The 70944-nt window shown below is 32.1% G+C and overlaps 7 protein-coding genes and 1 non-coding gene across 10 annotated transcripts; 6 read left to right on the forward strand and 2 right to left on the reverse strand.

Annotated features, from left to right (window-relative positions):
• The first annotated feature begins 14005 nt into the window (after positions 1–14005).
• On the forward strand, positions 14006–18157 carry LOC118031344 (ketol-acid reductoisomerase, chloroplastic). The gene is made up of 10 exons (XM_035035722.2): positions 14006–14346; positions 14543–14635; positions 14866–14931; positions 15041–15181; positions 15953–16180; positions 16304–16421; positions 16507–16646; positions 16758–16925; positions 17104–17259; positions 17517–18157. The coding sequence occupies exons 1-10, from the start codon at positions 14059–14061 to the stop codon at positions 17883–17885; spliced, it is 1767 nt and encodes a 588-aa protein (XP_034891613.1). The 5' UTR covers positions 14006–14058; the 3' UTR covers positions 17886–18157.
• Positions 18158–19379: 1222 nt separating this feature from the next.
• On the forward strand, positions 19380–28564 carry LOC118031345 (vesicle-fusing ATPase). Its single transcript, XM_073412596.1, has 21 exons — positions 19380–19709; positions 20101–20197; positions 20288–20369; positions 20477–20527; positions 21314–21484; positions 22030–22184; positions 22270–22378; positions 22947–23046; positions 23128–23183; positions 23870–23935; positions 24079–24161; positions 24522–24655; positions 24758–24968; positions 25182–25313; positions 25411–25471; positions 25568–25627; positions 25878–25936; positions 26045–26132; positions 26836–26958; positions 27522–27587; positions 28143–28564. The coding sequence occupies exons 1-21, from the start codon at positions 19535–19537 to the stop codon at positions 28284–28286; spliced, it is 2223 nt and encodes a 740-aa protein (XP_073268697.1). The 5' UTR covers positions 19380–19534; the 3' UTR covers positions 28287–28564.
• Positions 28565–28736: 172 nt separating this feature from the next.
• On the reverse strand, positions 28737–29369 carry LOC118031346 (uncharacterized). Its single transcript, XM_035035724.2, has one exon. The coding sequence runs from the start codon at positions 29220–29222 to the stop codon at positions 28782–28784; it is 441 nt and encodes a 146-aa protein (XP_034891615.1). The 5' UTR covers positions 29223–29369; the 3' UTR covers positions 28737–28781.
• A 3246-nt stretch (positions 29370–32615) lies between these two features.
• Positions 32616–38956, reverse strand: LOC118031347 (probable hexosyltransferase MUCI70). 3 transcript variants are annotated; one of them, XR_004684519.2, is made up of 10 exons: positions 37969–38956; positions 37276–37506; positions 36853–37066; positions 36557–36666; positions 36267–36466; positions 35768–35871; positions 34373–34560; positions 34086–34285; positions 33746–33917; positions 33098–33218 (listed from the first exon to the last, which is right to left on the reverse strand). XR_004684519.2 is itself a non-coding variant. In XM_035035726.2 (9 exons), exons 1-9 carry the CDS (start codon positions 38237–38239, stop codon positions 32958–32960), a joined length of 1779 nt encoding a protein of 592 aa, XP_034891617.1. In that variant the 5' UTR covers positions 38240–38947; the 3' UTR covers positions 32616–32957. The 3 variants fall into 3 exon arrangements, 2 of the variants coding, with proteins under 2 accessions (XP_034891617.1, XP_034891618.1); XM_035035726.2 differs by lacking the exon at positions 33746–33917 and having other exon boundaries at positions 32616–33218; positions 37969–38947; XM_035035727.2 differs by lacking the exon at positions 33098–33218 and having other exon boundaries at positions 33770–33923; positions 37969–38955.
• A 7416-nt stretch (positions 38957–46372) lies between these two features.
• On the forward strand, positions 46373–48929 carry LOC118031348 (L-type lectin-domain containing receptor kinase VII.1). Its single transcript, XM_035035728.2, has 2 exons — positions 46373–48610; positions 48693–48929. Exons 1-2 carry the CDS (start codon positions 46519–46521, stop codon positions 48755–48757), a joined length of 2157 nt encoding a protein of 718 aa, XP_034891619.1. The 5' UTR covers positions 46373–46518; the 3' UTR covers positions 48758–48929.
• Positions 48930–49392: 463 nt separating this feature from the next.
• Positions 49393–49463, forward strand: TRNAG-GCC (transfer RNA glycine (anticodon GCC)). The gene has a single exon. It is a non-coding gene; the product is annotated as a tRNA-Gly (tRNA).
• A 3482-nt stretch (positions 49464–52945) lies between these two features.
• On the forward strand, positions 52946–55674 carry LOC118031349 (L-type lectin-domain containing receptor kinase VII.1). The gene has a single exon (XM_035035729.2). The coding sequence runs from the start codon at positions 53164–53166 to the stop codon at positions 55264–55266; it is 2103 nt and encodes a 700-aa protein (XP_034891620.1). The 5' UTR covers positions 52946–53163; the 3' UTR covers positions 55267–55674.
• Positions 55675–65783: 10109 nt separating this feature from the next.
• LOC118031350 (uncharacterized) lies at positions 65784–67149 on the forward strand. The gene is made up of 3 exons (XM_035035730.2): positions 65784–66092; positions 66227–66449; positions 66574–67149. Exons 1-3 carry the CDS (start codon positions 65841–65843, stop codon positions 67002–67004), a joined length of 906 nt encoding a protein of 301 aa, XP_034891621.1. The 5' UTR covers positions 65784–65840; the 3' UTR covers positions 67005–67149.
• Positions 67150–70944: the final 3795 nt, after the last annotated feature.

Genomic DNA, 70944 nt, shown 5'->3' on the forward strand with positions numbered 1-70944 from the left:
TATCTCGTTCACTATTTGGGGATAATGGTTAAACACATCCTTGTATATTGGGAAAATTCTCAAATTGGTCCCTATTGTTCCAATTAATCATTCCGTCGAGATTTTCCCTTCAGAAGATAGATTTGACATTAAAAATGCGGACGGCCTCCCCCACCCTAGCCTACACTTAAACAAACAAATAGAATGAGAATAAAGTAATAGAGAATTTTGACAAGAGAACTACTCATTGAAAAAGTATTTTATTATTTAAATTAGAGAGATGTAATTGATTGGAGAATCTCTTTATTATATAATCACAAATTTAGCCCTTATCCCTCTTATTTGTGATCTAATATCCCCATTTAGCATAGTTTTTTTTCTTTTTTATCCTTCCACTTATGGAATAGAATCTCATTTTCAAATGTAATTATTAATATAGCAAACAAGATTTCTTTCTTTTTTTGTGGCCTGTCCGTACTCCCTGATTTATTTTCAATGCCAGGCGCCGCGTATGTAACTAGAGATCATAAAACCATCACTGATTATATGCATCAGCTTATTTTTCTGAATTGATGGCAATTAATATATATATATAGTCATCAAGTTTTGCTTTGGATATGACCTGATTTAAATCACTCGTATTATTAAGTTATTGGGTTTATTATTTTTTTCTTAAAATAACATTTTTATTTTTTTAAAAAATATATATTAATTTTAACATAAATTTAATTAGGTCAATCAATTATAAGTCAACCTATCAAGTTATTTAGATTTAATGGAAACAATATAAAAAATTATTCATAATAAACTTGACAACTCAAACAAGTTTTGAGTTATCCAGTCGATGAGTTAAGTGGGAATCAATAACTAATCACATTAGTAATAAGAAGAAGAAAAAAAGAAGGATATTCTCAGATGCTTTGAATCTGTCTACGTCCAAAACAGGAGATTAATGAAGAAATTAAAAAAAAAAAAAAAAAACTTTCTATAGTGTGATCCAACCATGAAATTAAAGGAACCAAGAGAAATCAATTCTGACAATAGAGCAAGATGATGTATGAGCTTGCACGTCGCCATTGAATGTGCCAGAGACATAGGCAAGTGGATCCATTAATTATGAACTGCGAGGGAAAACAGATTATCTGTTTGAAAGAAATAATAAAAGAAGAGAGGGAGGGAGGGAGGGAATTCACCCTTAGCCACCAACTCTGTTTTTAATTCATAAAAATCAAATACATGGGTCAATGATCAGCCAAACAGGTCAACGTAAATGCAATCTTGCATTTCCAATTTTCAGCCACTAACAGGATTTTCTGGTATGTGTGGTTAGATTCTTGATGTAACTAAGAAAGTGGTAAACTTTTGGATCGACGGCTTGTTTATTTTTATATTTTAAAAATATTTTTTGAAAAAAATTAAATTGTTTTTCTTTTTACTTCAAATTAATTTTTTTTAGTGATTTTAGATCATTTTAATATATCGATATTAAAAATAAATTTTAAAAAATAAAAAATTATTATTTTAATATATTTTTTAAAAAATATATTTTAAAAAGCAATCATTTTTATAATACTGAACTAGCTCGTCACATAGAATAGTACAATACTACCAATACGCCCTTGGATTGATAGGTTTTCCTGCTCCATCATGCGGACATTTTTTTTTAAAAAAAAACAAGTCCATAATAGAGATGAATGCAAGAGAGATCCCAAGTGGTTCGAGACAAGGGTTTTGGCTTGAGTTTTTGCAATATGTAGCTTGCAATAATTGGGGTTAAGGAAGGAGGAAGTGGAGAAACTATTGTGACAGCCGATGTCTATTAGCATAATCATATTTTAAAGGATAGTGGGGGAGGAACAAAGTGCTTTAGGAAATGCCAAGTCTTTTATATATATAGTTTTTAGTTGAAAGATGACAGAAAGGTGGCAAAGAAAGTGAGTCCACTCAGAGGCACTATGTTTGATGGAGTGAGATATCCATTCGTATAATAATAATGATGATGATAAACACCATGGCCCTTCAACCCCCCATAGAGCATATGGTAAGATTTAGGCTTCAATTTCGAATTATATCAAAGGAAATATAGAAATTCTATGAAGGTGGCCTTTTGGGCTCACCTATATTGACCCCTAGGCAAGATATTGACCCCTAGGCAAGTCTCAGCTGCCTGTGTGCTTCGTCTCCACTCCAGCTCGATTGCTACTTCATGAAGCTTGCCTAACTGTTGATAATGGTCTTTCGTCACGTAAGTTGAGAGGGTTAGCATAGTTTTGCTCGTGGGTTATAACTTCTAGGGCTTAATATAGCTACCATGCATAGCACAAGCCTCGATGATTTGAGGCCAATGGAATATCAATGAAAACGAGAAAATGAAATAACTCTGAATGGAACAGCACAACGAGTCGGGTTTTGGATTTGTTTTTTTTAGAGATTACTCACTATTCCATGGATTCATTTTGTTGGTGTAAGACACGCAAACTATCGGTAAAAGTTTTCCTGATTGCTTCACTGATGGAATCTGTCCGTCGGAATATTGATCGTTGATAATTTCATGTTCCGTCACTAATTGTGTCGGGAAAAAAAAAAAAACCAAACACCAACAAAACACTGGTGGTATTACAAACAGCCAAGCGCGTCAAAAAAGACTTACATGGTCATTAATTTTAGGGTTTATGAGATTAGTCGATGTGCACGATCGGACACTCACAGTAATTAGAAAAAAGAAGAAGGAGAAAATGAATAAATAAATTTAACGACCAAAAGTGAAGAGTTTCATCCTAATCTGGACATGAGAGTCAACCAGAGAGATGTGCATGCAAGAGAAAAGATCGTGGAGGAACTCACAATATTGCAAGTGGCATCAATTTAAAAGAAGAGAAGGAAATAGAGGGGAGGATGTGTAGCTCTTTGCAGTTTCCATTAACATCAATCACAATCGATTGGAGCTACTGTGCGTAGTAGGAAATGATGAGATTTAATTAACGCAACGTCTTTGTCTCTATCCATATGTTTTCGACTGTTGCAAGTAGCAAAAACATGTGCAAAATATTGTCTCGTTGCTGGAAAAAAGCTACATGGCAATGCGGCTCCATGGTGCTAGCCCATTAAACAAGTGCATTTGCCCACAAGCAAGCATTCGTAGCAGGCAGTCCTTTTACAATTCAGACTCTAAAAGAATGGAGACTGGCCACTTCTGATCACTCGTGAGTGAGAAGTGCTACAAGGGAAGGAGCTTGGTTTATTTCCTGACCTTGGAAGAAATGGATGGATGTAAAAAAGCCCTCCCTTATGTGAGACGGCGAAATAAATTAGACTAGCCATTTAACCCCTGTTTTGTTGTGGTTGTTTTGATATAAAAATAATATTGGGTATGTAAGTTGTTTTAATGTTTTGTTATATAAAAAAAATTCAAAATATAAATTGAAAAGCCAGCCTATACGAACATTTGATTAAATAAATCAATAATATTTTATTTAAATAAAAATAAAGTTGTTAACAATAACAAAAAAAAATTAGAAATGAATGTAAATCAAGATATTCAATCACATAAAATAATACATTCACTCAATTGTGTTTACTGAACTTATTTAATTAAATCAATATAAGATAAATTCATACCTTTAAAGACTCTTAACTTAAAAGATAAATACAAATAAAATTGATTGAATAAACACATGTCATAAAAAAAATATTAAGTAAGGCCAAACATATCAACAATATTATTTAAAAACGAATATTTTTTATTTTGAAAAATAAATTTTATTTGTATAAAACAAAACATAGATTATATATGAATTAAAATAATATCTAGAAAAATCAAACAGAAATAGAACAACTAAAAAAACTTATATTTAAAAAAAACATGCAAAACCCGTGACTTGAATCATGTGATCGAGATAAACACATAGAAAAAAGTTGAAAATAATCTCAAAATCAATATTTAAGAAAAAAATAATGTAAAATGAAGCCGAATCTCCAATGTCGAAAGATAAAATAAAGAAAAAAAATCAATTACACAAAATAATCTAAAAAATTGGGGTGAAAAAAAATATTTTAAGGGATAAAATTTTTTAAATTGAGAGTTAAATTGAATTGAAAAATAGTTTTAATAAAAAGAAATACAAATCAAAAGAATTATGATCAAATTGAAAAACAAAATTGATTAAAGGATAAAATTGAAAGTACTAAAAATTCAATTTAATTTCATGAATTAAATTGGTTAAAAATTGGAAATGCAAGAGTGCATTTATGTTGAAAATTGTTTTAAAAAAACTAAGCACCACAATCAAAAGACCACTAAACATTAATAGATGAATCATAATCTTACGTTTTCAATGTAATTTTTTCCTCGATAGATTTTATCAGCTATTAATCATAGCATGTTTTTAAACAGTAAAAAAAGCAATGCAATTACAAGTACAATGCCAATAATACCATCTTAACTGCCTATGTTATTTAAAATTCTTAGGTGACTGTCTTTACAATTCAGCAATTTACATAAACAAGAAAAAAGGCTACTTTACCTTATCATTCACTTCACAAAACTTTAATCTCTCAACGTAAACACATTTTCCATTGCTCACCTTAAATTGATGCAATTCAACCTACATAAAAATTATTTAAAAAAAAAAAAACTTGAAGACCAAAAGAACATTTTAAAAATAAAATAAAATCCAATGAAAAACTTGAATAACAACAACAAAAAAGGGCTCATGAGGTTTAATAATCAAGTCTGATGGAAAGATGTTACACTCAGCTTAACAAGATTTGAGAAATAACAGAAAAGAAGAGAAAATAAAGGAGAAGAAGAAGAGAGTTAAGAAGATTCTTTTGTGTTTTCTTAGTTTTCACACAAAGAATATAATTATTCTTTTTATACTACTACAATGATCAACTAACTTGAAACTAACTAACAGATTTTGCAACTAACTCTAACTAACTAACTAACTAATCATATCTAGATCATGTGTTCATTACTTATTTCATCTTCAAGCCTTCATGTTGCAGTCTATTAACATTTCCTCTTGTTAACCATTCCAATGCTCCTGCTAATACTCCATTTTATTCATTCTTGTGTCATTCTGATTATAACATGTATAAAATGTGTAAAGATGTAAGAATACCCTTCCCTTGAAGAGATTTTCGTCCATAAAAATATGTAGACTCTAGTGAATTCTTTAAGAATCAATGTTAAATTCTAGAAATTATAATTGGATCTCCTCCAGTACCTCTCATGTTGTATCTTTAATAAAAGAGTTCGACCATTGAATTAACCCCACCACTACAACCTCATTATCTTTTTTTCATAAGCTTCTTAACTAATAGGGCCATTAGACAAACCTTGATCCTTCCTACTTCCTTTAATACTAGCAATGCAGATGAGACTATGCCTGTATCTCTAACCTTTTTTTTTTTTAATAATGAAACATGAAAAAATAGGATGTATTGTACTGTCTCATGGTAACTTGAGCTTGTAAGCCATAACTCCAATCTTTTCCACAACTTGATAAAGGTCTTAATACCTAGGATTTAGCTTCAAATTCTTTCTAAACATGGCACTTCCTTGCCTGTAAGGTTATAACTTCAAGAAAACCTAATCTTCTACTGAGAATTCTCTTTCAGACCTCTTCTTATCTATCACTTGTTTCATTATATTCTTTGCCCCCTCTAACTATCCTTTTATCAATTAATCCATGTTAATCCTTCTCTGTATCAATTCTTTTACAACTGTAACTTGAGTAGCTTTAGTGAGTACCATCTCTCTTGTTAGAGCTTCATAGCCATATAAGGCTTGAAATAGTGTTATCTTGATAGTTAAATGAAAGCTAATATTGTGTCACCATTATGTTAAAAATAGCTATTAATTCCACTTCTTTGGATAGTGCATGTTGATGCACCTTAGAAATGTCTCAAGGCATCAATTCATCATCTCAGTCTGATCATCAATTTGAGGATTGTAAGAGATATTTAGTAGCAGCTTTAGTCCTAATTTCTTAAACAATTCTTTTCAAAAAAGACTTGTAAATATCTTATCCCTGTTAATCAGTATAGTGGCAGTGGCAGGTAATCCATGAAACTTATAAATATGGTCAAGAAAGAGTTGAGCAATATCTTGAGTTGTGAAAGGAAGTGTTAGTGCAATAAAGCACTCATACTTAGTAAACCTATCTACAATGACCATAATTGTATCATTCTCTTATGATCTTGGTAAACCCTTCACGAAATCCATTGTAATGTCCTGCCAGGTACCCTTTGGAATTGGTAGAGGTTGCAGTAACCCAGGATAGGCAACCCTTTCAACTTTAACTTGTTTGCAAACATCACATTATTGAACTATCTTTTGCAATAGTTTCTTCATAGTCAGCCAATAAAAATGAACCTTGAGTCTTCTATAGGTATTTTGAATTCCAACGTAACCTCCAATGCAAGAATCATGTGTAAACTTGATGATTTTCTCCCTTAACAATCCTATAGCTCTTATAGGAATTCTTCTTTTGTACTTGACAACTCCTTCTTTGTATGTAAAGTTAGGATATTGTGCAGCATCAACCAATTTATTAGTGAAGATATCCTATAGAGTGGCATCATTTTTATAGGAGTTATATATCTGCTCATACTAGGAGGGTATCACCTTAGTTATGGTCGCGAAGCTACCTTCTTTTTTACTTTTCTCCTACAGCTTACTTATCACATAACTATCTCTTCTAGATAATGCATCTACCATTATGTTCGCCTTGCCTTTCCTATATAAGATTTGATAATTCAATCTTAACAATTTAGTTAAACCTTTCTTTTTAGTAGTTGTGTGAATCTTTTGATCTAACAAGTATTTAAAACTTTCATGATCAGTTTGAATGAAAAAATGTTTTTATTCTAAATAGTGCCTCAATTTGTCAATTGCCATAAGAATAGCAAAATACCTTTTCTTATAGATAGATAATCTCAAATGTCTAACTCCTAGAGCCTTGCTTATGAATACCAAAGGTCTTCTTTAAGATGTATTTCTCATACTTGCCAGATAACATCTTATTTCTTCCTTTTTAGTTCCCGTGCCTTATTTACTTAATCACTCTTAGAGATAATTCTGATATATAAGTACATGTAACAACAATTCCGTAGCAAACTTTAATGATGAATACCTGAACTATTCGCAAAAATAAAAAAACTAATCACAAACATCTACCCAAACATTACATAGTCACTCCATTTCACAAATTGTTTCGAAATAACAAACTAAGAACCACATTCAAAAGACTACTAAACACTAGTAGAAGAATCATAATCCTACATTTTTAATGCAAACTTTTTTCCTCGATAAAGTTTATTAGCTATTAATCATAACATGTTTTTAAGCAGTAAAAAACATCAATGTAATTACAAGTACAATGCCAATAATACCAACTTAATTACCTGCGTTATTCAAGATTCATAGATGTTTGTCTTTTCAATTCGGTAATTTAGGTAGACAAGAAAAAAAAAAAGGCAACTCATTACTTCACAAGACTTTACTCTCTCAACGTAAACACAATCCCCATTCCTCACTTTAAATTGATGCAATCCAACCTACACAAAAAAAAATATTTTAAAAAAAAAAATTTAAGGCCAAAAGAACATTTTAAAAAAAATCCAATGAGGAACCTGAACAATGGCAAAAAAGAAAGGCTTGTGAGGTTTAAAAATCAAGTCTGATGGCAAGAGCGGTCCAATCACATTATACCCAATTGCAACAGCCTCCATTTCTTTCTCTTTTGTTGAATATTCTCTCTTTATATCTGACATGGTAACGTCATTCCCCTCTTTATTGTCATCAATAATATAATCTTCTTCAATTCTTCTTCTTCATTTTTGCTATCTTCACAAGAACTTGAAAAGAAATCGTGAGTGTGAAACAAAGTGGGGTCCATGTACATAAATTGTTTTTGGGGCTTAGGAGTGAGGAGGGAGAGCTAAAGCATGGTGGAGCCATCATCTCTGGGCCATGGATGGTAGTGATTGCGATAATGGGGTTTTAGGTAGTGTTTGGGAATGCGGTTGAAACCGTATTTTCTAAAAATTTGATTTTTTTTTCTTAATTTTTTTTTATGTTTTGAAATTATTTTGGTGTACTAACGTTAAAAATGTTTTTTTTTTTAAAAAAAACATTATTTTAATATATTTTTGAGTGAAAAATATTTTGAACTGCAACCATTACCACACTCTCAAATATCCCCTTAGAATGCATAAATGAAATAGGGGTTTTGAGGAGGTTATCCTGTGAGTGTCATTTGTTTGAGCCTGGTTTAATAAGTATAATGACTTATTATTTGGTGAGTTTAGCAATGAGCAGAGAGGATAAATGTAAATTTAGTGCATGAAATTTCTGAATATTTCAACAAAGTACCTTTAACCTTCCCAAGTTTAACATCTCCTTAGCCAATGATAAGTAACATGGTCTAAGTGGTAGTGTTTGGTTACTGTTATAAGATAGAAGAGACGGGAACAATAAAGATAGAAATGTGTTTGGCTGAAAAGATAAATATAAAAATAAATTTGTTTTTGTGGACAATTTTAGAGTGAATTTTTGTACTTTCAAAATAAAAGGTACAAAGAAAACATGTTCCTAAAGACAATAATTTTTATTTTTTATTTCTAAATTGTCCTTGTAAAAAACTCTCGATTCCAAAACTATCCAACTAAGATATATAAGAATAAAAATAATTATTATCATAGTTTTAAACCCCAACTCGGGGGTCAATTCAGGACGAAGCTCGAGTTATTAATTGAGGCCTTAGTCACATGTCGAGTTGACCTGAGTTGACATAAAAATAAAAGTTGTTATTATCATAATTTTAAAATTTAATTTAGGGGCTGACCTGAGTCCGCGTAAGAATTAAAAAGTTATTATTATATTTTTAAAAATCGATTCGGAGGTCGATCTGAAACAAGGCTCAGGTCACAAATGATGTTCATTATTAAACCATATCAATATAAGAACAAGAGTGATTATTATCATAGTTTTAAAACTTGATTCAAAAGTTGATTTGGAACAATGCTCTAGTCACATGTCACGAGGGTCAATTGGGGTTAACCTGAGTCAACATAAGAATAAAAATGATTATTATCATAGTTTTAAAACTTGATTTGGGGGTTAACCCGAGACATGACCTAGGTCACGGATTGGTTAGGTCAACCTAAGTTGACATGGGTCAATGTAAGGACAAAAGTTATTATTTTTATAGTTTTAAAACTAGACTCGGGGTTAACTAAGACAAGACCCAAGTCATAAGTTGGGAGGGTCAACTCAGGTTGACTCGAGATAACGTATGAATAAAAATGATCATGATCATAGATTTAAAACCTGGTTGACCTTGAAAGTCAACCCAAGACAAGGTTCAAGTCATATATCGGGAGGGTCAACTCGGTTGACCCAAAAAGGAATTTAAATAATCAAAGCATCTTTTTTTGACAAATTGTTTTTTAAAAAATTAACAGTTTTTTTACCCGTGTTTTATCCCGGTTCAATATGGGTTTCTACCGGGTCAGGTCGAATCAATCTATGCTCTATTTTTTCTTAAATTCGGACCAATCCGTCAGTCGGTCATGGTTTTATAATCGGGTTATTATAATATTAAAATAAATTAAAAAACTTGTTTTTAAAAAAAAGTAAAAAAGTTGACAAGATTTTTACTCCTGTTTTATCCTGGTTTGACTTTGTTTTTGACCAAGTCAGGCCAAGTCAATCCATGCTCTATTTTTTCTTAAATTCAAGCCAATTCAAGCGCTAGATTAGCTTGATTCCAAGTTAACATGTCAAGTGAGTCCTAGTTTTATAATCAAGGTTGTTATAATATTACTAATTTCAACACTTAATATAAACTAAAGTTAAAAAATAACTGATTAGTACTTAAAAGTGCATTTTTATCAAGGTTTTATATCATCATTTTGCACTTGAAGTATCAATAACTCCTTAACTAAAACATGTTTTATAATAACATATCTAATAATATAAGATACCTTTAATTTATGGTAAATGTTCATCTTAAATGCAGGCTTATCACATAAATGAAAGGATTGATTAATGAGTTTAAATACTAAAATTAAAAGGACAAAGAGAGAGCCAAACTTAGAAAAAAGATATTGGTGCAATCCAAACTGGAACACTCTTCGGTAATTGGGTCATATCTGGAGCTATGGATCTCGGTTTTAGGTATGCTTTATATGGATGGAAAGGTAAGACATAGGCCTACAACTTTCATGGGAGTCCAAGATTTAAAATTGTTGTTTTCAAGTCCAAATTATAGCAACAACGGAAAAGTCTGAATCTACCCTGCAGCCCAAACACTATTCAACCCATATCTCAAGTTCTAGATATCCAAATGACCTCAATTTTTTTTTCTTAGAAAGATAAGAAAATTTCTTAGAACTTTCATGGTACAGATGGTTCTAATTTTGATATTAACAATGACGTTTTGTTCAGACAAGAAGATAAAAATTTTTACCTAGTCAATAGTTGGCCACTCGCTAAACAACTAGTCATCAAATCAATAGTTTCAAATTTTGGCCTATAAAAGGAGGCATTTGCCATGCATTTAGACATTTTGGTTGTTCAGATTAAGATCATGCTCTTTATTTCTTTCTTTATATTTTTGTAATGTTTAAGTTTTATTTCATGTTATATTTTCCTTAATCTCTTGTTTATGCTTTTCATTTCCTGTACTTTACTTATGTTCTTATGTTGTTTATTTATGTTTATCTTTTTCATTATGTTTAGCTAAGTTTATTATGTCAAGGTGAAAAGGTTTCACTAATTGTGTTAGAATATATATAATATAAACTCAACATGGACTTCAATATTTATATCCAAGAAAGTTTGTTATTAACATGTCTTATCTTTTTATCTTACTAATTCTTAATACCTTGCTTGTTAAATGGTTACTCTAGATTTGTGTTGTGTAACACTTGGTACAACAAATGCTTGGCACTTTCATAGCCAACCGTATGGTATAACCTACACATATGCTATGAAATGAACTTGATTTATTGTTAACATAAGTTAACATCATGAATTCCTGACAATATTTAAAAGTTTGGTGTTTCTTAAATAAGATAATTAATATGATCATGTTAAAAATTTATAATGAACTATTAAGGATAAATCATCCGATTGGAACCTCCTTTGTGTGTGGTTTCTAGTTGATTAATAAAAAGAGTTTATACTATACTTATTTCTAATACTATTAGTGAATCCTCTAACCTTGGCAATTATTTTATCCTTATTTAATCTTCACATTAATCTTACATCTCAAAGTCCTCTTTACATCATCATCATCATCATCATCATTATTTATAATTTATATAGTTAACCTCCATGTGGTTCGACTCTGATCTTGTTGGGTTATTTATTACTTCGACACTCCTGCACTTAGGAGAAGATATCAATTTTTTTGTCGTGTCAATAATATCTAATTATTTTTTAAAAATATATAAGTTTAATAATAATACATATTAAAGGTAAATATATACTTTTTTATATTTGATTATATCTTGACCTCCATAACCAAATATAATACAGAGACAATCAATTTTTCTTGTATACAACTACCAAACACAATTATGTTTTTAATTTCTTTTATGTCTTCATGGTCTCTATCTTTTTTATCCTAAAACAATAATCAAATACTACAACATTGTTTAGCTTTACAATGACATTGTAAAGGCCATTTGAAATAGCCAAATTGTCAATATAATATTTTAAATAATGTAATTTTTTTCTCATGTGGTATTATGATAAAAAAAAAAATTGATGTTTTAACAAGTTATTTTGTATTTTACATGGAAATTAAAGGGAAAATGAAAGTTTAAAGGGATAAAAAGAATAAAAATAATTATCTCCATTTTATAACTTTATTTTTTTTTTTATAAAAAAAAATTAGGACAAAGGGGATTTTAATATCCCTTTTTCCTATCCTGTTAAAGATTAAAAAATAGTTAAAGACCGGTCATTTAGTTGTTACTAGTATATTGGTCCGCACTTCGCAGCAGATCAATATTAAATTTTTAAAAAAATATAAAAAAAATATATTTAGTGTATATAGAATGTTTTAAAAGTTTTGGGTCTGACAATCATGCAAGACTCAAGTGAATTGGGTTTGACATCCAATGCAGACTCAAGAGCTTTGGGTTTGGTGTTTGGGTCTTGCATGATTGTCAAACCTAAAAGAATTTGATCTTACAACCATGCTCAACTTAAGAGTTTTGGGTTTGACAGATATATTAGTCTAATTTTCTTGAATTTGATAAACATATATAGGTGTTGAGTTTTGCACTATAAGGTTGTCAGACCCAATTTATCAGCTCTATACAGTAGAAGGCTTGACTTATATTGAAGAATTTTGTCAGCAGTCTCAATTTGGAATTATTTTTTTGCTAGTAACCAAAGATTGAGCCGACAGATGGATATATGTATTACTATTAAGATATTCATCGTGTCATGAGCTTTTAAGAAAATTTTTAATTATAGAACACCAAAATAGTTACAAGTAAGAAAGTAGGAATTTTAACTTTCATTTAACATAAATATTGTCTTTATTTTTTTTTTTTTAAGTTAAGAGAATTATGATACAGTGAAATGCACTTACAATATTATTTTATTTTTATAATAATTTAAAAATTAATTTGAGATTCCACACGTGATGTTACATTAACAATTTTTTTTATATTTATTAATGTATATGATCCTCGTTTTATTTTATTATATGTAAATATTGATTTTTTTTATTTACATTTATATTTTTTTTTAATTTCAAAAAACACATTAACAAAAGCTGCATATTTATCCTTTTGAGTTAAAAAAATTATCCAACCCATAACAAAATAAGTTGTACAGATGCATGAAAACTTTTTTTTTTTGGTATTTATTGACATAAATCATGAATGGTTCTTGATTTATTTAATTTAATACATATATAAACTTCTCTATTTATGATCACAATTTTTTTTAAATGTGTTGGAAAAGCTTCCACATTAATTTTGTTTGCTGAAAAAAAATATACAATTCATGGTAAAACGTAGGTAAAATAGCAAGTGCATGTTTACATGTTATTGCTAAATACTTTTAGGAAAAATTACTTTGGTCCTTTTGTAATTTAATTATATTTTTTATTTTATCTTTATTATTTCAGAAATTAAAGTTTACTTCTCATAGTTTATAAATTGCATAATATTTTATATCCGCATAAAAAAAAGTAAGCAAAATTCCTCTCCTAAAATTATAGAAAACAAAGTGAAAACTAAACTCTAGAAGAATAAGTTAATTTTTCCATACTATTAATATTTGATGAGATACCTTTTATATATTCAAGTAATACACATACCATCATATAAATTATCTTTAAAAATATATAAAATAGATGGATTATGTCAATTATGTTTTATACAGGTTTAATAAAAATTAAAAAGTTGAATAAACCTAAAATAATAAAAAAGTTACTTTCTCAAAGTTCCCTAAAGATAAAAAAAAAAAAAAATGGTTCGATATTTCTAAATAAAATAGACGAAAATCAATCTTAAAAAAAGAAGCTAAATAGGTAATGTCAATTATAGAGTTTTTCCCCATCAAGTTTGTAATTAAAAATCATTTTTAATATATCTGATAAAATTATTTATTTGCTGGGATAAATCATATAAATATAAAAATTAATTTCATGAATAAAAATTACTTGAAAAAAAACCATACACAATTAGCATTCATATTCAACATTAGAGAAAACATGATTAAATTTAAATAAGAAATCAAATTAAAAACATAAAACCAAACACAATTAATGATTTTACTTAAAAAAAAAAACAATCCAACTTACGTATATGAAAGACAGCATAATAAAATATATGGAAAATAATAGCCTGAAAAAATAAAAATAAAATTCAAGAAGGAAAATTCTGAATAATAATAATAAAAAAAAAAAGGACTGTTCACACCACACACCACACACCACACACACACCACACATCCACACGAACCAGCATTTAAAAGCAAAGTCATTTTAGAACTCTGCTCCTCTTCTCCACATTTACCTTCTCCAATTCTCTCACTGAAAACAAATGGCGGCGGCTACATCCTTCTCCAGTACCCTCACCACTCCAACCCCTTCAAAAACCCTAAAGCCTGCATCTTCAAGATCGCTGCTATGTAACAGCAATTTAGGGTTTTCATCATCACTCTCTTCTAAGACCTTCAAACCACTCAAAGCCAGCAGTGACAACATCTCTGCTGGAGTTTTGGGTGCTAAGATGGTCTCGTCGGTTCCCAGTGTGAAACCCATGATCTCTCTTGATTTTGAGACCTCTGTGTTTAAGAAGGAGAAGGTCTCTCTTGCTGGTCACGATGAGGTATTTACCTTTATTTTGGATTTATTTTCTAATTTTCAGTTTGAATGTAAATAAGATCTTGAGTATTTTGAGTTGGTTAAGAAAGAAAATATTCTTTTTTGCTGTGTTGTTTTTTAGAGTGGTAAAGAGAGATGCTTTATATGCTTTATTATGTTGTTATGGTTATGGATAGTGTTGTTTTGTGGATTTTGTGTAGTACATTGTGAGAGGAGGGAGGGATTTGTTCCACCTGCTGCCTGATGCATTTAAGGGGATTAAGCAGATTGGCGTTATCGGTTGGGGTTCCCAGGTGAATATTCTCTGTTTTTTTATGTTTTTTTTTTGTTAATTTTAGTTCATGTGTAAGTTGCCTTAAATTTGAAGTATTGCATTTGTATAAATTGGCTATATTTGTGCAAAACTTGTACACATCATTTATGCCATTGTCTGACTTTTGCTAGATAATCAATGATTTTTTATGTGCTTTAGTTTGGAATGCTTAACATAAGTTGCTAAACAATGATCCCTTGTTCCTCGTAGGGTCCTGCTCAAGCGCAGAATCTGAGGGATTCTCTTGCTGAAGCGAAGTCTGATATTAAAGTCAAGGTAATTTGCACTTTGTTCTTATGTTCTGTTCTAGGTAGCTGTTTAGCAAAAAGCTTGTTTGACTGATTTTCTTGGCTGTATATTTGTATTGCTACTTTGAATGATGCAGATTGGACTGAGGAAGGGCTCTCGTTCCTTTGCTGAAGCTCGTGGTGCTGGTTTTACAGAAGAGAATGGGACTTTAGGTGATATATGGGAAACCGTTTCTGGCAGCGATCTAGTATTGCTACTGATTTCTGATGCTGCACAGGTTTGTTTATTAGTTCTGTTTGCGTTTGTACTTCTGAAGATTTTTGGTTCAAATTTTGAGATTGTATTTGTGTGTTTTCCTGTTTCTTGTTTTCTTTTAATTAGTGGGTTTGGAGGTTATGGTAAAAATAAAAATGTATAAAATTTGATATTTAACATACCTGTTCTTGTTGTGTGGAAAAATAAGCCAGAGAAAGATCTAGCATGTCTATAAAGCTACTCCATTCTGTTTCTCATTACCCTTTTATGTAATCCTTGCAATATAGTGAAAAAGATGCCAAATGTGCATCTTCTCCTTTGACATTCTGTTTTATATGTGAGGATAAGATGACAGTTTGGTTTTTTATGAAGAGTATGACCCAGAATCTTCAAGCAAACTCTTTTGGGAAGTTAATTTCATAATCATTTCTTAGAGACTGCTCTTAAGTGCTCTGCATGTGGTAAATATTTTGTATCGAGGTGATATATGGTGTATTAGGAAGGGAATGACAATGCTTCAGCTTTTTCTTCCCGAGAACATCATCTGAAGCTGTTTTTTTCGCTATCTTTTTTTGTCCTGTACTTTTTGGTAAACTGGAGGGATGGTGAAAGCTAAAGTTTTTAAGAGTTTATCTTCTTTTTTTCAAGTTAATGAAACAACACTTTTGTAGTTTATGGGCTATCACATATAGTTCCATATCTTTTTTGTGGTTGATGATTACCTGTTACATTTTCTGTCTTGTGTCTGTCAATGTTTTCCCCTTTACAATTACAGTTTCATCCCTTGCAACAGGCAGATAACTATGAGAAAATCTTCTCTCACATGAAGCCAAACAGCATTCTTGGGCTTTCCCATGGATTTCTTCTTGGGCATTTGCAGTCAACGGGACTTGATTTTCCAAAGAACATCAGTGTCATTGCTGTGTGCCCCAAGGGAATGGGTCCTTCTGTGAGGAGACTCTATGTTCAAGGCAAAGAGGTCAATGGTGCTGGAATTAATTCCAGTTTCGCAGTCCACCAGGTTCTTTCTGCCCCTGCCCCTACACACACACACACACACACACACACAAAAGATCCATCTGTTTTAATTAGGGGTTATTTCATTTCACTAACTCTTCATATTTTTATTCTTTTCTGTGTACAGGATGTTGATGGTAGAGCCACTGATGTTGCCTTGGGATGGTCCGTTGCCCTTGGTTCACCTTTCACATTTGCCACTACACTAGAGCAGGAATACAAGAGTGATATCTTTGGGGAGAGGGGTGAGTTTGGTTCCTTATTCCTTATTCTGTTATTATTTTGCTACTTTTCTTGCTTGATACCTGACTTTTCTTTATTGGTTTGCAGGCATTTTGCTTGGTGCTGTTCATGGAATTGTGGAGTCCTTGTTTAGACGGTACACTGAAAATGGAATGAGTGAAGATGAGGCCTACAAGAATACTGTTGAGTGCATTACTGGAACCATATCAAGGACCATATCAACCAAGGTGCATGCTAAATTCAGACTCCTGCTACCAAACAGTTGTCTGCATCAATTTATTTAATCAGTGAAGCCAGGGATTAGTAGCCTAATTGATTTCATTTCTTTGTTTCAACAGGGCATGCTGGCTGTTTACAATTCCTTGTCTGCAGAAGGCAAAAAGGAATTCGAGACTGCTTACAGTGCCTCATTTTATCCCTGCATGGACATCTTGTATGAGTGCTATGAAGATGTAGCCTCTGGAAGTGAGATTCGCAGTGTTGTCCTGGCTGGACGTCGCTTTTATGTATGTTCACTCTTTCTGTTGCGCCCACCATACTGAAATGCTATGGAAACTATTTTTTAACTTGGAATTTGGGAACTGATATCTTCTTTTACATCAATGTTGAAGTTATGATCTCTTTGTCCCTATAGATGAAGAGACTTGAAGCTTGTTTTATTGTGATGTGCTATTCCTTTTACAGGAAAAGGAAGGCCTGCCAGCTTTTCCAATGGGTAAAATTGATCAAACACGCATGTGGAAGGTTGGTGAGCGAGTCCGGGCTGCCCGGCCAGCTGGGGACTTGGGTCCATTGCATCCATTCACTGCTGGTGTCTATGTGGCACTAATGATGGCTCAGGTACTTCACTCTTGTTCTGAGTATGTTAGGACAACAAAATGTTGAATACTCTGAAAGCATAGTATTTGCTTGAAGTTTGTATTCATATAAGCTGGGCTTCTTTGATTTATGAATTTAAACACGAATGAATGATTAATTTCTTTCTGTGAAATCTAATTTAAGTTTCACCTGGTGGAACTGGAGAAAGAAGCTCTTAGTAGTTGGTGCTCTATTGTTTTTCGCTTTTCTGCTGTCTAATATCTATTGCTTCTTTCCAGATTGAAATATTGAGGAAGAAAGGCCATTCTTACTCTGAGATCATTAATGAAAGTCTGATTGAATCTGTGGATTCCTTGAATCCATTTATGCATGCCCGTGGAGTTTCATTTATGGTTGATAACTGCTCAACCACAGCAAGATTGGGATCAAGGAAATGGGCTCCTCGTTTTGACTACATCCTCACCCAGCAGGCCTTGGTAGCGGTAGACAACAGTACTCCCATCAACCGTGACCTCATCAGCAACTTCTTTTCAGATCCAGTGCATGGAGCCGTTGAAGTCTGTGCCCAATTAAGACCCACAGTTGACATTTCCGTGCCAGCAGATGCCGACTTTGTGCGACCTGAGCTCCGCCAATCTAGCAACTGAGATTCAAATGGAGAAACCTTTAGCTTGAAATAACCAGCAGAATTTTTCCATATTTGGTCTGATGGAGAAGTTCCCATGAGTTACTAGCAGAGTGTAGTTTTATTATGAACTCCTAGTGTGAGCTTGAGTATTGTCTGTCTGTCTGTCTGTCTTGTTCTGCATTAAAACGAGTATGTATTTTTGTCATGTCAGCATCTAAAGAGTATGCACTTGTATGAGCAACTTAGTTGCCTTTCCACTCTGCAGAAGTGAAATCTAGTTCTGTTGTGATATATGGAAAGTACCTCGCATCAGAGTATCCATATAGTACAATTGGACTGCGGGAGAAAAGGGAGGTTTATGACAGTAGGAGAGATGGACTCTTCTTACTGATTTTGTCTCCACTCGCTGCCTAGGCGCTAAAACGAGGGATGATAATTACAATCACCTCTAAACATACAATCGAAGCAGGTGTGGAAGTGGAATCTGGTTGGTTTCAAATCTCCGTTGTTGCAGTGTTGAGAAAACAACCGGGCCTCCGACGTTCAAGAGTGAGATTATGGGTGGGAAAGAGGGTGCACTGCCTAGTACCTGGTAGGTAAATTTGGAAAAAGAAAAGCTCCAAACTATGCTACTTCCTCTGTTCCAAATGGGTTCATCCATGGCGTGTAACTTTGGAAAAAGAAAAGCTTTAGGTAGTGTTTGAAACGCACTTAAAACTGTGTTTTTAAAAAATTCTAAATTTTTTTTTAATTAAAATTTAGTATGATTTGTAGTTTTTGGATCATTTTGATATATTAATATTAAAAATAATTTTTAAAAAATAAAAAAATATTATTGACATGTATTTAAGTATGAAAAATTATTTGAAAAATAAACACTATCATATTACCGAACACGCTTTTAACCCGAGACTACTTCCTCTGTGCCAAATGGGTTCATCCATGGCATGAAATCAGATTGTCCCACAGCCTATTTTGTGAACGACGAAGAACTCGTCCAATCAAACTATGTCTCTGTATTGGAACAGCTTTTAAATGAAAGGCACTCAAGTCTTCACTCTCTTGTCATGAATGCATGGCATGAGCTTTCACATCTGTTTATAACGAGATCAATTCCGTTGGGGAGGTAAGTTAAGGGCTAACCTCAAATATGCCCCCTACTATAAATACATTCTTGATTTGGTCCCTGATTTATGGTTGAATTGGATTTCCAAATTCTAGCTTGAGTCGTTTGTCCATTTTTAATATGGATTCCATTCAGATTGTATGTTATGCATAAGAATGATGTTGATTTGTTTGAAGCTTGATTTTGTTTTTCGGTCAATATTTGCTAAGAGTTCAAACAGAAAACTCAAAGGAGAATTTTTGAAACCTTTGAAAACTCAATTGAAACAAAAAAACTTCAAGGGACTCAATTGATATGGGTTTTAATTTGGGGGGTTGATTTGAAATTTGGCCAAAAATGAAAAAAGAGAAAAAGACTTCAATGCATTTAAAAGTCTTTAGACACGTAAACCGGCAATTACAGACCCTCCGATTTCATTGTCTTCGCTCTCTCCCGCCCTTCCTTGCTTGTATATACACCATCATCATCACCTTCATTTAATATCTTTCCATTTCTAATTTTTTTATAAATAATTTAAAAAACAGATCTTAGAAGAATCGAAAATGGCGAGTCGGTTCGGTTTCCAATCGTCGACAATGATCGTGACGAACACACCGGGGGCAGATCTCGCACTCACAAACTTCGCTTACTGCTCACCCTCCGATCTCCACAACTTCGCCGTCCCTGGAACCAAGCTCTTCTTAGCTTTAGTCGCCGACTCCTTCGTTCTATCTCTTTCATATCCTTTACGTATTTATACATTCATCTCGATTGCAATTTTGACTGCATTCGTATTTTCATTAATTTGATCATTAAGTTTTGATATTGTTAATAATTAGGTTTTATTTTGTTTTGTTTGCTCAAATATACATGATGATCAAACAGAGAATTGACCGGTTTAATATTGTTGTTTGTTGTGATAATCTTTTTTGTTAGTTTAAGTAAATAATCGCATTACCATTATTAGTTATTGTTGGTAAAAGTCTATGGTTCTAAATTTATTCTTTCTCTTTTGATGTCCGGCGAGTGACAAATGAGAAACTTTAAATGTGCGTGATCGTGTGTTGTAACAATTTTAGTTAGTTCTTTGTTGAAGTAATCACAATTTGGCGGCCTTAACTAATAGTTACTCCTCATGAAAATATTCGTACTGGCCAAATTGCGTTGAATGCGATTCAGAGAAGGCATGCGAGGGTTTCATCTGGTGATACGATATCTGTGCGCAGGTTGATTTGTGTTTTATTTTTTATTTTTTATTTTTTTTCCTGTTCTTACGAATTGCAGTTTCTAATTGTTGGTTGGGTCAAATTTCTTAGGTTTATCCCTCCTGAAGATTATAATCTTGCATTATTAACACTTGAGTTGGAATTTGTGAAGAAAGGGACTAGAAATGAACAGGCAAGTTGATTGGAAATCCTGATCTTTTGATTATGGCGGCATTAAACTTTGTGCTGTTTTAGGGAGGGTGGCAGGATTAAGGGATTCTGGTGTTTTTTTTTTTGTAGATTGATGCTGTTATTCTGGCCAACCAACTTAGGAAAAGGTTTTCTAAACAGGTAGAGTTTTGTGTCCCCTACTTGTTGTATATGATTGAAAATATTTCTTAGTTGCAGTCGGGTTTATTTTGATTGGATTTTTACTGTTAATCTAGTAATTTGCACCATCAGTGATTGGAAAATGCCTTGAAGTAATCGAACTCTTCCTTTTAATGTGTTGGAATCACGAGTTTCATTTTGTTCTTCTGATTTTTCTTGCAAAACAAAAACTGGTTATTTGAAGCTTGCTGGTTGAGACTACATGTGATTAATTGTAGAAAGAATACAGGATTGGTGATGCATTACTTTTGATCAATTTAAACTTAAAAAATGAACACCTGGATACAAAAGTAATTTAGAGGACGTAGAAGTTAGTTTTAAGGAGGTTTGGTGAGTTCATAGATTGAAGGGTAAATTGTTAGTGAAAGGAGAGAGTAAATAAAATATTACTAATGATTTGAGAGAGAAATAAAAAATTATCTGGGTGTGTGTTAAGATAAAAAGAAAAGAATGAAAAGAAATAATCTTGCTCGTGAAGTTAAAATTTTATCCTCCATGCTTGCAGGGTAAAACTTAACGTCTAAAGGCATCAAGATGGGGGTAATAATTATCCCTCTCGATGTTTCACCTTTGCCATTAAAGGAAACCAAGCAAACTTAAATACAAAAAAGTGCAATTTTTAACCTTATTACCTTTGTGCCAGACATATCTTGATTAGTTATATCTGACTGAGATTTCTGTTTTTGATTTTGATCTATTATTTGCATATTGTTCTTGAGGCATGGAATTTGACTTTGTTGTATGCAGGTTATGACATCGGGGCAAAAAGTAACATTCGAGTATCATGGAAACAACTACATATTTACAGTCACTCAAGCTGCTGTGGAGGGGCGAGAAGATTCTAAAGATGCTGAGAGAGGAATGATTTCAAGTGACACGTACATTGTCTTTGAAGCATCAAATTCTAGTGGCATAAAGGTCAAATTTTGTTATTTGTGTTGTGAGCTTGCCTTTTATTCTCCATGCCTAGCTTTTGTGGCTTAGGACAAACCACCTATCTGTGGATTTTAATCATCTTAAAAAATTGTTCTTGGTGATGTGAATAGATGATGACCTGCTTCTTTTCAACTTTTGAATTGTTGTTCAGTATAACATGCATATGCCATTTTAAACTGTATTTTCTTTTCTTTTATAAATAAATCTAACTAGAGGTAAATTGTAATGGTTTTTGACATGGATACATCCATGGTTGTGTCAGTCTAATCGAAGAAATAGTATCATCCTAGATTGCACAGAATTTGCACCTGGTAAATACTGAGCATTACCAAACTTGGTGGTGAATGTGTGTTTGATGCCATGTTATTGCAGACATCTGTGACAATTGAATCTATTTCCTTTGACTGTCCTTATTGCTCGGTCCTCTTTAGGAAAGTATTCCTCTAATCTGACATGCTGATCATAATCATAACTTGATGAATCTGATTGAAACTTTATGGATTTTATTAACATGTATTGTCATGCAGATTGTCAATCAGCGTGAAGCTGCCAGTAGCAACATCTTTAGGCAAAAGGAGTTTAATCTTCAGTCACTAGGTATAGGTGGTTTAGGCGCAGAATTTGCAGATATATTTCGAAGAGCTTTTGCCTCTCGTGTTTTCCCACCTCACGTGACAAGCAAGTAATGCAGTTAGCTCTTCAAGTTATATTGATCCAATTTGGGATATGCACATGTTCTTGCTGTTAATAAGCATTTGATTTTCCAGATTGGGGATCAAGCATGTAAAGGGTATGCTGCTTTATGGGCCTCCTGGCACTGGAAAAACTCTTATGGCTCGTCAAATTGGAAAAATGTTGAATGGGAGGGAGCCGAAGGTTTGGAATTGATTTCACAGTTTTCTTCTTTGCATGGGTGTGTGTGTGTTTGTTGGTCTGCTAGAAGGAAAAAAATATTTGACCTTTTGCTGCTAGTGTCATCTGAAATTTGCTTTTACTTTTAATATTTATGCCTATCTCAACACCTGAGGTTTCTATTTCATTGATGTGTGGGAAGTTGGACAAACATATTAACATTGATGCTTTATAACACTTTGTATTCCTGTTTATGACTGATGTTTTAATATAATTGAGCTCTGTGCTATGTTTTGGTAAGCAGTAGAATATGGTTGGTTTACATGTGTGTTCAGTGGAATGCTATATTTCAGGATCTTATAAGCCATCCATCTTAGTTAATAGTTATGATGTATTTCTCCCCTGTGTGAACCTTTTGTGGTTATGGTTTTACTTTTGAATTACATATACTTTTTATGTGAAGGTTCAGATTCAAGCATGAAATAGTATATTGTAATGGAACATCAGTAATAAATATGTGCCTGTTATTGTTTATTACTGTTTAATGCTAGGAATCAATGTGTGATTTCTTTGTCTGGTAACCCTGCACTAGATTGTTAATGGCCCTGAAGTCCTAAGCAAATTTGTTGGTGAGACTGAAAAGAATGTTAGAGACCTGTTTGCTGATGCTGAAAATGATCAAAGGACCAATGGTAAGGGACCTCTTTGAACCACAATATGATTTTAGATACTTTCTCCATGATGCTAATGCCACCACTTCTTTCACTTTTCAGGGGACCAAAGTGATTTGCATGTAATAATCTTTGATGAAATTGATGCCATATGCAAGGTATGAGATTTCTAAACTCTTTGTTAACATTTACGCAAGTAGATTTTATTGCCTATGTTATATAGCAGTTCTTCTACTTTTTCAACCCTGCCACTGTCCAGGACAGGAGAGCCATTTTTAAGCCAATTAGTATTCATCTAATGGTGATTGAAAGTGTGTTTTTGATCTTGGTTTTGTTGGTTGGTAAAGTCTTTTGCAGTTATCTTTCAAATATAGTGAGGAAATGGTAATGTATCCCTGAGTAATGGTTAGGTAATTTTCAATCTAAGGGTAGATTGTTAACATCTGTTCTGAAAAGCAGAAAAGTAGATGGGAATAAAAAGTTACAGAAAGGCACTGTTGAAAAGCCAATTAAGTGCACTGATAGTTTGGGGAGGGATTTTATTAAGAAGAATATTATTCAAGCACCTTTAGATGAGAAAGGCATTTTTATCAAGTAAAGATATTGTGTTACCTAGGAAAGGTGTACCAACTTTGATTGTGGTTCTCTTTCATGTAAGAGTATATGGTAATGGAAAAAAGTTTAAGCAAGCACGCATTTCTGGCATATTTTCTTTTGTTCTCATGATAATCTGTCGGTGATACAATGCTCTCTAGTGTCCATGCACGTTGGAATTGAGGCTGTCGGCATACATTATAAAAATGATAACAGAAGACATATGCATGTTTTATTTTTGTTTTTGCAGTCAAGAGGATCAACTCGAGATGGTACTGGAGTCCATGATAGCATTGTGAACCAGCTTCTTACAAAGGTCGGTGAAGAATTCTCAGTGCTTTCTGAACATTCGAGAAAATAAAATAATTTTCCTCAGCCATTGTAATCTGCTTATGCGAGTTTTTCTTAAAAATGCTTTGTGATTCCATCAACATGACTAAGAGACTGCTTGCTTTTCAGATAGATGGTGTGGAGTCCCTCAATAATGTTTTACTTATTGGAATGACCAATCGAAAGGATTTGCTTGATGAAGCACTTTTGAGGTGACTGCCTTTCTCTTTTTCTGTTACTTTCATGTAAAACAGCGTCCCATTGTATTGCAATTGCATATAGTGTAAACATGGGTTGCAAATAATAGAAAAAAGTTGAAGTGTAATTAGTTTGATGAATCAAAATGTGAGAGATGAACTCTAGTTAGTTTTTGGAACACATGGAGATTATGATGATTTAAACCGAGAACAGTAATGCAGGACGCAAAGAGCGTGGATAAATATAATTTATTCTGAAAAATACAAGAAATTTGAACTCTATTCTCCCCACTATTTTTTGGCTTACGGACAACAAAGCTTCTACTTGAACAAATATACTTTCATCTTCAAACATTTTGATTTTGTGGTTTGTAGGCCAGGACGATTGGAGGTTCAAGTTGAGATAAGCCTTCCTGATGAAAATGGTCGGCTGCAGATTCTTCAAATTCATACAAACAAGATGAAAGAGAATTCTTTTCTATCTCCCGATGTAAATCTTCAAGAGCTTGGTATGTACTCTCACACAGTGATTTTGATTGGAATTTATCTTCAACACTTTGTTAATGGGACTGACTGAGTAAAGTTTATAAAATTGATTTATTTGTGTACAGCTGCTCGTACAAAAAATTACAGTGGAGCGGAACTTGAAGGTGTAGTGAAAAGTGCCGTATCATTTGCTTTGAATCGACAACTAAGTCTAGATGATCTTACCAAGCCAGTAGATGAAGAGAGTATCAAAGTAACTATGGATGACTTTCTGCATGCACTCCATGACATTGTTCCGGCATTTGGAGCCTCCACTGATGACCTTGAACGATGCAGGTAGAGTTAGAAATGTTTGACAATTGTTTGAATCTCAATTAACCCCGACTATTCTGAATGCAAAGCTCTTGGTATTAGGAGCTAAATTTTCTATGGTGGATAAGAGCTTAAATAATTATATTATAGCTAGGCATGGTTGGTTGTGTGAAAGGAGAAAATGTAATCCCACTCAAAGATAAATGCCTAAATTGTGCCACGTAACATGACTTGTAGACTTAATGGCATGGTGGACTGTGGTGATCGACACAAGCATATTTATCAGAGAGCTATGCTACTGGTGGAGCAAGTCAAAGTTAGCAAGGGAAGTCCAATGGTTACTTGCCTTCTGGAAGGCCCAAGCGGCAGGTAAGAACTTTCCCTTCCGTTTTACATTTCCCTTTTCATTTGCTTCACCTAATCTCCTCTATTGTCAGTTTTTTGAATGTTACTCTCTTGTGTACAGTGGTAAAACTGCATTGGCAGCTACTGTTGGCATCGACAGTGATTTTCCATATGTCAAAATAGTGAGCTCTTCCCCAATAATGTACATCAATTTTCATAGCCACTTCAATACTGTACATTTTTGTTCTTAAACTTTTGAGTTTCCACTTATTTGATAGATCTCAGCTGAAACAATGATTGGTCTCCAAGAGAGCACTAAATGCGCTCGGATTGTTAAGGTATGTCAATGGGAGGTTTATGTGCCCTTGTACAAAGCTCTGATGGTACCCTGGCGTTTTATCATGCTTTTCATTTTTCCCTTTTAAATTGGAACTTGAACTTCTCCACACCCCAAAACATGCTAACAAGCGTTATCAATCTATAATATATTTGTAACTCTGTATTTACTGTTCAGTTTCACCCGCAACTAGTACTACTTGCCTTATAATGTAAAGAATTAAGCCCTGGATAACATGGTACTGTCCACAGGTGTTTGAGGATGCGTACAAGTCTCCTTTGAGCATTATAATTCTTGATGACATTGAGAGGTATCTACTTTGGAATTTACATGTTATTAACTTCAATCACTTGCTTAGGTCCTATGTTTTTATTTTAGATGAATATTCATGATGATCAGTTGATAATTGATGTTGCAGATTATTGGAGTATGTTGCTATTGGGCCTCGCTTTTCAAATATAATTTCTCAGACATTGTTGGTACTCCTCAAACGTCTTCCTCCCAAGGTTTTCTTTCTTCCCCTTTCCCTTTTTTGGGCTGTAGCTACATTGGTGCTTATTTTGTGGTAATGTGTTTTCTTGCGGCTCCAGGTAATATAACACTTAACTTCAGATATTACAAAATTAAGAGAAAAAAAGTCCTTCCATTCAGTGTTCTACAGTACTTTGTGCATAATACTCTCTGATTAGCCTTGGCACCTGGAACCTTCTGAATGGTCAAATAACTATATCCACATAAGAAATGATCTTCAGTCTCTGTAAACTGCTGTTACTTTTTAGGCCAAAGTAGCACCTTTGGTTGATATGTTGGTCATACTATCAGTTTTTCCCCAAAGAAAAAGGGAAAATAGAGTAAATTATGGTCTGTATAGTTTCAACGAATTGAATTTCTTGGAGCATCAGTGAATAGCTTGGATTCATGTAATCTTGATATTGCCTATTTAGTTGTGAAGGAAGGGAAAAGGGATAAGAAGTTTACATGGGTACTGGATATAGGCTATTAATGCAATGGCTAAACTTATTTTCGTTCAGTACTAGTGGCTGTCATCCTCCACGCTATTGCAAATGTCATCGTATGAGAGCCATTGACATTCATGATTACTTAAGAATTATCAATCTTAGGACCTTTTTCTTCTTCACTTATTTGGTTAGTAGTTTTCCTGACCTTATTAAACCTGCAATTTTTATAATTCTTGAACTTCGCTTTCAGGGAAAGAGACTTCTGGTGTTAGGGACAACAAGTGAAGTAAGCTTCCTGGATTCAGTTGGGATTTGTGATGCTTTCTCTGTTACTTACCTCCTCCCCACATTGAAGGCAGAGGATGCAAAGAAGGTAATATGGTCATTTGATGTGCAACTTTTCATCCTTTTGCAGTTTAGTATTGTTTCCTTGGTCATTAATGGTAAAGAGTATAAAGCATCTTTTTTTGTTTATGTTATTCATAATTAAGCATTTCTTGTAAACCAACAGAACTACTTGAGCTTTTGAATAAAGGTTTCTAATGGAATGATGAATGTGAAAGGTGTTTAAAGGGTTGCTGTCTTGTGTAGTTAGGATGGGGAATTGACACCATCTATTTATTTGTTTTTCTAACAAAAAAAAAAATCATACAAATCTATTATAAAGCTTTTAAGAACAGTTCTGGCTGGCAATAATTGATTTGTCTCAAGGACGTTGCTTGTAATGATATATCTGGTCATTGCTACTAAGATATGTTTGGACAGCTCTATTCTCTATGGATGTCGTACTTGTTCTCAAGTCCCAACTCCCCTCTCTCTATAATTTGTTTCCAGGATTCTGCATAGATAATTCAAACGCGAGCTCACATTTTTTAGTACCTCTGATAGTAAATATTTAACAGAACCTTTATGTTAATATGGTGCATTCCTCTCCAGGTATTGAAACAACTCAATGTTTTTGCTGAAGATGACATCAGTGCTGCTGCAGAAGCCCTGGATGATGTAAGATTGTCTCCTGAAATGCTTATTTTATACTCAATTTTGCTGCCAAAACTGAGATCTGTTCAAGGAGAGATGAACTGCTCTTCTAACACTAGTGGATGCCTCCCCTGTCAGTAGATTGGTCATTACATACTTGAATCGCGAATCATAACTAATTTCTGATGGAGGCTACTACATTCACGTATTCATCCATCAAGGGGTGTATTTTTTAGATCATGCCCTAGTCATATATGCAAATGATGGTTTAGGCTCTTAATTACTACCCCCTCGCTAGGAACTAAAATGACACGGTTTTTATGCTTGTCTTTTCTGCAATCACAATATGGAATTGCTCAAGCCTGGCCAATCAATGGCATTTAAGCAATGATACGGTCATGGTATCTCACTGGAGAAATTTGTTTGGTCGTTCTTGGGTGAACTTGACTTCCGTTGAATAACGAATAACCATCTGGGATTTTCTTCCTATATTTTTTATATTTAAATAGGTAAATCGATAGTTTTCTGCCTCAATATTCAATTCTAACCTCTTACCTTTCCTTAATTTCTCTTCATTAGATGACCATCAAGAAGCTCTATATGCTGATTGAGATGGCTGCCCAAGGAGAGCAAGGTGGAGATGCAGAGGCTATCTATTCCGGCAAAGAGAAGATTAAGATTGCACATTTTTACGATTGCTTCCAGGACATGGTGCGATTTTAATTTGAAGCTCACTCGTTGACCTCGCCGAAAAAACATCCTCTCCCGTTTTAATTTTTTTTACCACATCCGTTGTGGCGATCTTTTACTGTATATTTTTGGTAATTTTAGGTGTGATTTACCCTGAGCTTTTGAGGCACTAAGGTTTGTATTAGGTTTGTAAAGTTCCAGATGAGTTTGAGAACAAGGTCGATGCATTTTGTATTGAAACCCACTGTTTTGCGCCACTTGCGTCTTGCTCATCGCAATACAGAAATAAATAAGTAAATAAATTCCCAGTCGCCCATGGAAAAATCAGGTGCTTCAATATAATAACAAGCTTTTCACAGTTCACACAGCAGAAGCCTAAGAGTTGTCCCCTCGAGGACGAAGGGGTAGGGCGTGACTGTACACATCTTATCATCCCTCGAAAGGAAAATAACACCCCGGGAAAAAAGAAAAGAAAAAGAAAAAGAAAAGAAAACCCTAAATATGGAGATTAAAGAAAATAGTATAGCCCTAATCGTACTTCTCTCTCCAAGAACAAACAAGAAATAAAACCCAAGAGAGAGCCAATAAGATATCACCAACTGTCTGTCTCAGACAAACCCAAGCCAACACCTCAACTCTCCTCTCGAAATTAACCCTCCAAAGAACCATGAAAACATGAAGAACAGCACACCCCTTTGCAAAGAAAGATTGAAACTCTCTATCCTTGACAAAGGAAACCATGAATATCAAGAACCCGATATCAAACAGAAGCAACCCGGAAAATGAATCAGAGGTCCGAATCAGGAGCTGGTCGTGTGGGGTCGACCCCATCAGCTTTGTGGCAGTTTCATTACCATGTGTGAAGGTGTAGATTTCCTTCATTTGGAACATCATCAGTGTTCCGCTTGTTATGGCTATCAGGGAGTGTAGGATGCAGATCGTAGAGAAAGCTGACGAAGATGATGTCATCTGAGGGCTGATGCTTTAATCAGACGGTCGTCGTTCGTTTGGGAATTTAGACATGGTTTTAATTCTGAGGAGATGGGAAACAAAGGAACATGAAAAGAAAGAGTTCCTTTTGGAGATACGTAGCAGAGTTTTGTCAGCGGGTTCATTCGGGGGAGATAAATGGAGAATGTAGGTGTCTTGCTGTCAAGATAAGGATCTTGTGGGGCCCAAAATAGAGGACCGTTTGTCCCCATATTGGACACGTGTCATGTGTTTAGTCGTACTGACGTAATATGACGACTGTGCATTAATTAATTAAAAGAAACTATGCCGTCTGTTATTTTCACAGTAGCATTTTTGTAGTGCTTATTCTCTAACAAATATCCGAGGATAATAACAATGATTTTTTCTCTAAATTTTAACCGCGGTCTTTGATTTATTTATTTTTCTCACAGTAGATTTTGAACCTCTTTTAGCTTGGAATTGTATATTTTTTAGAAGGAACGGCTGAATTAAAAGTTAGGGGATCAAAATATAAAAAGTTAGTAAAATAAATGGTGATTTAGAATTTTATACAAAAACTTTATTTTAATCCCTATATTTTTTTGGTTTATAGGTGATTTATCATTTTAGTTGCCAAAATCTTATTTTTGTCATCTAAATTTATTTTCTTTATTTTTTTATTTTATTGTGTGAGAGAAAATTGTTGTTGATGATTTTAGCCTTAAAAAATTGAAATCAATGTTAATAAGTTCTATTTTATGAGTGTAATTTTACCTAGGTGTTTTGTTTCTTTTTCCTTGCTCAAGGAGACAAATCTGACCACGGGAATATTTTTGGGTTCGGGTTGTTTTTAGTTTTTTTAGGTAATATATAGGTTTATCAAGATGTTATCTAAGTGTTTCGGGTAAAAATAAATTAAAAATAGATTTTAAAGCCAAAAAAAAATTCAAAATCCTTTTTTTCCAACAACTCTATATATATATATATATATATATATCCAATTGAGCTCATGAGCCCAGTAACAGATTTAACAAGTTAATTTTAAATATTCAGGCTATTATTATTTTTTATTATTTAATGTTTTTTTGCCTCTTAATTTTTTTTGAAAATATAATTTCATCATTTGTTATCGGTGATCTATTTATTGAATTGACTTGAATTATGAGATTGCTTGGTTGATTTGAGTTCACTTAATTTTTTTAATTAAATTTTAGTTTTTTATTAATTTTATCCCTTAACATTAAATTAATTTAAAATTAAACTTTTTAATTTTTTTTTCAAGACTATCCCATAAATTTCACACGAGGAAACCATGTTAGTCTAATGAAATTAAATATTTTTTTATTTTAATATTAAATAAAATATTTGATAAAAATATCATCAAATCATGAATAAAAACATTACTCTTTTTTCTTTTTTTTTTTAATTAGAAAACAAGCCATCAATATCTAGATATTTGTTTTTGTACTTTAATTTTTTTTTTTTATTCAAATCCGCTGCGTACCGCGTGCTAATGGTACAGAATTGTGGGCGGACTTCAGTGATGGGCCATGGCAGGCTAATTAGTAATTGATTACATACCCTAATTAGCCCTAATTGGTTACTTTAAGATTTGATTTCTAGTAGACTTCGTAGATGTAATTATGCCCTTTGAAAAAACAAATAAAAGCCAAAGTTCGTGAATGGAAATGGAATTGCCATTGGTTGTAATCATCATGCCCTTTGAAAATGGAATTGCTAAGCATCGCTAGTAGATAGCGATGTTTTGGCCTTAGAGGGTGCTCGAGAAGCCTTTCAAGATCAATTAGAATAATGAAGTAAATAAATATAAATGAATTTTATTCAACTTTTTCAGAATTATTTCTTAAAAACTACTCCCATATTAACTTACTAGTAAAATAACATCAAGTTGTATTAGTTTTTTTTTAAAAAAAATATTTACAAGTAGTGGGTGATAGATATCCAAGAATTTCTTTAATAAGACCTGTAATACTAGCTCGCTGTTCTTTATAGTTTGAAACCGACTGCGCATCAGATTCTCTGTCGTCATCAAGTTTAAAGAGATAGGGGGCTGAGGCGTCGCTGTCATGAATTCTGGTTGTTTTTAGTCATTTCAATGGTGCTAGCTAGCATCTCATCAACTCAGCAGTCGGAAAAGTGAGAACAAGAATGGCTTACGCCAATCTAAATCTAAATCTAAATCTTTCAATCACAATCGACACCGTCTTTGCTGGGAAATATGAGCACGCAGAGATAGCCTTGTATTGGTTTCAGGCGAGTGGTGACTGATGAGCAAGTCTAACCACAGATGTGAGACATGGGCCATGATTATCCAACCCGAGCTCGATAAATGGATGATCTTGCAGGATGTACATTAATATGGCCATATGCGCTTTTGATGATTCAGAACGAAAGATTGGAGACAAGCTTTTCTCCAAAGAATCATGGCCACCGCTTGCCATGTGCATGTGGACATGGTGGTCGGTTTTTTGCTCGAGCTTTTATTTGTCGCGTGTGATGCAATGCCTGCATCAATCAAGGAATGGCTTGCCTTGTTTCGCAGGATAAAAGCAAGTCTTTCAGCTGTACCAGAAGCAAGTTTAGCACGATGTGTTGAGATGAGCTTTTGACACAAATTCCAGATGATGTCTGCACTTGCTTGCTTCTCTTTACATCAGCTCACTGAAGGAAAAAAAAAAAAAAAAAAAACTTGTTGCTTCCATAAATTAACCATGCCCACACCAGGCAGTTTTATCCTACGATTTAGTGACAGAGGAAGAGAATCATGGCCGTGAATGATTTTTGCTTGATCAGATATGTGGGTCTCCGGTGTCAAACCAAGCCTGAAGAATTCCGACGAGATTAAATGCGAGAGAGAGCCTCGTCTCTTTACTTGGCTGTTGCTAGGGTTAAGCTAGCAAGGGTGAGTCCATTTAGATGGATTTGTTTTCTAATCCCTTGCATTCTAAACTAAGATTTATCCCTATTAACGAATATATTAAAATATATTAAAATAATATTTTTTATTTTTTTAAATTTACTTTTAATCAACACAACAACATAATTCAAAAAAACTATAAATAAATAAAAACAAATCTTAAGCAAATAACGTTTTGGCAAGGTACATAGCTCATGCCATAACATTTACACGTTTAATTGTTAAAAGATAAATTACTGTTCTGATAAGATTCAGTGATTTCTAATAGCCACTCATAATTCAGTAGATCTTCAATTATTTTTCTGTTTCAAGCTCAGAATAAAGCCACAGCACTGGTAAATACAGCTGTCTAGTTGTAAGCCTTGAATATGGTAGAAATAACTGCTGTTGTAAGAGTAACACCTCAACATATCATGTTCTGCCTCAGCAAACCAGACGATAATGCAAAACAAATGGTATGGCGACAAGGGAAGTGGAAAATGATGTTCATTATATTTATTTGTTCCTAAAAGAAGAGACATTAGTATTACTATTACATAATCGAGTCTAACATGACCTTGCTATCATGATGAACAAAAAAATGGGTCACTACAGTGAGGATTTTGGTAGCAACCCATGTCATAATTATTAAAATCTTAATCTATATACATCAAAAAATGAGTTGGAAAGGATAATTCAAAAGTAGGGAAAAAAAGAATGAGAAGGAACTCCCTGAAGCGGCAGAACTATAACTCTCTTCTGGCACGAATCTTCGGTTCCTGCAAACAATTTTAGAAGAGAAGGAAAAGGAATGATACGTTTCCTGATCAAAATTTTTAACTTGCATCAGTTTCCTTGCCACCACCAGCAACTTTGCGGTGGCGCCTAGAGCCAGACCTCCTTCCACGCCTAGCTGGGGCTCTCCGGACAGGAGCACCTATCACCTTTTCAGTTGAAGTATCAAGTGTTGTTTGAAGTGGAGGTTCATCAACCAAAAGAGGTTGAGGAGGAGGTGGTGGTGCTAGCAGCAGTGGTGGCGATGGAGGATAAACAGGCAGACGATGAGCCATCTGTTCTAAAACATCTCTATGGTATTTCTGCACATGGCAACAAACAGACCGGGGTTAAAAAGAAATGCACAAGGAGACAACAGAAGAGTTGGACTATCAAGAAAAGGAAAAGTATTCGTTAGATAAATATCCGTTTCTAAAACATCTCGATGTTTAACAGTTCACAAAATTCAAACAAGTTTCATATGAGCACAAAAATCTATTGCACTCAAGCACAAAGAAAAATTTTAGGGCAATGCCTTCAAAGCATTAAAGACACCAGTGAGAAAGCATTACAAAAATATAAAATTACTAATTTACTTTTGGCAAACCTCAAGAAGTTTATGAAAGTCTGCCTTGCAAGTTTCATATGCATGTCCTTTATGCAGTTCACTAATTTTATGTGAGCTTCTCCACTCCACAACCAATCTCCTGGTTAAACACGTCCTCTGGTAATTAAATATAAGAGAACTCTACACTATGATGAGTTTCTAGCAAGAACCATTTGAGGTAATTTTCATAAAAAAAGAATCAGGACAAAAAATCACTGTATGGGATAAAATTCAGGATATCACCAGCAGTCGCCATGTGAAGCCTCCTTGCGATAAGCCACCATGAAATATGGCATTCTTTATCACAATTTGGTCCAGTGCAATTAGACCGAAACTGTAACTTCCATGAGGGGTGCTAATGGACTCTATAAACATACGCAGTTATGGAAATCAGAAGGAAATGCTTATCTGCAACCTAAAACTAAAACAAAATAATGTCAGAAACAATTTTCTATAAAGGAGTTGAATTTGTTGCAATCTTTTTTTTTTCCTTGAGAATTTGTTATAATCTTGTTTTCCAATGAACTGGGTGTTCACATGATATTTTGGTTCAAACAGAACCAACAGTACATAAAATGATTACCTGAACAACAAAGTTGCGCCTTTGACAGTCCAGGAACATGTTGACAGTCCAATTTGTTTTCTCATGAATCTTATCCCTGACAGTGGAAAAGCTGATTTGGTCCCTGGAAGTAAAGCGATCAACTTCATTGAACCAAAGACAAGTAAAGAGGTTGCTAATAGGAACATGCTCCCTTATCACAACACATCCTTCAGGGACATCTGCAGAGCCACAGGTGAACAGGAACTATATCAAAGACAAAGGACAGGCAACAAAACACCGAAAGAAAACCAGGAACTTGCACCTACCACTTATAATAGGAAACTTGGCCTCAGAATATGGAGTCAAACCCTCCTTTTTATAAAATTCAACCTGAAAGTCAATGGAGGCATTTTCATATTTTCCAGCAGCTTTATTTGCCTCAGCTTCATTAAACACATCAAAGCGTCGATAATGTCTAGAAATTGCAAAAGTAGCATTTTCTCTCCACAAGAACCTGAACAGTAGCTCAAGAAATAAGCGTGGTGCCCAAAAGTAGATTCAGGCAAATATCTAATAATAACATCATCTAAATTGATTAAAGCATGACAGGACATCATTTGAAATATTTAGTAATGATCACAGAGGCAAGTGTTTTATAAGCTTGTTAAGTAATCCACTCACTAACTTCTATTATCGATACTAAGCACATGAAATGTCCATGATCAACCTTTAAAGGAAACAGTGTTTTCATTCAATAATGAGAGAAGATTACCATTTGGTTTCGGATGTACACCCCATTCGTTTCTCTCAGAAACAGTGTTTTTATTCAATCAAATACAATATGATTTGGTCCACAAAGATGTGCATCACACCATCACCATTCCAATTGAGAAATGTTTCAGTGACAGGCACTTGCAGGACATTGCAGGATGTGGTTTGACGTTCTAGGAAGAAAAGGATGTATTCGACTGATGTAAAGCCTACAATCTCAATCAATTTGAGATCAGCTACATGGATCAATTTCGTCCAGTTACTTGGAAGAAAAGGATACATTTAATGAAAATACCAGGACCAAAAAAGTCAACCAGAACTTGTTGGAATTATAAGCATGTAAGCGGTGAGACGAAATCTCAAAGATCTCCAAATCAAACAAAAAAGATTATTCAATGATAAACTTCATAGCAACTTGGGGGTATGAGAATTTAAGGTTTGTGATAACTGAGTGCCATTGGATGAAAGTTTCTGAGTTCAGGATTCTAATCTAGCCAATATTGAGAATAAAAAAAAGAGTGACCATTGGATGACAAAAAAGGACAACAAATACAAATTGAAAAAAGAGAGGAAAGCAAATGCAAAGTTAATTTAAAGATAAAATAAGAAATTGAGAAGTGGAAAGAGAGTAAGCAGGCAATCAAACAAGGAGATTCAAGTTATAATGAACACATATGTTGGAGAGGATCTGATGTCTAATTCCAGAAAATCGAGCAACCAAAATTTTCTTGTATGGCCAGATTGTCAAGTATAGTCACTGAAAACAAACCTAGCTCAAAAAAATAGTAGGACCAAGGTAATTTAATCAATTCAATTAGAAACAAGTGGCTTGTATCCAGATACCAGTAGACTTATTCTATGCATAAATGGAATAACTAGATCAAGGAAAAAAAGCAGACACAATGGATACACACACACGCACACAGTGAGAGAGCAGACATCAGTGTCACCTTTCTAAAATTTGATATGGATCGACAACAAGTTCAAGTTTTCCATCAATCCACAAAGAAAAGCGGGCATTTGGAAACATTCTATGCGATAGAAGCTTTGGGACCTGCCATGGACAAAACCAGGTTTACTAAGTATGCTAAAGTACAATCTAGTGTAACATAGATGTTAGTGAACCATAAGTCTGCTGCTGATTTTGGAAAAAAAAAAATAAGCTGGTTCACTTTTTATCTATTGGTGGTAGCAGGGAAGAGGGTATGGGAGTTGGAAGGAGTAATTGATCATTGTTGCATAAGACTTTTCGGTTCTGGAAGTGATGGAAAAAATCAAGTTCATTCAGCCATATGCATCTTCCTTCCATTCATGATATGGATCATAAAGAAGCCAAAGGAAATCAAATAATTAGAGCTATAGTGTCATCGATGACCAAACAGACAACCATTAAGCCAAATTTGCACCCAGAAGTCCAAAACATTGCTGAATGAAGTTTACGGCAAGTACCTTCCCGTTGCGCCTTCCATCTGTGTAAGGAAGATTATGGACAACAACAATTCTCCATATACCAACTTTCCTGCTGTCATTAAGAATACTGTTATTCTTCAAATAAGCCTCTGTTTCTTCATCAACGAACATGAAGAAGCAGATAGTGTTCATGGAGTATTCACTAATATTACGTGGCTGTTGTATGTCATCAAAAGCTCCTGAGAGGAAAGAAAAGGAGATCATTTAATAGCAAGCCATCAAATCAACAGATGAAAGATAAGTTGCGATCCCATTACACGGAGAAATACCAAATATTGCTGAGGCAACGACAACACCATGGCACTGCTCCATTGCATCCAGGTCAATTTTGTCCATGTCAAATCCTGTATTCTGGCCAGGTCTTTTCCCTTGGACAAATCTGATCAGTGCACATGTGTCAAAAATTTGCAGAGTTAAAAGTTATAAGTTGGCAGCAGTAAGAGAAACTGGTCCAATAACTAGTTACTAGAATGATTATCCTACAAATATAGAATTGGCTGAAATTTCAAAGGAACAACCTTCAATATTCATAAACACATAAAAGATCTTTGGAGAGAGCGCTTACCCACAATGCACTCTCATTGACTCTCTAATATCATAAGAGTCACTTCTCTGCTTTAAAGTAGGGTATCCTCCAAAATCAGAGCCTCCAAACTCTCCTTCCCTACTAAGAGGATCCTCCAGGATATATGTCAAATTCTTAATTACTGGAGAAAACGAGGGGACCTTTGGCATTAAGGCAATGGCTTCTTCCACAGGTAGGTAACATACAGGACATGCTGAAACATAAATGAAAGAGAAATCTCAGGAACATGGGAGTGAAATCTCATTACTTACTTATCATATGTCCTAGCACCTCAACATCCCTGTCACCTTAGAATGTTTACAAACGAGGACCATGGTGATGCCTACAACTAATGACTGTTAAACCTAAAAAGGAAAGCAAAATCTAGTTGTCAAAACAGTTGGGGGGAGGCAAGGAACTTACGCCGTGGTCCAGTTCTTTTTTTATCTGCTGGTGGAGGAGGTAAAGTGAAACTATTACATGGGTGCCCTGGAGGAAGGGTATATCCCAAAAAGTATGCAGAAGGAGGGGGAAGCAAACTAATATTCGAAAATATTCCTTGAAAAAAAGAAGTCTTGTTCTCAATCCTGCTTAAGGACGATGTGTCACTGAGACTTAATGTCGGGGGACGGCCACCTTCTTGTGCATCTTCACCTGCAAACAAAGCAAAATGAAGACGTTATTTCCACAGTTGCAATCGAACTCCAAAAGGACCACAACACTGATAACTCTAGCAAAGGTTCAAATGCAGTAAAGACTAACCCGAGAAGCCCCGAGAAGTGAATAGAAGAGAATATTTTCAAAATTTAGTAAAAAATAAACATCAATCAGTGGGACCAATTATCCATGAGTATACAAATCTCCCAGCTCATGTAATAAGAGCAAAGCAAGAACTAGCTGAAACACACTTTCTCCAATTCAAATAATCAACTGAAAGAAAGGCAAGAACTACATAACAGCCATAAGCACCGATTCAACACAACATCAGTGATGAATTTGAGCATTATTCTAAACTAAGAAACAAACTTAATTACCACTAAAATCCCATATCCTATGATTGAACACATCAATATCTAAGCAATAACAACATATAGATAAATTGAAAATAAAACATACCTTTTCCTACATACAAAACCCAGACAAAAACCGCGGCAGAGATGACGCAAAGGAGCAGCATGCCAACCTTTTTCCTACCAGCAAACTTGAAGATCCAATGGAATAGACTCTCTTTCTCCTTGAACATCTTTGCAGGCTTAGTACGGCCATTTGTTTGCATAGGAAAGGGGGCACTACTAAGAACACCATTACCATTATGTTGCTGTTGTTGTAGTTGCTTGTCCAATGAACCATAACTACTAGAACGGATCCCCAATGACCCTCCAGTCATTGTCTCTCCTAAAACCTCACACAAAACAACACCCCTCTCATCTCATCTCAGAAACCCTTTTGCCCACGTGAGAATCAAATAATATCATGAATTCATCAACATATAATGCGTTAATGAGGAAAACAATCAAAATCCACTTCACCAAATTGGCCAAAGATAAGATTTTTTCTCGAACAAACTATCAAATCATGCTCTAAATTCAACAAATAAAGCAAAATAGTTAAGACCACTTCACCAAATTGTCCCCAAACTCTTGGGGTACCTTCAAAATTCTCACTCTCCGTATCCAAAATACACTACAATTCCCAAAAATGAAATGAAAACAGCACGAATGGACAACGATTACAAAGAGGCAGAAAGTATAAATCTTTTTTGCATCTATGAATAAACAGATCAAAGAAAATGTGCGACAAAAAAATTGAATTTTGAAGTAAAAGGAATAAGAAAAGAAAGGGATTTTTATTGGATCTTGAAGAGAATAAATCTAGGATTTGTGATTGGATGAAAAGGGTTTTTGAGCAAAAATCTAAGATTGATGAAATCGAGGTTTGTTTCCTTTATTGTATTTCAAATCAAATCCGGGATTTGTGTTTTATGAGTGCATGCTTATGTTTTTTGGTTTCTTTTTCGCTAAATTTGAGGTTATTACAGAAACTGAGAAATTCAGTATTTATATTTATATTAGCATTTACTTAACAAAAGACAAATAAAATAAAATAATGCTTAGAATCATGGCATGAAAACATGGAAATAATAATTGATAGGCTAATGGACGGTTTGCTTTTGTGGCATAGCTGTGTTTTTAAAAAAATATATATTTTTTTTTAAAATTTTAAATTTTTTTAATTTATTAAAATTAAAAATAACAATAAAAAAATACTTTATAAATAAAATATATTTTAAAAAACGAAAACAAACAAAATAACAAACATTATCTAAATCTCTAGTGACGATAAAAAAAAAATATCACAGTGAAGCGTAGAAGAATATATGTTTATGGCCAAGGAAAGACACTTGTCAAAGATTAAATAAAGTCATTAATGGCCTAATTGCATTAGTTAATGCAATTAATTAAATAATCCAGTAACTAAACAAGCAGCCGTTTGTTGAAATTGGAAGCATAAGCAATAGGGATCTTTGCGGAAGAAAAAAGGAAAAAAGATTAACTTATTTTTTATAAATCCTAAAGATTATTAGTTGATGAACAATTCTAAACATATTCGGTTGTGGAATGTTGGAGCAATTATGTTTGATAATTCTCTTTTAAATAATTAGGATTTTATAGGAAACTAGTTAAATGTACTTGTATTAATGGATATTTACCAACGAAGTATTAATTTAGTGGTTAAAGCACCGCTATAACCTTGTAAAGATGAACATATACAAATTCAATTCTCGAAAAACGTTACTTGTTAGGAGAGGCAACATGAATCCCAAATAAAACTAGTCCAACCCTTTAAAAAGATATAGGGATACTTAAGTTAAAGGGAAAAAAAAAGAACTAATAAATATTTACTTTTAAAAATTCTTTCAAGCATTGATATTATTATTATTATTGGATTCTTAACTATTGTTTAAACATATTGATTATTTGTCATGTTGATATCTTTGCTTCAAAATAAAAGAATTAAAATTAAAAAAAAAACTATATTAAAATAAAAATATATATTAGCCGTATAGAATAATTGTGAATGAAAGTTTTTTTAAAAAAAAAAAAACATTCAAGAACTCAAAATTCATAATTAATGGTTAGACGGAACAAGAGACTCGAGAAACGTACTTGTTGAAAGAAATAGCCACAAACTCTAAATAAAACTAGTCCAATCCTTTAAAAGGTTATGGAAATACATAGGTCACAGAAAGAAGAAAAAAAAAACTAATGAATATTTAAATTAGTATGATTATTGGATTCTTAACCATTGCTTAAAGACTTTGTCCTATGGATATCTTTGCTTCAAAATAAAAGAACTAGAATAAAAAAAAAAAAAACTATATTAAAATAAAAATATACATTGGCCGTATAGAATAATTGTGAATGAAGTTTTTCTTTTTTTAAAATAAATTCAAGAACTCAGAATTCATAATTAATTGGTTAGACGGAACAAGAGACTCGTAGTATCTTAATGGTTAATGGAATAAAAAAGTTGTATTACCATATAATATCTTTTTTAAGCTCAAATAATTCAAAGAAAGAGTTTAAAAACACAAATTTTCTAACATCATCACTACACCAAAGACCTGTTAATGTTGTTAGTTAAACTTTATCGTTTAGAAACGCGGTTGTATTCATGTTTTTAAAAAATTAAAAAAAAAATTATCAAAAATTAATTTTTTATATATATTTTTTGGATGGTTATAATACGTTAATTTTAAAAATAATTTTTTAAAAGTAAAAATATATTATTTTAATGTATTTCAATATAAAAAATAATTTAAAAAATAATCATAATTATATTTTTAATCTGGCTACATGTTGTTGGTGATAATTGTACAACTATCATTAATTTATAGAACCTCAATTTAAATATATTTTTCTTTTCATGTTTAGACAGAAGGATAAGTCTTAACCACTAGTGGCATCACCATTTCCTACGTCGATCACTTTCAGGTCAATTTTGAGAGTGTGCATCACCCCTGAAACACAAGTTTTGCATATCTAGATTTTGACGGGAATTTAAAAAGGGTGTTTGAAACATGATTTTAATAGTGTTTTTTAAAAAATTAATTTTATTTTTTAAAATTAACGTTTTATTTTAAAATTTTAAATTGTTTTGATGTATTTATATTAAAAATATTTTTTAAAAAATAATAAAATTATTATTTTAATATATTTTTAAACAAAAAAAAATCATTTTAAATCGTCTTCACTATTAGGCTTTCAAACACCTTTTATGACAAATAAACATATATTATTTAGTATTCAGGCCATGGCCTAGTGGAGGAAGGGTCCCTTTCTCTCTATGCATGCATGTCATCCCATGATGTTTTACCTGTTTACTGAGGCTTACAGGGTGTTCAATGGAGCTCGAGATTAATCGTGATGTGCGTAAGATGACCCGGACATCCCGGGTTATTAAAAAAAAAACAAACATATCATTTAATGTGACTCTACAACGATTAATTGAGCCTGTTGTTATTATTCATTGAACTTAATTGTGTGATTTCATAAGAAAATGTGTCTTGATATGATTGAAGGCAAAGAGTAAGTGCTAACCATATCCAATGGATACAATTGTTGACGGGGAGGGGAAAACGCAATCATATCTTATAGAAAAGACTTCAATTTAATGGCTCTCTCTCACAAGAAAACTTCAGAACATTCACAAAAATCTCTACCCATTCAACCAATTCAGAAGCTTCTTGCTCCTAAAACTTTTTCTTATTTCTTGCACACTCCTAGAGGGTGAGGCCCAAGTGGCGTTACAAGACCTTTTTGTAGCCGAGTGGAGGCTTTGCTAGGGCAGTAATCCGCCGTTGAGAGTGATCCCTCAAGATAGAAAGAAAAGGTAAGAAACATGTCAATAAAAGAAAGACTAATGGAGTCTCGTAGAAGAGAGTATAAATACTTGCAATTTAACCTAATTCAGGTGGGCTTAAAGCCATTAACATGATTAGTTTAAATACTTTTGCACTAATCTTAGTGCGAGACCAAAGACACAACATCTCTGAAGATTTCTTGGAAGGAAAAGAGGAGTCATCACTGTGTGATGGGCCTATCCATTTTGGATGGTTTCCATACTATACTTTCTCTTATCAGACCCAAATATCAATTAGCCCTTAACTTTTAACATGGTTATCAGATTTGATTCGTTGATTAATTTGATTAAGGAGTTGAATCTCAGGTTATACGGATTAACTCAAATTAATCTAGAAAAACTTAAAAAATAATTAAATTTTTAATAATGTATATAAAAAATTAAAAAATAATCCATGTGAATATAGATTATACATGTTATAAATAATAAAATTTAAAAATTTATTTTTAAAAAAAATTATTTCACATTGAAAAGATATTAGGTTATTATATTTATCCTTTTAAGTTGAAATATTTAAATCAAAAGGGTTTTTTATTCTATATTTGAAAAAAACATAACTTTTTTTTTTCTAAACATAAAGTATATATACTAAAGGGTTTTAAATCCCACATTGAAAAAATAAAATATTTTTTTAGTATATATATATATATATATATATATATATATATATATATAGGGTCTCTGGCTTATGAGAAAAAATACGTTTGAAAAAAACAATCTTAACCAGGTTTTACCGGGTTGCTTGGGTCATGGGTCAACTAGGTTTTACCAAATTTTTATTCATCTCAATCTTTTATTTTACTCGAATCAGATTTAATAACTATGATTAAGACTCGTAAATTTGATATGATAGTTGGATCTAAAAATATAGCCTTAGTATACTGGATGTGACTCTGTTTATTTTTGTGTTTTTGAAAAAAATTTTTTAAAATTTTTATTTTTTATTTACTTCAAATTAATATCCTGGAAGGCAAAAGTGTTCTTCACAACTCATATATTGTAGTGAAAAATACTTATAATTAAAATTGATGAATATCTAAAATAATTTTTAAGAATTTTTCTAATCAACTTCTATATTTAAATACTAGCCTATCTATACATCTAACATTTATACTAGGATATGAAAAATGACATGTAATGGTATGCTTAATATTATATATAAAATGCTTTGATCAGAAAAGCTATTGGTGACATGCTTAAGTTATTTTTTGAAAATAGGTCAGTTGTAAAATATAATTTATAAACTAGCGCAATTAATAAATATAATTTAGAAATATAGCGCAATTAATGATATAATTTAGACAACCATGCTGGAGTATCTCAATTCAACAGGTTGCACTACTGAAAAAAAAAAACTAAGGAAACCTATTGAATATTTGAAATTCTTTTTTGAAAGGGTGGGGCTGCACTATTCCTAGAAGCACAACCCTTAAAAATCAATTGTTGAACTATATGTGAAAAGTATAGCATATTTTTATTTTTTTTGTACTATATGGCAGGTAAAGGCAAAAAACAAATCTGTAATAAAAATAGATATAACTTTTAATTAAACTGTTAATTTGAATTTAAATTTTTTTATGAGACTATATAGTTATAGTAGGTAATAGGTATGATGATTGTAACTAAAAGATCAATAAAGTCTTTAAATTAGGTTGAGAAGCTACTATTTTTTGTTAATTTTATTATTTTCGTATTTAATTTTAATTTCTTAACTTAATTGAATAGCACTCGTTTGTACAACATTTTTTATACAAATGAGTTCAGAAAATCTCAAAATTTGCCTTACTCTTAAAAATAGTGCAACCTTTGAGAGTTTTTTCTATGGATTGCACTAATATTGATATCGTTTCATTTTATTAGATTATGCTGCAAAGAGCATAGTTTTAAAACTTGACTCGACTTGATGTAATCTGGTGGGTCGATCCAGGGCTGAAACCGAGGCAAGTTAAAAAAAAAAAAGGAGAAAAAAAAAAACCTGATGTGATCCGGTAGGTTGACTCAGCAAGATCCGGTTAAAATTTTGGTTGTAATTCATTGACTTTTATATATATACACACACACTAAAACGATGTTATTTTGATTTAAAAAAAAAAATTGACTTAAACGACTTAATAACTCAGTTAAAACTTGAAATTCAGATCTTGAAATCAAATCAAGTCTAAAAACTATAGCTAAAAGCAACACAAACTATTTGAAATTCATGATTTAAAAGAATGCGCTATTCCTAGCAGCACAGACAACAAAAATGAATTATTTTCTTAGGTTTTTTTTTATTCTAATAATGCTAGTTAGCCAATTTTGTTTTTGTCAAATGTTTTATTTTGAAAAACAAAAAACTTTGACAAGCTGCAGTTATATACTTATATCCATCCTTTTTATACCTTCAAAATGAGATATTTCAAGTACAAAATTTACAAAGCCACAAACACACAACACGATCGCACGTTAAAGCAAATCATAATTGAGGCCTCAGCTCCCTACCATCATAGGTTTAGGTATCCGATTATGAGATGTGAACCACTTGGAATTATTTCCCCTCCCTCTCATGATTAATTGCTTAAATTTGCTACCATGATTGCTTTAATTATCATGGCATAAAGTATTGTGGAGTAAGGTTATGGCAATGGAAGAAGGCAAGTGATCACATAATATAAACGAGAATTACATTCCATGCAGTCTTATAATTATTAATATAATAATCATTAGAGACTTACATAATTGTTAATTTTAGAATTCGTAAAATTATTCGAGGTATATATAAGCTGACCCGAACACCCACGTTAGTTAAAAAAAAAAAAGAATTACATCCCATGCAATATTTTAAGCTTAAATTGCTTTCTTTGTTTGTAAAATAAAGTTTTTTTTTTTTGGAAAATCTAGTTGTGGAATCAGATATACATGAAGGAAATAAATTTTGTATCTCTCTAAGATACTAGTACGTTTGATTTCTCTAGCCTGTATTTTAAGGTATACATTAACATAAAATTCTCTTTCGTAATTAAGCGGTTAATTATATCTTCAGTAATTATGAAAGCCGAAACCTTTTATGAATCGATGTTAACATATATTTGCCTTTAGAGCATATGCCAAAAAACCATTGTGAAATGGATATGCCTATGCTTTAAAATATATTCATTTCTAAGATAAAAAACTAATAAAACAATGAATGTTGCTATTACAAGATCTCATAGTTTTGAAAAAATCCATAATTATTTTATTTTTGGTTTGTTAAGAGAAATAATAGTATTTATATTTAGTTTTTGGGCCATTCTAGTTTTTATGCTGACAAGGTGGAGCTTCGTGGAAAGGCTAATACTCCTGCATTGACATGGTAACTTGTTTAGTTAAAAGTTTGTCAATTTAATTTTAAACAGTGTAATTTATTAATTAAATTTTAAATTTATATTTTAAAAATTATTAATTTAAATTTATTATTAATTTAAATTTTATAAATCTCAAAATTACTAAAAATTTATAAACTTCATCATGTGATATTAATAAAGGACAGACAAGTTACACCAAAAATTCTCTTATCTTGTCTGATGAGCCTTTAACTTTTCTTTTTTAATATATTAATATTAAAAATAAAAATAAAAATATTATATTAATATATTTTTAAAAAATAAACATCATCGAATGCCAAGTACTAGCTTGCTTGTCAACGAGGCTCGCAGCCTCGATGGGTGATAGTCAAACAAACTTGTTCGTCTTTTCGTCATTGGATTTTTCACAAACAGGTGGCAGCCGCTAAGTTCACTTTCCTGTCCCTTTCTTTTATATCTGGATATTTTTCTAATACTAGTGATTGTAACTCTTCTTTTCCTTTTGGATATTCGTGAAATTGAACGAACATTCTTTGACCCTTCAAAAGTTGACTATACAAATTGAATTTCTCTTAAAATATATGAAGTTGCCATTGAATCTGGACCCCAATTCTTTTCTGCCACCTAACTCTATGATCGTTTTGGTTTAGAGTTTGGTTGTGACTATAATTAATACGAGAAGAAAAAGAAGAAAAGTTTCTCTAGTGTTTTTTTTTTTTTTTTTTTTTGTATATGAGATCTGTATGAACTTCATGCCCAGTTTTAGTTATTAAATTAATTATATATATATATATATATATAATCACCCTCAATGTTAAATGAATATTTATAACTAGAAAATAGTTATATTAGTTATTAACTTAAAAAAAAAAAAGCCAATAAATCAGTAACATGAATATTGCCGAACGTATTTGATTATTAAATCATGTAACTTGTAACATGCCTACCCATTTATAACTTGATTAAGATTTCTCTAAGGCCCTCGATAAAGTTTTGATTGGCTTGATCGTATTAGTAAATTAATCTGAATTTTAACTATATTAACTTTTTTTTTCTTTTTAATTTTATTTTAATTTAAATAGGTTTATATCCTAAATCAACTGCTAGGCTAATCCGAAATTTACATCTATGGAAATACGTTTGAACCTACCAATGATTTAGTATTTTCTTTGAAGATAATCGACCTTGATATTGTAATAAATACAAAATTGCAATCGTGTAATGCTGACAAGGTTCGTGGACAAATTCACGGCCATTATAACCTGCTGCTAAACGTTTGACTTGGCAAGTTGAAAGAGACTCCTATCCTTTCTCTACAACCTTAACCTCCTGTTTCAGACCAAATTATCTGCCTGAAGTTATAATCTACCATGATAAACACTCCTTCCTTTCTCTTTCTCTTCTGTCTTCTTGGATTGAAATGAAGAAATTCAACAGCAAGCTTGATCTTGCCTTGCTTCTACTTCCTGTAATCCTGTTTTTGCAACCCATATCGGCTATTGACTTTGTCTTCAATGGATTCAATTCCTCTAGTGTCTCACTCTATGGCTCTGCCATCATTGAATCTCGCATTCTTACACTTACAAATCAAACATCTTTCGAAATTGGCCGTGCTTTGTACCCAACAAAGATACCAACCAAAGCTCCAAAGTCTTCATTTGTGTATCCATTTTCCACTTCTTTTATTTTTGCTATGGCCCCTTACAAGAATGTTCTTCCTGGGCATGGCCTGGTTTTTCTTTTTGTGCCCTTTACAGGCATTCAAGGCTCTAGTTCAGCTCAAAATTTAGGCTTTCTGAATTTTACGAACGGTAACAGTTCAGATAATCATATGCTTGGCATCGAGTTTGATGTGTTCGCAAATGAAGAATTCAGTGATATGAATGATAATCATGTTGGAATAGATGTAAATTCACTTACATCAATTGAAGCAGCAGATGCAGGATATTGGCCCGATAATTCAAGGAGCAGCAGCAATGGGAACACCAGTGATGAGGATAGTAATTCTTTTAAGGAACAGGATCTAAATAACGGTAAAAACTACCAAGTTTGGATTGAATATGAAGATTCTATGATTAATGTTACTATGGCTCCGGCCGGCATGAAAAGGCCTGCCAGGCCTTTATTGAATGTGTCTCTTAATCTATCTGATGTTTTTGAGGATGAGATGTATGCGGGATTCACTTCTTCAACCGGACAACTTGTTCAAAGTCACAAGATTTTGGCATGGAGCTTTAGCAATTCCAATTTTTCGTTAAGTGAGAGGTTAATCACTACTGGGTTGCCATCGTTTGTGCTTCCGAAAGATCCATTTTATCGGTCTAAAGTGTTCATTGCAGGAGCCACAGTGGGAGGGGTCCTTCTTGCTGTTTCTGCTGCTACAATTATATGGTTTTTGATTAAGAGAAGACAAAGGAAAGCAAGGGAGAGAGAGGGAATGGAGGATTGGGAATTGGAGTACTGGCCACATCGAATTAGGTATCAAGAAATCGAAGCAGCAACAAAAGGATTCAGTGAAGAAAATGTTATCGGAATCGGAGGAAATGGAAAGGTCTATAAGGGTGTCTTACCAGGAGGGACAGAGATTGCAGTGAAGCGAATTTCACATGAAAATGATGGGATGAGAGAGTTTTTAGCTGAAATTTCAAGTCTTGGAAGGTTGAAGCATAGGAGTTTGGTGGGTTTGAGAGGTTGGTGCAAGAGAGAAAGAGGAGTCTTCATGTTGGTATATGACTACATGGAAAATGGGAGTTTGGAGAAGAGGGTGTTCGATTGTGATGAGAGTAAAATGTTGAGCTGTGAAGAGAGAATAAGAATTTTGAAAGATGTGGCTTCTGCATTACTGTATTTGCACGAGGGATGGGATTCTCAAGTCCTCCACAGAGACATTAAGGCCAGCAACGTGTTACTTGACAAGGATATGAATGGAAGGTTAGGTGATTTTGGATTGGCTCGAGTGCACGGGCATGGTCAAGTGCCTAGCACCACGCGGGTGGTTGGAACCATAGGATACATGGCTCCTGAGGTGGTTCGAAGCGGAAGAGCCTCAGCTCGAACCGACGTGTTTGGTTTTGGGGTCTTGATTTTGGAGGTCATGTGTGGAAGGAGGCCTATAGAAGAAGGGCAGCCACCTTTGGTGGAATCGGTTTGGCAGTTGATGTTGCAAGGGCAGTCACTTAATGCCTTGGATGAGCGACTAAAGGCTAGAGGAGAACAATTTGACGAAGGAGAAGTAGAAAGAATGCTTCATGTAGGCTTATTGTGTGCATATCCTGACTCTAAAGTGCGGCCGACAATGAGGCAAGTAGTGAAGGTCATGGAGGGCAATAATGAGCTTGGTGAGATTGAAAGTGAGGATATGGATACATGTTTGCTACAACAGATGAAGTCTAAGGATTTTTGGTCGAGTTATTCTCAAAGTTCTAGCCATGGATTGCACCCAACTTTTGATGAAATTAGACGATACAACTCATCGTCTATGTCTTTATCTTGGAGCAATACTGTAGTGGAGGGTAGGTGAATCTGCATTCAGTTGATGAATTACAGTATCTGTTGGTTTTTTTTTTACAAATTTAATGAACTAAAATTTGCCAGATTTTCCGTGGCAAGCTTGGAAGAAGCTGCAGAAGTTGGCAGGATCAAGATCCAATAGCATATAAAATGAAACAGTGGGGAGGGAGCCTTGATTTTGATTTGCGTTTTTTCTTTATGAATGTTTGATAGACTGGAACAATAATGTAGAGGAGAATCCTTTCTTGTTTCTGTACATAAATACTAGCATATTGGTGTGTACATAAATACAGCAAATCCACTGATGTTTTTTTCCTTAAATTTCTCTTCCTCTTTGCAAACATGTCACCTTTGTCTTTGCACATTCTTCAAGTTCAAGAAATTTCAATGGAGTTGTTGATTTTAAAACCAAGAACCTCACTGACCATCATGACTTGAAGAAGTATTATATGAATGCTCTAGTCAATTCACCACATATATATATATATATATATATATATATATATATATATATATATATGTTGAAGAGAATAAAGCACTAGTTTGATCATTACCCATGTTTTTTTGTCACATTTCACCAGGCAAGGAATGACTATTATTAGGTGAGTAGGTGGTGGGCAGGTGGGAATATTGCTTTTTAGCGAGATAGAAAGTTAAACTTTGTCGTAATGGTACAAGATTTCTGTCAAAGACACAGTCTGCTATTTTGCTTCTGTGTTTGACTAGGAAATGGGCGTGTTATTATTTAAAACTAACTAATGATTCCACAAGTTGACTCCAACAAGCACCAGTGGTCTAGTGGTAGAATAGTACCCTGCCACGGTACAGACCCGGGTTCGATTCCCGGCTGGTGCAACCCTTTTTCTCGACGTCGACAGGGCCTTGTTGGGTCTGTCGAATCCCACAATGTTTTTAGGCTTAAGACTATTTTATCCTTGTCCCTATGTCTCTTCTTAAATGGGCCTGAAGTGCATATTGTTAAAAGTTTGTTTGTGAATGATTATGATTATTTTTTTATTTTTAAAAAATTATTTTTAATATTATAATATTAAAATAATTTAAAAATATTAAAAACTTATTAATTTAGAGTTAATAAAAAAAAATTTAAAATTTAAAAAAACAACCATAATCATACTATAAAAAAAAAATTCTAAGAGTTTCTGTTCATTAATACCCTTGAATTATCTAATAAACTAAAATTGCTCAGTTTTTTACTGTGGACTACACAATGCAGTCCACAGTAAAAGCTGAGTTGTCTTTTTTTTTTTTTATTTGTTTTTTTTTTTTTTTTTTGTGTTTTGCATTTTGCTTTGTTTTGTTTAAGTTGTTTTTCTCTTTGTTTTTTTAATGAATATTTTTTTTTTGTTTAATTTTTTTTTGTTAAAGTTAAATATTTTTCTATTTAGTTATTAAAATTTCATAACACGTATTTCGGGTTTGACAGGTTAACCTAGATTATTTTTTTCTGGTTTTTTTTAATTAATTTTTTTGTTTAATTTAGTTTGTTAATGTTAAATTTTTTTTCTATTTAATATAAAACTTTTATGACACAAATTCTGGGTTTGACGAGTTAACTTAGTTAATTCTAAGTCAACTCATAATTTATTTTTTTCTAATAAATTATCAAACTTTCATGATATGAATCTCATGTTTGACGAGTTAACCTAGTTTGAAGAGTTAACCTAGTTTGAAGGGTTAACCCAGTTAATTCAGATGTTTTTTTTTTCTTCATTAGTTTTTATTTCATGTAAGTTGTTTTTTCTTTGTTTTTAATTGATTTTTTAAAAAATTTAATTTGTTAATATTAAATTTTTTTTCTATTTAGTTATTAAACTTTCATAACACGGATCTCAGGTTTGACGGGTTAACCCAATTAATTCAGATTTTTTCTCTTTTTCTTCATTAGTTTTTTTTCTTCATGTAGGTTTTTTTTCCTTTGTTCTTTTTTCTTTTTAATTAATCTTGTTTTTGTTTAATTTAGTTCATTAATATTAATTTTTTTTCTATTTAGTTATCACTCTCATGACACGAATTCCAGATTTGACAGGTTAATTTGACTTGATAAGTTAACCCATTTGATTCAGATTTTTTTTTCTTTCAATTTCATCTTTTAATATTATAATTAACACACAGTGAAAAGGCTGAGCATGTTTTTTTTTTCTTTTTTTTAATGAATATTTTTTTTTCTTTAATTTAGTTTGTTGAAGTTAATTTTTTTTTTATTTAGTTATCAAACTTTTATGACACGGATTCTAGATTAACCCGATTTTTTTTTCTGGTTTTTCTTTTTAATTAATTTTTTCGTTTAATTTAGTTTGTTAATGTTAAATTTTTTTTATTTTGTTATTAAATTTTCATGACACGGATCTCGAGTTTGACGGGTTAACTTGGCTAATTATGAGTTAACTTGTAATGTTTTTTTTCTATTCAATTATCAAATTTTCATGACACGAATCCTAGGTTTGTCTAGTTAACCTAGTTTGAAGGGTTAACCCAATTAATTCAGATTTTTTTTTATTTTTTCATTAGTTTTTTTTCTTCATGTCGGCTTTTTTTTTTTTTTTAAATTAATCTTTTTTTCTTGTTTAGTATTTTTGTTTTCCTTTTCCTTTTTGTTTTTATTTTTAATTATTTTTTTTAAAATTTAGTTTGTTAATATTAAGTTTTTTTCTATTTAGTTATCAAACTTTCATGAGACGGATCCTAGGTTTGACGGGTTAACCCAGTTAATTCAGATTTTTTTTTTCTTTTTTTTTTCTTTTTTTTTTCTTCTTGTATGTTTTTTTTATTTTTTTTTATTTAATTTAGTTCATTAATGTTAATATTTTTCTATTTAGTTATCACACTCTAATGACATGAATCTCAGGACCCAATTTGGTGGGTTAACATAGTTGATTCATATTGTTTTTTTCTTCATTGGTTTTTTTTCTTTCAATTTCATCTTTGAATATTGTAATTAACTATAACTAAAATGCATCAACCTTTTTTCTTTCAATTTCATGACACAAATTTTAAATTTGACGGGTTAACCTGGTTTGACCGGTGAAAATAATTTATTCAATTTTTTTTTCTTTTTCTTAAATAGTTTTTTTCTTTCAATTTCATCTTTTAATATTGATTTGATTAAGAATTAAAATTTATGATTTGTTTCGTTTACTGTTCATTGGATTATTATTATTTCATGAGTAGATTTTAATGTACCTCTCCTTGCAAATCACTATTAATCAGAATAATGCTTTGCTTTATTGTTTTTTTTTTTTCTATTTAATTAATTTTTTTAAATTTCATTCTGTAATATTAAATTTTTTTTTTTTTTAATTATCACACTTTTATAAACAGTAAGACTCATATTTAAGGCTCCGAGTTTGTTATTGCAACAAAACTTACATAAATTTGAGTTATGCAAGTTTAATATTATTATTAATATTATAAATATAATTTTTGAGTCAGATATAACATATAGACCCAATACTTTTAGATATAATTGTGAAGGAAAACCAAATCCTCTTACATCTTAATTTTTTATGATATCTGTTATGTAAAAAAAAAATTACCTGCGGCATAGCACGGTCCACGTTCCTAATTTCTCTTAAAATATATCAAGTTGCCATTGTATCTGGAGTCTGGACCCCAATTCTTTTCTGCTACCTCACTCCTAACTAGGTTGATTGTGACTGTAATTAATACGAGAAGAAAAAGAAGAAACTAGAAAGGTTTGAACACTGCCTTAAAAATCTTCAAAATGAAGTTTCTCTAGTGTTTTTTTTTTTTTTTTTTTTTTTTTTTTTTTTTTTTTTGTATATGAGATCTGTATGAACTTCTTGACCAGTTTTCGTTATATATATATATATATATATATATATATATAATCACCCTTAATGTTAAATGAATATTTATAATTAGACAATAGTTATATGAGTTTACTTTTTATATTATTGTTTTAAGTTCAAATATAAGAACAACTTTTCTTTTTTTCTTTTTTTCTTTTTTTTTTAAAAACGATAAATTAGAAACATGAATATTGCCAAACGTATTTAATTATCAAATCATCTAACGTGTAACATGCCTCCATGAGTTAATAAAATAAAATAAATAAAATATTTTTTTAGAAAAAACAAATAATATTATTTTAAAAAAATTAATAAGTTAAGGTAAAGTAACTGGCTTAACCGGATTAGTAAATTAACCTGAATTTTTTGTTATATTAATTTTTTGTTTTTTAATTTTTTCTTTAATTTAGATACGTTTAGATTTTAAATCAACTTGCTGGTTAATCCGAAATTTATATCTAAGGACGCAAGTTTGAACCTACCAAGTATTTTCTTCGAAGATAATCGACCTTGATATTTTGATAAACGCAAAATTCCAATTGTGTAAGGTTCATGGACAAATTCACAACCATTATAATCCTGCTGCTAAACGTTTGACATGGGCAAGTTGAAAGAGACTCCTATCATTTCTGTGCAACCTTAACCTCCTGTTTCTGATCACCTAATCTGTCTGAAAAACATGAAAAACACCTTCCTTTCTCTCTCTCCTTGCTTCTTGGATTGAAATGAAGAAATTCAACAGCAAGCTTGATCTTGCCTTGCTTCTACTTCCTATAATCCTGTTTTTGCAACCCATATCGGCTATTGACTTTGTCTTCAATGGATTCAATTCCTCTAGTGTCTCACTATATGGCTCTGCCATCATTGAATCTCGCATTCTTACACTTACAAATCAAACATCTTTCGAAATTGGCCGTGCTTTGTACCCAACAAAGATACCAACCAAAGCTCCAAACTCTTCATTTGTGTATCCATTTTCCACTTCTTTTATTTTTGCTATGGTCCCTTACAAGAATGTTCCTCCTGGGCATGGCCTGGCTTTTCTTTTTGTGCCCTTTACAGGCATTCAAAGCTCTATTTCAGCTCAATATTTAGGCTTTCTGAATCGTACGAGCGGTAACCGTTCATATGATCATCTGCTTGGCATCGAGTTTGATGTGATCGCAAATGAAGAATTCAGTGATATGAATGAGAATCATGTTGGAATAGATGTAAATAATTCACTTACATCAATTGAAGCAGCAGATGCAGGCTATTGGCCCGATAATTCAAGGAGCAGCAGCAATGGGAACACCAGTGATGAGGATAGTAATTCTTTTAAGGAACAGGATCTAAATAATGGTAAAAACTACCAAGTTTGGATTGACTATGAAGATTCTATGATTAATGTTACTATGGCTCCGGCCGGCATGAAAAGGCCTGCCAGGCCTTTATTGAATATGTCTCTTAATCTATCTGATGTTTTTGAGGATGAGATGTATGTGGGATTCACTTCTTCAACCGGACTACTTGTTGAAAATCACAAGATTTTGGCATGGAGCTTTAGCAATTCCAATTTTTCGTTAAGTGAGAGGTTAATCACTACTGGGTTGCCATCGTTTGTGCTTCCGAAAGATCCATTTTATCGGTCTAAAGTGTTCATTGCAGGAGCCACAGTGGGAGGGGTCCTTCTTGCTGTTTCTGCTGCTACAATTATATGGTTTTTGATTAAGAGAAGACAAAGGAAAGCAAGGGAGAGAGAGGAAATGGAGGATTGGGAATTGGAGTACTGGCCACATCGAATTAGGCATCAAGAAATCGAAGCAGCAACAAAAGGATTCAGTGAAGAAAATGTTATCGGAATCGGAGGAAATGGAAAGGTCTATAAGGGTGTTTTACCAGGAGGGACAGAGATTGCAGTGAAGCGCATTTCACATGAAAATGAGGGGATGAGGGAGTTTTTAGCTGAAATTTCAAGTCTTGGAAGGTTGAAGCATAGGAGTTTGGTGGGTTTGAGAGGTTGGTGCAAGAGAGAAAGAGGAGTCTTCATGTTGGTATATGACTACATGGAAAATGGGAGTTTGGAGAAGAGGGTGTTCGATTGTGATGAGAGTAAAATGTTGAGCTGTGAAGAGAGAATAAGAATTTTGAAAGATGTGGCTTCTGCATTACTGTATTTGCACGAGGGATGGGATTCTCAAGTCCTACACAGAGACATCAAGGCCAGCAACGTGTTACTTGACATGGATATGAATGGAAGGTTAGGTGATTTTGGATTGGCTCGAGTGCACGGGCATGGTCAAGTGCCTAGCACCACGCGGGTGGTTGGAACCACAGGATACATGGCACCTGAGGTGGTTCGGAGTGGAAGAGCCTCAGCTCGAACCGATGTGTTTGGTTTCGGGGTCTTGATTTTGGAGGTCATGTGTGGAAGGAGGCCTATAGAAGAAGGGCAGCCACCTTTGGTGGAATCGGTGTGGCAGTTGATGTTGCAAGGGCAGTCACTTGATGCCTTGGATGAGCGACTAAAGGCTAGAGGAGAACAATTTGACGAAGGAGAAGTAGAAAGAACGCTTCATCTAGGCTTATTGTGTGCATATCCTGACTCTAAAGTGCGGCCGACAATGAGGCAAGTAGTGAAGGTCATGGAGGGCAATAATGAGCTAAGTGAGATTGAAAGTGAGGATCTGGATGCATGTTTGCTACAACAGATGAAGTCTACGGATTTTTGGTCGAGTTATTCTCAAAGTTCTAGCCATGGATTGCACCCAACTTTTGATGAATTTAGACGATACCACTCATCGTCTATGTCTTTATCTTGGAGCAATACGACAGTGGAGGGTAGGTGAATCTGCAATCAGTTGATGAATTACGGTATCTGTTGTTTTTTTTGCGAACTAAAATTTGCCAGATTTTCCATGGCAAGCTTGGAAGAAGCTGCAGAAGTTGGCAGGATCAAGATCCAAGAGCATACAAAATGAAACAGTGGGGAGGGAGCCTTGATTTTGATTTGCATTTTTTCTTTATTAATGTTTGATAGATGGGGACAATAATGTAGAGGAGAATCCTTTATTGTTTCTGTACGAGGAATAATTAGCATATTGGTGTCCTTAAATACAGCGGAGATAGAACGTTAAACTTTGTCGTAAAGGTACAAGACTTCTGTCAAAAACGTTGACTGCTATTTTGTAATTTTTGCTTCTGCGTTTGACTAGGAAATAGACGTGTCATTATATATATTCAATTACCTATTCCACACGCTGATACCAAGTTTACCAACAAGCACCAGTGGTCTAGTGGTAGAATAGTACCCTGCCATGGACGTCAAAAACCACACGATGTCTTGACTTTAGACTGATAGTGATTATTTTAAAAATATTTTAATCTATTTAATTAAATTTTTTTATGATTAAATTTTTTTAATTTAATTAATTTGTCGGTTTTTTTCTGACCGTTACTTCAGACTTATCTCTTTCCCTTTTTTCTCTTCTTAAATGGGCCTGAACCTGAAGTGCACACTGTTAAGTGTTACACAATGCTCTAAAGCCCATATAAAACTCATTATTCCCAGTTTAAACATCATTCCCGGGCCGGTCTATACTGTGTATGGATAACAAAATTAATGATGGGCCAATCACAAAACCATCATTTCCAGGCCTTAATTTTTATTTTTTATTTTTTGTCGGCAAATGCTCTGTTTAAAATGCCTATGGCAAGAACAATTTGCTTTAAGAAAGAGAGCAACAAGGTAGATTCTTTGATGGAGGAAGTCATAGCCTTGTTTTTTTTTACTGCCTTTTTTTATATATTCTGAAACTTAGAGAAAATTAAAAAAATATTCTCTGAGTAAATTTAGTTAATTTTAATTATTTTTCTATTTTTATTTAGTTTTTTCTGCATTAAAAAACCATGAAAATTGTAAGAAATACAAAAAAATTAACAAAATAAAAAATATATAATTGGGATTGAAATTGAACCAATAATCAAGTAATACAAATAAAAATTAAGTTTGAAGATTTTTGTGCGGGTTGAACCAAAGAAGAAATTGAAGAAAAGTGCTTAAAATATCTTGCTGGCCCCATGATCTCCTCGTATAAAAACGGTCTCGTTTGTTAGTAAGAGAATTAGTATTTTTATTTGACAAAAAAAAAAAAAAAAATCCTTTTCCCGTCTGTTAAGAGAAAGTGTAACTCACAAAAGTAGCTCCCAGTGCTATTCTAACCAGAATATATGCTTTCCAAAAGCTGCTTCATCTCTTTAGTTGCTGAAGTAATCATGGGGTTAATTTAGAAACTAAAGTTTTAATTTAATCTTTTTCGATAAGTCCACAGGTAGTAAAGGTTTTTTTTTTAATACAAAAAAATAAATTTTTTTTAAGGGATTGATATCAAATGATCAAATGGAGGCGTCTTTCATTTTTAGAGATAATATAAAATAAAGTTTTTCTTAAGGTATTGAAGTCAAATGATTCAGTCGACAAATTAAAATGAATTAAAAAAATTGGGATAATTAATGACAATATAAAAAAAAATTAAAAAAAATACAAAATAAATATAATCTTTTGAAAGAAATAAACACCGTTATTTTTTTAAGTATAACTATTTCTAGACTTAAATTTTTGTAATTAATGCGCATTTTAGTATCTCTAGTTCTTTGAGAAATTATTTAATTTTGGTTATAAAAAAGTTAGATTGGTAATAGACAAGAATATACTTTAACTTCTTGTTGGTACTTTAAATGCATTGCATTGTAAGAAAAATTAAAAGAGGTGTTGATTTTATTTTGAGAGAAAAAAATTGTAGATTTCAATAGTGTTTTTTCTTTTTAATATTTATTGACATGAATAATTCTTAATTAATTTTATCAATTATACACATCAAATTTTATATTCATAATTATTTTTTTTGCTACTAGAAAACTTGTTGACAACATTTACATTTTTTTTTTCTTTTAAAAATATTAATCTGGGCCAACTGCTAGTTTTAACTAAGTTAAACTCCTAATAACTCAAGTGTCGATTATTTTTTAAAATTATTTTCTATTATCATAAAAAGAATTCGTATTGCTATTTAGGTAATGCAGTTTCAAATATTTTGGTGGAGTAAAATTCTAGCTACAACATCACTTATCGAGGAATAAATTCAAGGTAAGTAAAAAATCAAATCTTAGATTTTTTGAGGTTGCATTAATGACATTAATTGTCGTAGCCTTAAAATAATAATAATAATAATAATAATTGCGTCAATGATATTGTTGTGGCTAAATCAATTGTGTTATTTTTTTAAATAAATTTTTAGCTATGCCCTTAATCTATGTTCCTTTTCTGTCTCACTCAAGAAATTTGATGAAAATTGAAGAAATCTCCCCCCTTCAATTCTCCTAGTGCCGGCCAAGGATGACTTCTCTAAGAAACCACACTATTTATAATTCCTTTAATCCTCATTAATTACAACAATGCCATCGTACGTGTATTACACACACACACATAACCGAAACCGTCGTGTTCCATTTTCAAATACCATATTTAAGTTTGATTTAACAAGAAATTTCTTTCCAACTATATTTTTTTAGCATTGTAAAATTTTAAATGGAGGGTTTACAATATGATACGATAATAATAACAATAATGATGATGATGTTGAATTATTTTGGCATCAAAAGTTTAATAATAACAAACTACTTATATGAACATCCAGAACTTTAAACATGTATTATGTTAATTATTTTCATAAAAAACCTATATGATTTCATATAATATGAGAATGAGATGATTGAATAAAATATTTATAAGATATTATAAATAATGTGTCAACATGTTTAGAATTGATGCATTAGTATTGCAAAACTTATGCTATGACTTAGAAACACATTATGGGTTGAAAGCGTTAAAAAAGATGTGTTATAGAGAAAATTGTCATGTTTTTATACACTATAACATTAGATGCTTTAAGTAAGCAAGTTTAAAAAAGATTTAAACATTATGATGAAACTGTTAGTGATCTTTCAATGAAATATTGAAGACAATTTGTTTGCTTGTATTAAATAATATTAAACCAGAAGACCCTGAATTTATAAACACTCAAAGAAGGATTACGATGAATCCAAGATATATACCTCATTTTAAGGTCATCAAAATGGTGTTTATTGTCACTAATGACAAATAAAAATTAATTTGGTATTGTTGTGCCTTATTTACAATATGTTGTTTTTTGTTTTTTGCATTGGTGAAAATGTTTGTGCTTCTATATCTTAAAAAAATAAAATATTATTTATTGGTAAAAAAGATGTATTGACGCAGAATATTATGGTCACATATAGTTTTGACATGCAATTTATGTTTGTTTGGGCATGTAGTGTTCATTATACTTGTATTTTTCTGGAATTTATTAACAATTCTAGTAAAAAAATTCCAAAACCACTGGAAGGTAAATAAATGACAGTAAATAAATATTATTTAAAGTTAAATTGTGTTTATTCTAAATTTTCAAAATTACTTTACATTACAAGCAAATATTTTTTAGTTAATGCTTGGTACTAATATGAGCAAGTATCTAGGTCCATATAAAGATAAAAGATATCATTTGTAAGATTTTTAGCGTTAAAGACAACCAACAAGTTAAGAAGAACGATTCAATCGTGCACACTTATCATTATGCAATGTGATTGAATGTGCCTTTGGAGTTTGGAAACAAAGATGAAGAATTTTACAGAATATACCCGTTTATCTATACAAATCACAAGTGCAGATTGTAGTGGCATCAATGACATTACATAACTATATTAAGATGAAGTGCAAGAAAATGTTGCGTTAACAAAATACAATTACAATCCCAATTTTATTCCTGATAATTTTTTAACTGATATTGTTTCACATTCACAAAGCTAAATCAACCAGAGGCATTCTCGAATGGATTGTGTCCATGATTGGATAACAAATAGTTTAATGGGATAATTGAAGTAAAAAAACTAATGTAACTTCTTCTTCTTCTTCTTCTTCTTTTTTTTTTTTTTTTTTTTTTTATGATGTGTGACAAAAAAAACACTCTAATATCATTCACAAATACAAAATCCATACATGTTTTTTTTTGGTAATTGTATTATCAAAAGCATTTACAAAAAAAAGTTAACCAATCATATATAAAATGCTTTTTAGTCAATAATGATTTCAACCGTATTTTCAACAAAATACATATTTTTAATACAACAAACCATAATTAATCCAGTTCGGGGTTGTGGTACAACCCATTTTTCATTAAAATTTGATTTTTTTAAATTAATATGTTTTTAGTATTTTTGGATTGTTTTGATATGCTGGTGTCATAAATAAAATTTTTAAAAATAATAAAATATTATTTTAATATATTTTCAAAAAAAAAATTTAAAAAATAATATATTATATACTCTCAAACACACTCTAACAATAATTTCATGAAATCTATTTTTTTACCGACAACAACCATATAAACCACACTCTCCCAAACACTCACTTGAGTTCGTTGATAAGATCGCATGATCCATTAGTTTGCATTATTTTGTCCTGATTATAGGTGATCCGTTATGCCAATTCATACGTGGCCTAAGCCATATAATTTCCCATGCCTTGCATATTATCTAAATCTCTTTTATAACTCACTTTTAGCAATTATGGAAATTCTTTTGACTTGTCAAAATCATCTGTTCCGCCAGTATCCAGGCCACTTGTCCAGCATTCTGGAATTTGTCTAATGGTTCTCATTTCTCATGCACCACGCGATTTTTTTGCCCAAATCATTTACTAGGAAATATTGAATTAGGTTATTAATAAAAAAGAAAAAAAAACCTTTAATTATTAGGTGCTGGAAACTTTCCCTATCAAGGTCCAATTCAATGTTGAGTGATGATTTCCCTACCAAAGCTTATCCTTTTGGTTTCTTTGATGGTGAAGAAATTCATCATTGCTTTGTCAAGAAGGCAAATCTTATGGTATGTAGACCACACTAATGACAAAACGAGCCAAGCACGAGCTCACCAAACTTTGGCTTGCACTCATTGCACATTTCAAAAGATTACACACGTAAATGCTAATTCTAATAGTTTAGCAATCATTTATATTTGCGTGAAGAAACAGCGAGACCACGTGATGCTACGAGCTATAAAATTAATCTGTTTGATAGTGTTATAATTATAAATTAATATTAAATAAATAATAAAAACTATATGTGTGATGAAGCTAATATTTTATGACAAAAAAAAAATTATATTGATTATTAAAATTTTAGAGATTAAATAAAATGATTTGTAACAATTTATAATATTTTATAAAAAAAAATACAGTACTTTCTCCACACATAAAAACGAACTCACCAAACTTTGGCTTGCACTTAGTGCACATTTCGAAAGATTACATGTAAAAAGCTGAATCTAATAGTTGAGCAAGCATTTATATTAGCTTGAAGAAACCATGGGCTAGTTGGAGTGTGATTAAATCTATCAATTTCCATCCATGCATGTCGTTCGTGTCATGTTTTTTTTTTTTTTTTTTTTTTTTTTTTTTTTTTTCTGTGTAACCTTATCAATTCCAAGATCGAGTTTCCTTTTTTTTGAGTACTCTTGTAGTGACACAGAGGAGTACTCAAGTTAATATTTTACGATAGCTATTTTACATCATAGAATTGGCATGAGTAATTGTACCAGTCATGTATATGAAATATAAACCCATCCAAGTTCACTACAGCCAAAATACACGCTACATTTTAGTGCCAAATTCTTTGAGAGAAGGCAATGATTTTGAGAGAATATCACAACCCAAAAATAGCAAAATATCCAATGAATATTCCATTGGTGTTTAAAGCCTAGTTTTTTCAAAAATACAATTACCGATGGAACAACAGGAGAAAAAATAACATCGGTGATTTCTATCCCATTGTTTATTCTATTAGAAATATAATCATTAATAGATTTACCGACATAATTATTTCACCAAACAAGAAAATTTTACCGGTAATAATTCAATCCGTATTGTTTAGACACATGTCAATATTCTACTAGGGTTAAAAAATTATTTTTTATTTTAAATATTAAAATTTTATTTTTCATTAACTCATAGAATATGTTTGTATCATGTAAGTTGCATGATTTTTGGTACGATGCAAAAAAAAAAGCTAAAAAATATGTCAGGGAAAATTCTCTGCCTGAATGGAATGATGTGGCGGTTTGGAAAGATTTCAGGCTGCCATACATCCAGGAGGATACATGGACAGAATATATTTAACACATGATGTCCGAGTGTTTCACACGATGCCCGTAGTCCGGTGCAGGGAACTAGAGTCGACAAATTCACGGCTCGGTTACCACGCACACCAGCGGTTCCGTTCCTTTCGTTTTGCATGCGAAGTAGATCGTAAGATTAATTTTAATCATATCTATCTTTAATTAATTTGTTGTTATTTATAAATATATTTAACTTGCAATATTTTTTTTTCTTACGGGCTATGGCTCTTAAATGTGAGCTAAGCCCAATAGAGCTTTTTATGGAGAAACACGTGCGGAGTGAAGACAACTAAAAGGGAGTGCAACAGTTCGTCGACAATCGCACTCAACACTTTGTGGTATGCTCGTTCAACCATTTTCTTTCGTAAGTTATTATTTTCTTGAATTGAATTTGATGATAGTTTTTATTTTTAAGAGACATATAACAACCGATTGAGGGAGAGATATAAGGACGATACTTCGACTCATTTGAATTTTGATCTAGATTTGTTGATAGAGGTACGATTGTCTGATGGACCTGATAGAAATTGAGTGTACGAACTCTAATACTACAATAAAAAATTTGTGGGCAGCCTGTAGTGTGTCAACCATTGGGAACTCGCAATTGGTATCAAGCACCCAGTCTCGGGAGTTTGTGGCCTTGCAACAACATACGACTAATCTCACTAAAAAATATGAGAAACTCTTGATAGATTATGAATAACTCTATCAAATGATCATAGACATGAGATCACAGATAAGTGGTACGTGTGTGCCTCTTTTTTTGTTGTATGGTCTTGGGAACGACCAACCTCCTCCTCCTTCTCTAGTGCCGTCATTGTTTTAATTTAATTTTATTTGAACATATAAATTTGTAATGAATATTTGGATTTTATATTATTCAAGTTTATTTTTACATATTTCAATTTTATACAATTTAATTATCTTCTTTTTTTGTTTAAAATATTTTTTAAAAAAATATTTTTAATTCTTACAAACGGATACACCGACGGACACAATCCATCGGTATATTCTAGAGGCAAGGGGAACAATTTACTTTATATGCCACTGCAACACTGTTATATCACCGATGAAATTAATTTTATTAATATTTTATAAAGAGTTGAAATAAAATTATAATAAATATCATTGCCAATCACCAACGAACTAATTTCGTTGGTGTATTAAAGCGGATGATTTTTTTTTGCGCTCATTTTTCATCTGTAAAACCATCTATTTTTTTTACTAATAGAAATGCCGATAGAAATGACATTACCGACAAACGTATTACTAACAAACGGTTTCTGTTTGTAAATTTGCCAGTAAAAAGATGGAAGCTCAAGTATGGGAGTGGTGGCTAGTTTGCTAGCTTTAGAAATGAAGATTGAAGGGGAGGGAGGGGCGACTAGTTTACTAGGGAACTATGGTTAGAGCACAAAATTTTCTATTTATAGTACCCCTAGTTTTTTCAGTTATATTTGAATCGGTTTGGTTCGATCCGATTATTTTAGTTTCAGCCTTGCAAAACTGAAATCGAACTGAACTGATTTTTTTTAAAAATTTTTAATTAAGTTTTTTTTTTTTTTTTTTATGATTTGGTGTTTTTAATTTTCTCGATTTAATTATTTTTTAGTTTTTTTTTCCTCACATTTGCATCGTAGTCCATATAACTTCTAGTTCAGACACGCGTTTCCTAACTTTTTTTTTTTTTTCTCTTCTTGTATATTTTTTTTCTTAACATATATATATATATATATATATATATATATATATATATATATATATATATATATATATATATATATTGACTTAAGCTTCAAAGAATTTTCTATTTTGCAGGGACTTACTTTTTTCTTACAGCCACCAGTCAAGCCCATTAACACAGCCATGAAAAACTAATCTCTACATGAAGTTTTTTCACGACTTCATCGCATGTCATGCTAGTTGTCTTTAAATTATTTTTCCAAATCAATTGGCAATGTGTATATCTCAAGACTAGTGATAAATTTTTGGTATAGGGTGTAAAAACGGAATGAATAATTAGTGTAAAATGGCTTCCCAGCTTATAGTTTGATTGCTAAGCCATTAGTTAAGTTGGCCAATTAAGTTTCGATACTTGGAGATTGAAGGTGTTTTATGTTGATTAGTGCATGGTAAGGATGCTCATTTTTTACTTGATAAAAACTAGTGGGGGAGATATTAAGCAAATCTAATACAATGACATGTGCCTGTATTTGTCGTCTGAAGATTAAAGAATAGTGAGGAGGTGGGAGAGATTTTTTAGGATAAGCAATTATGATCATAGAGTAGGCAAGATATAGCATCTAAAACATCATCAAAAGCGTCATTTGTGAAATTAAATATTCGTAGTTGACTCGTAATTTATCGACAAAAAATGTTGCTTTTTATCTTACTACAATGACACCATATTTGCTTTATATATATGTTGGTAATGATTTATAAAATATGTTATTGTTCATTTAATGACAAATTATATATGAGTTATACTCACTTTTAAAGTTAAAATTATATTCAATTTCATGATTTATCATGAGTATTTTAACATAAAATATTAATATATTTATTAAAAATTTCAATTAAAAGTGAATAAAAAATTATTCTTAATCAACCTTTGATACAAATGTTTCAAATCTAAAATAGTTTTGTAGATTAGGTTATGAGCTTTTGTGAGTTTGGATTTGAGTTTGGTTACTTAAAAATATTTTTTTATTATTTATAAGTCCATGCTTATCAGTAACTTATTTTTAATCCCTAAAATATTTTAATCTATGAATTAATACATTAATTATACAATGAAAATAAATAATATTATAAGTAATTCATGAATTAAAAACATTTATGAATATTTTGGATATTAATATATTATAAATATTTATAAATTCTTTCATGAATTATGAAGATTAATAAATTAGGAGTGGAAAATAAATCCTAAATTTTATTGAGTTTTTTTCTCTTTTTTATTTGTTTTTTTGAAAACTTATTCTTCTATATTTTTCTTTTTAATTTAGAGGTTAGATTTTTATAGAAAGATACTGAATATTATTCAAAACAGAACTATATTCTACAGAGTCCTACTTCTGAAAGAATCTACAAGGCGCAGAATGCATTAAAAACCATTAAAGGCATCCCTTGGAACTTGTTTGGGAAAAAAACTTAAAATATGAAGTTCTTACATTTTAGGACATGATAGGATAAGCTAGGCTGGGCGATAAAATCTGTCCAGCTTGGCTTTTTGTTATCTAGTTCCCAGATTCAACAGCTTGACAAAAACATATTAAAAATAAAATTTAAAAATATTATTTTAAATAAAAAATATTTTAAAAAACAAACAAATATATAATAATCTGTCCTTATGGCGGTGATTTTGGCAAAAACCATTGGCAAGGCGCCGCGTTTATGTGTCTTTATTTTATTTAGATAATGATTGTAATAATTAATTTTGCGAAAAATCCGATAAAAGCGATTTTGAAATAATTAATGTAAAGGAAAAAAAAAGAATTATTTGATATAGGTAGCCAACAAGATGGTCCCACTATTTGGAAGAAACTTTACATCAAACGTCTCAGAGGGCACCACGTTTCACCATCACGGATCTTAAAAACTCATTATGGAGGCCCCACACCAGCGACTTAGACAAGGATTTATGATAGAATTACGTACTTCAATAAACATTCATTTTTCGCCAAATAAAATATTTTAAATTTGATTTTTTTTTATTAGAATGGGTGTCTGTCATACTAATTTCACAAAAGTTCACAACTAATAGTTTTGTAGATTATTTATTAACTTAAATAATGCTAAAAACTTTTTTAGATTTAAATAATGGAAAGAAAAAGAAAACGGCATTTGGAAGCCTAACTTAAGACCTCCTCAATCATAATCCACTAGACACACACACACACACACCCGCTCTTATAAAAACATGGATATCTAACTGACGTGGATCCATGCTGTCTGGTCTTGATTTGCATCACCCAATTATAAACTGCCAATTTTATCATCAAAACAACCCCACATGTGTCCGGCGGCTTGCTGGTCCACGTTGGCCTAATGGGTCCCACATCAGTTCTAATCTTGGTATATAAAACCAGGTTTTCCATGCTTCCATTGCAGTTCACACATTTTTACCCTTTTCTTCTAGCAGGAAGTTCAGTAGTAAAATTGAACAAATACGATGATGTGTAGTGCGAGGATAAGAATCCCGTTTGGTCAACACAATTTGATGTCTAACGTCAACCAGTTTGAGTTACTTGATCAACCGGCGCCGAGTTTATCCGATATGGTTTTCGGGTTTCTTGAAGATGGTGAGTCCTGGTCGGAAAGCGGGAGTAGTGAAGGGTATGAAGAGGAAGAGGAAGAGGAAGAGAATAATGGCAATGTGGAAGAGAACAGGAGTTTCTGGGAGAACCAACATCAGCTTCTACATGTACGTATCACAATTCTTTATACAATTATTCAATTATATATATGCTTTTCTTGTGGAAATAATATATATTTAGGATCCCAGAGATTGAATGTGTACAACCCTATCTAATACTTGCTCCGTGTTGTGGTGTTCAGGCAACCCTGTGCAGGACTAGCTCCTTGGAATCTAGCATTAGAAGTATCACTAAAGATGCATTGAAGGAAAGACAAATGGCTGGAAATTGTGGTTGCGGTAGACCAATGGCTGCCGGCTGTCGGAGCTGCTTGATGGCAGAGGTCTCTAGCCGTCTACGAAATGCCGGTCACAATAGTGCCATTTGCAAGACTAAATGGAGAAGCTCGCCTGATATCCCAGCAGGTTAGTGTTTAAATTAAGATAAATATTCAAGAGAGTTGTTTCTAGTCGTAGATAATTGCAATATTCTTAAAACTAGCTCTTGATGTTCTTTTTTTTTTTTTTTTTTTTTCCATATGCAACGCAGGAGAGCATACTTTTATGGATGTGATAGACAACACAGTTTCAAAAAGAGGAGAGGTGAGAGTTATAATCGAATTAAATTTTAGGGCAGAGTTTGAGATGGCTAAAGCAAGCGAAGAATACAATCAACTTGTCCACAGATTGCCAGAAGTGTTTGTCGGGAAAGTTGAAAGATTAAACTCTGTGATTAAGGCCTTATGCTTGGCTGCAAAGAAGTGCATGAAAGAAAAGAAAATGCACTTAGGGCCATGGAGAAAGCAAAGATACATGCAGGCAAAATGGCTTGCGACGGCATGTGAAAGGGCACCGTCTATGCCTCCGTTGTCGATGGGACATTCCGGCCGATTGCTGAGGCCGAAGGCATCGATGCTGACGGTGGATTTGAAAGAGATGCTCCCTAATGTACACGGCACCGCTGCTACGGTTGTGTGGTAAAAACATAAATTTTGTTGTAGCTCTCTTGCTTGCTACCCCGGCAGAGATAGGAAATCATATAAACAAGGGAGAATTGTCCCTTCTATTTTGTGATCTTTGATCGAACAAGAAATTATTAATCACTTTAAAGAATTTTAATCATTAATTTTCACCGGAAACACCTCGTTTTCAAGTCCCTATAAATTAATTAAGGAACTATATATTATCTGTTTTTTAAGGGGAAAAGAAACATTAATCTTTCAAACATTCTGAGTTTTCCATATCTCGTTTGACTTTCGATTTGAAACGAAAAGATCATTTCTTTTTGGCCCCTTCTCTTTGGAGCTGCTTCAATCCCTCACTGCTGCCTTCAAAGGGATTCCATAAAATTGTCTTCGAAGACATCAAATTTTCAAATGGAAACAAGAATTTGTTAAATTATGATATCTAAAATTAACAAATTAATCAGGGGATAAGTAAAAAGTTCACCAGATAGAATGCATGTTTAATCGAGGTGCATGATCAAGTTCGAATCATTGCCTCGATACACTTAGGATTGACCTGCAACAATCCCTCAATCAGACATTTATATAATTACTGCTAAACAAAAAGAAAAGGAAATTACGTATAGTTCAAAAGTAGCTTAGTAAATATCATAAGACAAGATGAACTGAGTTTTCGTTTCCAAGGAGTCAGTGATGAGATGAGAAAAAATTTAAATTAAAAATGTATTTTATAAGTTGAAAAGTTAAATCTGGAAGATTTGGCAGGCCCAATGATACTTGGATGAAAAAGACTTTCATATTCTCTATATATGAGTTTCAAGAGAGGTTTATTTGTATTAATTTTTTAAAGATAAATATCTCAACAAATATCTAAATTTTAATTAATTTTATTTAAATATATCATAAGATAATATATTTAATATAAATATCTTATAAACACCCTAGATATTTATAGATATTTATAAAAATACATATATTGTATAAAATACCATAGAGGCTCGATTGGACTCCGTCCAAAATTAATATTATTATGTAGTTTTTTCATATATATATATATATATATATGAAAGGCACTAAAAATAAAATGTGTGATATTATATCAACTATGAAATTCTTAAAAATACTATATGGTTTAATACAATTACCAAGAGTATGGTTCTAGCTAGTTATAAGGAAATATGGTTTTACTCAAAGCAACATAAATTATACATTATTTTTTAAAATTAAGACATAATGATAAGATAATTGCACTTATTGGATGATATGATTATTACTAATCATTTGAATTTGATATGAAAGACCTTGAAGATTTAAAATATTTCTAAGTTATTGTAGTTATCAGGTATAAAAAAAGAGTATTTTTATTATGATAAAAATATATATTGAACTTATTAAAATAGGCAAGAATGCTTGGATGTCAGCCTATATAGCAAAATCATTGAATTGAGGAACTTTCTAATCAATTTTGTGCTAACAAAGATAGATTTCAAAGATTAATAGGTTGGTTGGTTAACTTATCTCATGCAAAATCAAATATTGTATATGTTCAGGCTTTAATGACTCACTTATCATGTTGGGAATTAGTGATATATATGTACCAACTCAAGGGGGGAGTGTTGACATGATTTCCTTTCCCGTTTAGTTTCCTTTTAAGAAGAGGAATTGGTGTTAAACCAACTATTTCTTATTTGAAATCTCTTGTTGTTATATATATAACATTACAACTAAAGTGAATACAAGTAAGACATATTTTTTAATCCTAATTTGATAGGTAGCAATTTAATGTGATATTTTGGCTTGTTTGTTTGTTGGAAAGTAATTTTCTCTTGAAAAGTAGATTTCTGAAAATTGAGTTATTTTTTTGATTTTGGTAATGTTATAGAAATAAATTGGAAAATATTTTTCTATATTTGGTTATGTCATGGAAAATAATCTGAAAAATAACTTATGTCAAGTTTGTTAAAATAACAGGGACCAAATCTGACATATAAAAAATTTGGAGGATAAAATTGAAAAAAAAAAATCTAATTTCAACAATGATCTAAAAACAAATAGTAAAAAAATAATAGAGATCAAATCTGACAAATAAAAAAGTTGAGAAATGATGAAATTGAAAAAAATCTAATTTCATAAATTATTTTAAATAAATAAATAGAAATAAAAAAACTGAGAACCAAATGTGATAAATAAAAAAAATTCCATTAAGAAAAGAATAAAAGAAAAATAAATAACAAACAAAAGAATAAGGATCAAAATTGATATAAAAATCAAATTTCAAAGGGTGAAATTAAAAAGAAAAAAAAAAATCAAAATAAAATATATAACAATTAAAAGATCAATGATTAAATTTAATATAATTAACAAATAACAAATTATTTTTAATTTATTCGCAGTTTCTGGAAAAAATATATATATTTTTTTAAAATAAAGAGAGAATATTTTTCTAAAGGTAAGCTAAATTTTTCTTTGATTGTAAAATATTTTTTATTAATTAAACTTTTAATAATAAATAAACATAAAAAAATTAAATAATAATTTTTTAAAAAATCACTTTCATTAAAACAATCATACTACAATATTGTTCACGAATTCATAATGGGCTAGGCTTAGCTTAGAGATATGTTTCTATCCATAAACACAAACAGTTTGAAGCATGGAGGCCATCCTTTATACCGTATGATTTTCCTATTAAAACCTTTAAATCATATAAATTTTAATTGATGCAAAATATCCCCTTTTATTAAAAATATATTTTCTATCAATCCCATGAAATGACCAATACTTTCTTTGTTTTTCTTTTTGTTGGCCAAATGAGTGCAGATTCAACCAATTTACTCGAAGTATTTAGTCCAAATATTGAGTTATAAGTTTGAAAATTAACCATAACGTGGTGTCAATGAGTCCTCATGCTCTCATGGCCTTGACTCCAAATAAACTGGGAAGTAAGTGCTCTTCTTCTTCGCCAACACTAACATTATTTAGGATATCGGGACTAAAATATTGTACTCCGTACCTATAATAATAAGAATGCAAACGAATGAACTAGAAAGTGGCTCAGTAATAAGAGTTTGAGAATAAAAAATTTGTTTTTTCTATGATTTTGGGTTTGAATTCTGTAATTGCTCGTATAATGATCACTGGAAGCTTATATAGTCGTTAATTTCAAGGCCCGTGGAATTAGTCGAGATGCACACAAGTTAGTTCGGACACTCATGTTAATAAATAATAAAAAAAAAAAAGAATGCGATGCGATTGTTTTTTAAAATGATTTTCGGTTAGAAATACATTAAAACAATATATATTTTTTTATTTTTTAAATTTTATTTTTTATATCAGCATATCAAAATGATTGAAAATATTAATATAAAAAAAAATATTTTTTAAACCTTTTAAAACACAAAATGAAACATGCTCTGCCAAAACTGTTTTCAGAGTGGATTCTGTAAATAAACCACGGGGCATGGAAGAGTGGATTCTGTAAAGAACCCTCGATGTTTTATGTGGCCTTCAGGCCTACCCACGACAAATAGGAGAGAGTCTTATACTTTCTCAATTTATGGGCCTGATGCTTTCCGATGCCGGCGTGAATCAAGTTGCTCAACCACCAGTGAGAAAGGTAGATGAAACTTTCGGCTATTTGGAAGAAGATCCAATCTGTAACCTTAAGCCTGATATCTCCATAGAGCCCAATCCTGGCCTCCGTTTTAACGTGGCTTCCGCTACCCAACATTTAGGTCAATGTTAGGTGACGATTTGATTGGGACAAGAACATTTTTGTTAGCTTTTTCAGTTTTTTGTAATTTTTAGTCAAATTTATAAGAAAAAAAAAAGTTTGGATAATTAACTCCCAAATAATTTGGTTAACATCCCTTCTGCAAGGTCCAACACTTCAGGCCACTCATGGGTAGCCGGAAAAAAAGAGGCCTGAATGCCATGTATTAGGATGGCCGGCCAAG

Source organism: Populus alba, chromosome 11 (genome assembly GCF_005239225.2).
Source record: "Populus alba chromosome 11, ASM523922v2, whole genome shotgun sequence".
In the NCBI taxonomy this organism is placed as follows: domain Eukaryota; kingdom Viridiplantae; phylum Streptophyta; class Magnoliopsida; order Malpighiales; family Salicaceae; genus Populus; species Populus alba.

Bases quoted from the DNA above. Each gene is read 5' to 3' on its own strand.
- LOC118031344 (XM_035035722.2), top strand. From the start codon at position 14,059: ATGGCGGCGGCTACATCCTTCTCCAGTACCCTCACCACTCCAACCCCT. The intron at 16,926-17,103 runs GTATGTTCACTC...TTCCTTTTACAG, and splicing joins TGGCTGGACGTCGCTTTTAT to GAAAAGGAAGGCCTGCCAGC. The intron at 17,260-17,516 runs GTACTTCACTCT...GCTTCTTTCCAG, and splicing joins TGGCACTAATGATGGCTCAG to ATTGAAATATTGAGGAAGAA.
- LOC118031345 (XM_073412596.1), top strand. From the start codon at position 19,535: ATGGCGAGTCGGTTCGGTTTCCAATCGTCGACAATGATCGTGACGAAC. The intron at 23,184-23,869 runs GTATGAGATTTC...TTGTTTTTGCAG, and splicing joins AAATTGATGCCATATGCAAG to TCAAGAGGATCAACTCGAGA. The intron at 24,969-25,181 runs GTAGAGTTAGAA...CATGACTTGTAG, and splicing joins GATGACCTTGAACGATGCAG to ACTTAATGGCATGGTGGACT.
- LOC118031346 (XM_035035724.2), bottom strand. From the start codon at position 29,222: ATGACATCATCTTCGTCAGCTTTCTCTACGATCTGCATCCTACACTCC.
- LOC118031347 (XM_035035726.2), bottom strand. From the start codon at position 38,239: ATGACTGGAGGGTCATTGGGGATCCGTTCTAGTAGTTATGGTTCATTG. The intron at 37,507-37,968 runs GTATGTTTTATT...CTTTGTTTGCAG, and splicing joins GGTTTTGTATGTAGGAAAAG to GTGAAGATGCACAAGAAGGT. The intron at 33,219-34,085 runs GTAATCATTTTA...TGCCATGTGCAG, and splicing joins GGCGCAACTTTGTTGTTCAG to AAATACCATAGAGATGTTTT.
- LOC118031348 (XM_035035728.2), top strand. From the start codon at position 46,519: ATGAAGAAATTCAACAGCAAGCTTGATCTTGCCTTGCTTCTACTTCCT. The intron at 48,611-48,692 runs GTAGGTGAATCT...AAAATTTGCCAG, and splicing joins GAGCAATACTGTAGTGGAGG to ATTTTCCGTGGCAAGCTTGG.
- LOC118031349 (XM_035035729.2), top strand. From the start codon at position 53,164: ATGAAGAAATTCAACAGCAAGCTTGATCTTGCCTTGCTTCTACTTCCT.
- LOC118031350 (XM_035035730.2), top strand. From the start codon at position 65,841: ATGATGTGTAGTGCGAGGATAAGAATCCCGTTTGGTCAACACAATTTG. The intron at 66,093-66,226 runs GTACGTATCACA...TGTGGTGTTCAG, and splicing joins ACCAACATCAGCTTCTACAT to GCAACCCTGTGCAGGACTAG. The intron at 66,450-66,573 runs GTTAGTGTTTAA...TATGCAACGCAG, and splicing joins CTCGCCTGATATCCCAGCAG to GAGAGCATACTTTTATGGAT.